Below are 72,089 nucleotides of genomic sequence, written 5' to 3' on the forward strand. Positions count from 1 at the left end.
ATAGAATCAGAATCATTTTGGTTGGAAAAGACCTTTAAGATCATCAAGTCCAACCAATCTCTAACTCTACCAAGTCCAGTTAGGGGTACCCCACTAGTACACGTGAGGGCTTGACCTGATGGAAGGTGGCACTGCAGAGAAGGACTTGGGAGTGCTTCTCAGCCAAGAAAGCCAATGCTGTTGTGGGGTGCACTAAGAAGAGTGTGGCCTGCAGGCTGTAGGAGATTCTCTTCCCTCTCTACTCTGCCATGGTGAGGCCACATCTGAAGTCCTGGGTCCAGTTCTGGGCTTCCCAGGTCAAGAAAGACCGGGAACTACTGGAGAGAAGGTAGGCCTTTAGAGGCCCTAAAGATGCTGAGGGATGTGGAGCATCACTCTTAACAGAGCTTCCCGGCACTCCTCCGCTCCGCTGCTGATGTGATCAGTTATGGTTCATGCACACCATGGTGAGTTTTGAGATCAGCATCCCTGGAGGTACAGCGCTCTTGGTACTTCCACCCAGATGCTGGGGCGGGACCTTCACGTTTCACTCCAGTGCCTCTGTTTGCCCTGAAAGGAGGCACAGTCATATGCTATGCCCAGGCTGGACACAGTAGAACAGCAGATGTTCACAGATGTGCAAATCATTTGCATTAAGCAAATGACCACTGGTCACAACTGATGAAGGGCAACACTATGTTGTTGGTTTTTTTAGGCCAACTGTCTGTCCTATCTGCATTTTTATCATCCCACTTTGTGCCTCACTGAAGTTCTGGCAGCCTGCACATAGGGCTGGAGAGGGAAGGAAGAGACGTCGCAGCAAATCTGGTGTGCTGGCCCTAGCCAGGCACTGCAACTGGGCAAAACCAAAGTGACCGCTCCATGTATTTTGAACAAGCACTTCATCACAGCTTGTGGCAGCTTCTGCTGTACTTTGCATCTATCAGGTAAGTAATCAATTCCAAATTCTGTTCTATTCAGTTCTAAATTCTGTTCCATTTACCTTGCAATATCCTGAGCCAGGCCACGAGGAACTGCACCACTGAAGATGAAGAGATGGCACAGCAGTACTTGACGGGAAACCAGATCCACCATGGCTAAAGCTAAATATTGATAGTAAATGACTGATGTGGCTACTTAACCCTGGAGCTTGCTTTTGTAGTAAGCAAAACAAGGGGAAAGAGCCTATTAAATACTAAAGTAAAAAGGAACTGTGAATCTACAGTCATTTATGGTTGAAAGTCTGTTTAAATTTACTCCAAGTGAGCAGTTTTATTGTGCAGGTAGCAACACAAACCTCTCTATAATTCCCTGTTAACTGCTCTTGAGATTACTCCTTTTGGTTTTTTTATGAAACAAACCAGCCCATCAATGAAGAAAATGAATCTTTATTTTGTTTTTTTTCCTCTAAAAGCAGAGTTCATGTACATGGGGTTTTTCTTGTATGAGTTAGAAAGGTGGTTTTAAGATGTGAGTAGTCACATCACAGAAGTAATACAGAACAACCAGTGAAGGAACGAAGAGCCAGTTTGACAATTGCTTTATCAAGTAGTCCAAACATTCTTTTTCACTAATGTAGTTGTAGGAACAGACTTCAGGACAGTATGAAAATCTCACCTACTCAACACAAGTCCAGAGATAATGAAGGGAAAAAGAACTACAAAACACAGTTATTGCTGCTGTACCTGCATTTCTGTTTCCTTGCAGGATGTTCTGCAATATGCTGGTAAAAAAGTTTCATTAAGAATGTCATTCAGGTAAATAAGAATACCCAACCAGCCACCCTAATGTGTTAATTAGACTTCATCTGAGACCAAAAGAAACAGTAGTTCTAGAAAAAGCAGATAGGTTTTTGTTTTACAAGTGAAGAGTAGATTATTGCACCTCTGAAATACTGAGGATGGATGTACTTAAACATCCAAGTAGCTTTGCTTTGTAGGTGCTCCACAAAATGCAGTCCTGGCCCTCTGACTTGTCAGCACCAGTGAGATCTCATGTCTTTTGGGAGCAGGCTGTTCCCTAGCTGTGCTCCTTGAGGTCCCAGCCTTCCCACGCATATGTGCACCAGTTCTACTTGGGTCTTCTCTAATGGCACTAAAATCAGCCCACGAGAGTACTTGTGCTAAGTGTACATGTCCGGGAGACTGGGCCCTCCAACCTCTATTAGAAGTCCAAGAGAGGGGACAAGAAGTATTGCAATCATTCAGGTTAAAAGGGTAGAAAGAGTAATAAACACTTCAAGCACAAGTTATAGCAACCCTTTAAGACCTGAAAATGGAAGTTGGAGGAATTATTTAAAGCACACTGATAACTACAACCAGAACACTTGATCCGATGGCGCCTTCGTAAAGCTCTACCACGTACTCCACGTGGACCGGTGTCACTGCAAGGAAAACCCAGCACACAGTAGCATGTCTCATACGCAGACATTCCATGTGTGATTAGGCCACCAGATCACCAGTTTCTGATGGAACCTGAAGACATGTATCCCAGAAGATCTAAAGATGAAGTCTGAAAATCTCTCACAATCACCTAACCAAAAGTCATGTGGGAACAATCCTTTAACACCGATGGCTTTCGGATCACGTACACGGTCAGTCTAAACAACGTGCACACGCATCTTTCATTTGAGCAGACTTCTTCAGCTAGGCTTCTCTACAACTTACAAAACATATAAAATGCATGATCTGACATTTATAAAACCTCAGCCCTTTTTATAAAACAAACAAACAAACAAACAAGACAAGGCCATTAAGAGTTTTAAGTTGAAATCTGTTGTGGTTGCTTCGTGTGTGTGTGCGCACGCGCGTGCGTTGTGTGCTTTTCAGCAGTGTTAGTTCCTACAATAAATACAAACCACCAACGGCACTCCAGCACAGCCTTATAATGCAAGGAATAAATTAGCAAGAGTCACACTCTAAATCAAAATAAATAATTGCTAAATTATTAATATTTTTAATTTTTTTTTTTTTTTAAATGGTTTCCTTAATTGCACAGTAAATTTTCAGTAGCAATGAAAAGTCAGCTGGGTGTTTTTCTGACTGCTCCAGAGAGCATGAAAGCAATTGTGCCTCATGTGTTTTAAGCTTTGCACATCGAAGAACACCTTGGTCAAACCATCAGCTGATGAAACTGATAAGTGTTTTGGTAGTCTCTTGCCGCGGCAAGATGCTGCAGTATCTCCCACTCGAGGCATTAAGTCCTCCAGTGCCCACCTTGCTCGGGGCAGACCCCCCCCAGCTTTCTGTTCCAAGTGAGGTACTCTGGTTTACACTGATAGCTTTGATATTTTTGGAAAAGTGTTCACCATTAGCCATGACTTTCAGAGCAGAAGATCATCAATGGTTCAACAACAGTCCACATACTCCAAGGCTGCAGAAGTCCCCTTCAAGGGCTTCGCTAGAATGGCACGCTGTCTTTTTTGGGTCATTGCATGAACACATCAGGCTTTGGCTCTCCCCAGAGCTCTTTTGCAGTGGACCAAGTTAGAATTCAGACACACCAAAGAAAACTGTACACCTGAAAAGATATGATCTTACCTCAGACTTAGCAGCAGTCTTAAAGCCACTTGCCTAGTGTGCGTGCATATATATATATAGATACATACACACAGTCACACATCTTCAGAACAAAGCCAAAGACAACGAAGCAAATAACACTGTCAAGAGCCCGAGCGAACGTAGCTCAAAGCTAGGTATCTGCAGGACATGTTCAAAACCTCTAAATATTGGTAGCACATTGTTGCACACAGCTGTGGGCAGATACCTAATGGAAATGTTCACTCAAAATACTGTGTATCTACATACTACTGCTGATGTAGCGACAATAGCTTGGGATTGTATCTAAAAATATGGAGTTTCAGCTTAGCATCAAAACAGCTCTCAGGTACTAAAGATGAGGGAGAGTGCTGCCCTCCTCGTCATGGTGGGACAGGCCTAACTTGAAGATATTTAAGCATTCTGTGCACTTCATGCACTCAGCTGGGGCAAAACCAGTATCACTGAACTACCTTTACTGTTGGATGTTAGAGTTATTTGCCTCAACACAATCACACTGACAAATGTAGTACATCTGACTGTACATGTACATGTCTACATGACTACACGTGCTGACTACATGTAGTACATGACCAGGGTCATTGTGTTTATGGTTGTTACCGGTGTCCTCTCTAAAGGCTGCTAAATACATAGACTGATCACTTCATCGTGGAGGAGTTCTTACACAACTCCTCATTCATTCTCTCTGTTAGCACAGCAAAAACAGCATCAAGGCAAATATTCTGCCCACATAAAATCTGCTTTACCAAACAGAAGACAGTCTAAGGGAAACTAGCACGTCATTGTACAACATTAAAACTCACCAAATTACTCCTCCTCGGATATGTCTAAAGCATTTTTGGTGCCTGAGTACAAAGCACAGATCCTATTACAAGAATTCTCTAGCAATCAACACATTTTCAGGGAGGTAATACTGCATTAAATGTACACAGAGGCAATGACACTGATAACCCAGGTGTGGATGCTGCAGCACACAGCCCCACACTTCTCCTGTTTTAACAACTTGGCTAAGCCAGCTGATCCAGTACTCTAGACTGCTCCAGACTGCTACATGTATAGGGTAGGAAGCATTCTGATGCTCACATGATAGGGAAAAAGATGAAACACCTCTGTTACACACACGTTTCTGTTCACACTTAAAGGAATTCCACTTATGGCAGAAGTAAATTCCTACATAAAAAATAAATGTAGAAACCCATTAAAAACACAAACATCATAACAGCATTATTGAAACAGCTGCATCTACACTATGGTGTAGTACTTAAGTGTAATTCAATGCAAATAAATCTTAGTGTACAACTAAGACGAGACTCATTTCCCAGTCCAAACCTCCGCCTCAGCGCTGCATTGATCTCTACATTACAACGTGCTCTATGGATGGTGACCAACCCAATCCAAGGAGAAAAAAACTGTTTCCACAGGTGAAGAGGTCCTCTCCCTGAACAGACCATGCGGGACAGATGGTGCAGAGCCCCTCTGGTATCACCGCAGGGACAGGCGACGGCAGATCCTGCAGCGCATCAGCAGCGGCAGCTGCGTGAGCGCTACGTCCTGAATCGTTTTGCTGAACATGGTTCAGATTATTGGCTATGTCTATAAGCACAATGCTCTTTAGGAGCATTTACTGTATACCCAAACCCTACTCACTGCAACACATGGTGTCGCACAAGTAGTGAAAATGTCTTCGTATTCAAAGGTGCTTGGACATAATTTTCAGGCAGCATTTTACCTTTATTTTAGTGAGTTCCCACTACAAAGATTTTTAGATGGAAGAAGTTGCCAATAATGTCTTTTTTTTTTTTTTTCCTTTTTTCTTTATAATATCTGAAACTGAGACAGATACCTAAATAAATATCTACTTTTACTTGGCCTAAGTCTACCCTATGTCTGAAACCTCTAATTTTTAAATAAGGGATAAAATGTTGCCCAAAAGTCTATGGTTATACATTTGTGTTTCTACTAAACCTACAAATTGAAATAGTTCTCAGTTAAAAAGATACAATTTGTATCAACAGTAAAAGGTACTTTCTGGTTCTTCAGGGCCTTACTTCAAATCTCAGCAAGTGTACCAAACTTACCAGCAGGGGTAGTGTAAACTAGCAATTATTCTTTTTTCTTTTAACACTGAATGTTGTTAACAATGGATGGAAACATAACGGCAGTCATGTTAAGCACATCTGACATCAACTGCAAAACCTACTTCTATTTTATATAAATATATATATATATATATAAAAGCTTATCAGGTGCTAGTAAAACCCATGACTTTAAAACCAGAAATATCCCTTACTAATGCTAAAACAGACTTGGTTTGCCTGTTTCTAAATCTACGCTATTTGTGGCAAGAAGCAGGCCCACAGGATGCAACAGGCCATAAAACTACCTTCAGGAACACATACAGCACCTCCTCTCCTTGCAACCCTCCCCTCCCCAACTGAAACAGAAAGAAAAAGAAAGCAAACAAAAAATTCAGTTATTATTTTGAGCTACAATATCGTTACCATAGTGCACTTAATAAACGTTGCATATCCTCAACACACACAACCTTTTCAGGCCAGCCTCGATAAATAGCAAGGAAAAAATAATCAAACAGTACCTTAAATACAAAACTTGCATTGAAATAATTAAATTTCATTTAAAAACAGGTAAAATATTTTATGGAAAGCATATTTTATCCAGTACACTTGTGCAGCAATACAAAGGGGGGAAAAAAACAACCAACCCAACACATAAACCAACGAAATGGGACCCTGCAATTTCAGGCCCCTTCCTACTGACCAGAAATACACAGAGCCGGGCAGCAACACATGGGAACTGGGTGGCCTAGTCTGGGGAGGCTCTGAGCATTTGCAGCTTCTGTTATGTTCAAAGAGGGCTGCAAATTCTCAGCACCATTAGAAAAATCAAGCAATAAGGCTTTTTATCTTATCCATAAATTAATTTTAAAAATTACTGTTTTTCCCTCCTCTGATTGCATCCGATCTAACGAATCGACTGCATCAACAAAACATGGAGCTATCTGAACAAAACAAAGCAAGCAATGGAAAGTGCCATACTATAAATTACCAATATATTGTTACCCATTTGACTGTTATTGGTAACTTAATTATTTGTTTAAAAAGGGGGAAAAAAAAAATGAAGTCAGTGCCATAGTAAATCTTTGTTTCCTATGAATAGGTGATCATAGCGCACACACACACACAAAAAAAGCTCACTGAAAAACACACATACAAACATCCAAACAAACAAACATACATACATACTTAAGGTGTTGTAACAAGTTCAAAACACTTGGCTTGAAAATTGCCTGCCAGAAATAGCAAAATCCTCTTTCTGCAGGTTGCTTTAATACCACAGAGCCCGAGGACAAACATCCGGCAAGTTAAAAAACAAAGGAAACCAAAAATCCCAACGACGTGTAACAAGGATACAAAGTGCTGCATATAAACCCCTGATGCACCAAAGATTTTAACCAGAGACCACAAAAAAAATTTTGTTTTGTTTTCTTTGTTTATATATCTATCTGTCTATATATATATATATATTAATTTACACTGGAACATTCTCCAGCTGTGAAAATAGCCATTTAAAAAATTTCCAGACCAGAACACAAAACCTATCCGGTACTTCCGATGCATGGGGCTATACACACAGACTCCATGATACAGTATTTCACATAAATGGATTACTATATAACCTCCTTGCTGAGAAGGAGATCCCAAATGCTATTGTAGCAAACCTCCCTCAGCCGTAGAGCTGAGCTGAAAAACTACTAGACACCACAAAGATGCATCATCTCTCAATAACCTAGCTGAGATTTTTCCACCAAGATGGCTGCAGCAAGCTGCTGAGCGTCCGTCACGTGAGGGTTCTTCTTCATAACAATCCTCACCAGATCAGGGGGGAATATGTTGCAGAGGTTAATGTAAACCTTCTCCCGGGTGTCTTGGAGCCTTGGAGGGTCTTGAGGGATTCCACAGTAAGGTACTCGCCAGGTCTGGTCCTGCTGTTCAGGTAAGCTTTGGAAGGCAAACTGCTCGTAACATGGCTGTGTTGGGTTACTCGGCAAGGAGTAGGTCTGGCGGTAGCCGTATGCATCCATCCCGTAACCCTGCCTATCCCAGCTTCCAAGCCCATCTTGGCCAGAATAAGGCTTTCTGTGTCTTAGTGGAGAATTATCATATAAATGTGAGTCTGAAATGCTGTCTATTCTTGTAGACACGAGGGCTCTCCCCAGATGCATGGTTTTCGAATGCGGTGAGCTCTGAGATGTAGAGTAGTCATTTGGACAACTAGAACGAGCAGCGACTGCCGGATGCTGTAGGTGCACAGCCATGTATGGAATTGGAGGTTTGTGGTGATGCTTTGGTTCTTCATGACTATAGCTTTGCACTCGTGAGAGAGGCTCATGGTAGCTCTGTAGGAAGGGCTGAGTGTTAAGGCGGCCATGGGGATGCATATGCTGGCACTTCAAGTTCTCCTCTAGCTGTGGGTCAGGCGAACTCATGTAAGAGCGATCGCTGTAACCCACGTAGGAATCACTACTGCCACAGCTAACACTCCCTTCACTGCTGCAGTCAGAAGCTACAGAGCTAATCCTATAATCTGTGTCCAAGGAGAAGCGCCTTTCAGGACTACGTGGACTAGATATACTTAGATTCGAGTATGCACTCAGCATGGAGTAATACCCTACGTCCACAGGAGACTCACATTTTGGATACTGCTCATAAGGCATTGGCGTTCCATGATTTTTGGTTGCCATCATCACTGTGGGATACTGTCCCTGTGGTCTTTGATCCTGAGGTGTGAAGTGAACTCCAGATGGAAGGCCGTTGGTTAAAGGTGCAGTACTTTGGGGTTTTGCCGCAGAGGAGCTCGGTATACTAACTAAAGAAGGTACAGACCTGGTTTCCAATTTGTTTTTGGTGGGAAGCTTTTCCTCCAAGTCTTGATAGACTTGAGTCCTTATACTAGGATCTGATTGCCTCTTTGGAGCAGCACGCTTCAGCTCAGAAGTGACATCATTTTTAGTGCTACAGGGAACACTATTGCTTTTTACCAGTCCTCCTTCACTTGTAGTTTTGGCAGCTGCGCTTCTAGACATGGCACGAAGTTCATCAGCTACAGACCGCTGAGGCTGATTTCCTCTCTCTGGGTGATAGTATTTGCATTTGTGTCCATAGGTACATTTCTTCCCTATTGATACAAACATAATCAAATAAAATCTTCAGCCAAAATCTCTTAATCAACAAACAATGGAAACAGCCCTCATTTAAAGTTTTGCTCGTGATTTGAAAGCCCTTGCAAGAAGTTTTGTGTGACAGTGCTTGCAGTGTGTGCTCGCAGCTAGTGCTCCAGGAATGCAGACCAACACTGCCAGACATGGTTTGAACTTAATGTCACACTGTCACTGCCCCCGCTGTACTGGGCCAAGAAGATATATAATGGCACAAAACTGATTAGGAAAATCCCAAAGAGATGTAGGACCAGCAGCTTTCAGCTCAGTCAAGATGTGCCTGTAGGGATGCTCAGTAACTAAACTTTGGACAGCTGAATCAATTTTCTAGAAGAAAACTTAGGTGTCTAATGACCAAATCACATTAGAAAAGGGCTTTCTGAAGCATGTAGAATTTAGGTGCTGTTTGGACCTATTCCTGGGAATGATTAATAAATTTACTCCTTTAGTTCAAATAGTAGATAAAAATGTTCTTTAACTAGCACATGAAAAAAAATCATCTCACTTTCCACCATCAGATCAACATTTCAGCCATTCTCAGGCTAAGACAACAATGTAAAAACCACTGCTAAAAAGCTTCTATTTTTGTCAGTGTTAAAACAAAGCAGGTGCTTGGCTCCCAGTTCCAGCACTACCGAAAACTGACGAGTTAAATCAAATTACCATATGGACATGGTTGCTTCTTATGTTCTGGCACAATGGGCTTCTTCCTAAGGAAATTGTCCAGACTTGGACCATGGCGACCAAGAGGATCATCAGGAGGCATAAATCTATAAAGCAAGGAAGAAAAACCCAAAAAAAGGAAAATACTACCATTATGCAAAGCAAACCAACCTTTTCATACTCCTCATTCAGTGAACAAAAGCCTCATGACTCTGTCCTACACCATAACCCTCTACACTGATGTTTTTAAGCCTGGGTACTTTGAAAGCTGTTTTGAAAGGCCACCTTTCTGCTGTCCAAGAGATGAGTCCTAGAAATAGATTGTGCATTTGTGGACACCCTAGTCTGCCTTTAGCCTAGCTAAGCTGACCACCCTGCAACAAATCAGGGCTTCACACAACCCATTCCAAAATCAAAGTAAGGGCAGCAGTACAGGCAGTGATTTCTTACACCACCACAACTAACTTTGCAGAACTGTGCTGATTGTCTAGGACTCTTCAGGCTCTTAAATACAAGTGTCTGCTTCACAGAATGACAGAATGTTAGGGGCTGGAAGGGACCTCAAATGATCATCTAGTCCAACCCCCCTGCCAGATCAGGATCGCCTACACCAGATCACACGGGAATGCATCCAGGTGGGTTTTGAATATCTCCAGAGAGGGAGATTCCACAACCCCCCTAGGCAGCCTCTTTCACTGTTCCATCACTCTCACAGTGAAAAAATTTTTCCTCATGTTTCCATGGAACTTCCTATGCCTCAACTTCCACCCATTGCCCCTTGTCCTGTCATTGGGCATCACCAAGAAGAGCACGGCTCCATCCGTGGCAGACCACTGACTTCCTCAGTCTGCCAGGTAGGTCTGTGGTATCTACCATGGATCTACACAGATAGTTGAACTACAGAGCTCCTGAGGTCCATTCCAACATGGGCTTCTCCATGACTCTAGAATTTAGCAGTCCACCCACAGGCACTCAAAAATGCTGGCTCAGCACACCAACACAAGTGAAATATTTTACCATAGCACAGATCTACTGTAACATATACATGGACATTCACCAAAAGAGGCAAAAATAGCCTAGAAGTTATTATCATTAAAAACTTCTAGCAAAACCCAGAGTTTGAGTATCTTTAATCAGAAGACCAAATCTACAATCAGCTTTTCCTCTTGTTTTCCTACATGTACCTAATGATTTGAGGGTAAGATAAAAAAACCCCTACAAGTCTTCAGACCGTTTGGGTGGCGTGTAGAAAGGTGGCAACAGGACTTACTTGTCGTTAACAAATGAATACATCAGCAAGCGTTCATCGATGAACTTCTTCCATTCAGGCTTTTCATTAGCTAGATCCCTGTAGTTGTCATTGGAAACAATGATGCCATCTGACTCAAAGGCCAGCTTAACTATGAAGCGGTCATCGTAGCACACCACCCTTCTGCCCTGCACGCGGCGGGAGGGCGTGAACACCAGGATCTTCTCCTTTTCTAACTTACGCAAGATCTCCTGATCTGCAGGGAGCAAGGACCAAAGAGTTAACAAAGAAAGAGCATAGAAATGTTTGGTGAATATCCAGAGACATCAGATTTAAGGTTGATAGTAGGCTGAACATGAGACAGCAGAGTGCCCAGGTGGCCAAGAAGGCCAATGGCATCCTAGCCTGCATCAGGACTAGTGTGGCCAGCAGGAGCAGGGAAGTCATTGTGCCCCTGTACTCAGCACTGGTTAGGCCACACCTTGAGGACTGTGTCCACTTCTGGGCCCCTCAGTTTAAGAAGGATATTGAGACACTTGAACATGTCCAGGGAAGGGTAGCGAGGATGGTGAGGGGTTTGGAGCACAAGCCCTATGAGGAGAGGCTGAGGGAGCTGGGGTTGCTTAGCCTGGAGAAGAGGAGGCTCAGGGGAGACCTTACTGCTCTCTACAACTACCTGAAGGGAGGTTGTAGACAGGTGGGGGCTGGTCTCTTCTCTCAGGCAACCAGCACCAGAACAGGTGGACACAGTCTCAAAGTGTGACAGGGGAGGGTTAGGCCAGATGTTAGAAAGAAGTTCTTCATGGGAAGAGGGATTGGCCACTGGAATGGGCTGCCCAGGGAGGTGGTGGAGTCACCATCACTGGAGGTGTTTAGGAGGAGACTTGATGGGGTGCTTGGTGCCATGGTTTAGTTGATTAGATAGTTTTGGAAGATAGGTTGGACTCGATGATCTCAAAGGTCTTTTCCAACCTATTCTATTCTATTCTATTCTATTCTATTCTATTCTATTCTATTCTATTCTATTCTAATTCTTTTTTTCTCTATGCAGAATCCAGAGACCCCTAGGCGCTTTGACATTCAGGCTCAGACTACTAAGGAGGTTGTACCTAGCACTGCTGCACACACCCCTCATGCTGACTTTCCTAGCTATCACTGTCCTTAAAGCACATGAGTTATGAAAGAAAAATATATTAAAACCAATGCAACATCTGAAAGAGCAGAAGATGCCTGCACAGTGAATATGAATCATGGCTCTTAATAACATTTGAGATCTCAAATAACTCAACTGTTGTGTAGCACAAGAAACTTGACAGGGAACATGTTCCATCTAGGAAAAAAACAAACAACAAAAGAGACTCCAACAGGAAGAAATAAAGCACTGATATTACACATAAGCAATATAAGTTATATAAGCATTTATCTGCTTAGTTTAGGCTGGATGTTAGGAAGAAGTTCTTCATAGAAAGAGTGACTGGCCATTGGAATGGGCTGCCCAGGGAGGTAGTGGAGTCACCATCACTGGATGTGTTTAGGAAGAAACTGATGGGGTGCTTGGTGCCATGGTTTAGTTGATTAGACAGTATTAGATGATAGGTTGGACTCAATGATCTCAAAGGTCTTTTCCAACCTGGTTTAAAATAAGCTTCTTTGATCTTCCTGCCATTTTCAAGGTCCATTATGACATGGAAAAAATATTTTTCATTGCTATATTTGGGTCAATTCTAAGACTTTCTACTTGAAACTACTTTTAGGGGTTTCTATCCCCATCCACAGCTCTAGCAGATATCATAATTTATTTCAAAACAGCCAAATCTTCACTGCTACACCAACACTCTTCTCGTGCCTCAAGCACCAGTACAGTGAAAAAGAAAGGCTCCAGACTACCTGGGATGAGGGGAGAACAGCAGCTTTTCAAACCTTTTCTTCTTTCAACAGACATGTTCCAGTAGCAATCAAGGAGATGAAATAAAATGTTGTGAAGCTCTTTCCAGATGTTTGAGAATGCACATTGTAATCAAAATGTGATTGCATGTTCTTTTAGGAGCCATAGCTACTGCTCTCAAAAGCTTCCCCTCTCTAAAGGTAGCCATGTCTTTCTAACAAAAAACAACTAACAACTAACTCCCTCAAAATCCCAATCCCTCCTCCCTCCTAAATGCTAGGGCTATTTTTAACCTGAAATTCTCCTTTGTTTAAAACAGAGAGAAGAACTTTCCAGCCTTCACACAGAATCAACCAGCTTGATCAAGAAATAAATACCTCTACTCCATTCTTTTTTTTCTAGATAAAAACATTCAAATTTAAAATTTTCAAAAGCCATCTCACTGGTTAGTAGTAAATTATAGAATCACAGAATCATTTGGTTGGAAAAGACCTTTAAGATCATCAAGTCTAACCATTATCTAACTCTACCAAGTCTGGTGCTATACCACATCCCTCAGCCCCACATCTATTTGTCTTTCAAACACCTCCAGAGATGAGGATTCATTCACCTCCCTGGGAAGCCTATCCCAGTCTTTGTTACATCCAGCCTAAACCACCCCTGATGCAACTTGAGGCCATTTCCTCTAGTCCTATCACTTGTTATTAAGGAGAAGAGACCAATGCCCACCTTGCTGCAACCTTCTTTCAGATAGTTTTAGAGAGTAGTGAGGTCTCCCCTGAGCCTTCTTTCTTCCAGACTAACCAGCCCCAGTTCTTTCAGTTGCTCCTCACAATGCCTGTTCTTCAGACCCTTCACTAGTTTCACTGCCCTTCTCTGGACCTGCTTCAGCACCTTAATGTCTTTCTTGTAGTGAGGGCCCCCAAACGGAGCACATTACAGAATCACAGAAAACACTCAGGTTGGAAAAGACCCTCAGGATCACCAAGTCCAACTGATAACCCTACCCTACAAAGTTCATCCCCCTAAACCATATCCCCAAGCACCACATCCAAATGACCCTTAAACACATCCAGGGCTGGTGACTCAACCACCTCCCTGGGCAGCACATTCCAAAGCCTGACCACTCTTTCTGTGAAAATGTTTTTCCTAATGTCTGTCCAGTCTAAACCTACCCAGTGGTAGCTTGAGGCCATTCCCCCTTGTTCTATCACTGATTACCTGTGAGAAGAGACCAGCACCAGCCTTTCTACAAGGTACTTTCAAGGTGTGGTCTCACTAGTGCTGAGTATAGGGAGATAATTCTCATAACCCAAAGAACAGGCGGTGACTCACTGCAGGTGACAGGCATACAGGCCAGCCTGCTCACCACAATAAAGATCACCCAGTGAATCATTAACTTCAGAACCTCTACACTGCCTATGTTACATGGGCATAGCACATTTTAAATGCAGCAATTACATTCTTTAAGAATTAAGTAGCAGGAGGAGAGGCTGAGGGAGCTGGGATTGTTTAGCCTGGAGAAGAGAAGGCTCAGGGAAGACCTTATTGCTGCCTACAACTACCTGAAGGGTGATTGTAGCCAGGAGGGGGTTGGTCTCTTCTCCCAGGCAATCAACACCAGAATGAGAGGACACAGCCTCAAGCTGTGCCAGGGGAAGTTTAGGCTTGAGGTGAGGAGAAGGTTCTTCACTGAGAGAGTTGTTAGCCATTGGAATGGGCTGCCCAGGGATGTGGTGGAGTTGCTGTCCCTGGAGGTGTTCAAGAGGGGATGGGACATAGCACTTGGTGCCATGGTTTAGTCATGAGGTCTGTGGTGACAGGTTGGACTTGATGATCTTTGAGGTCTTTTCCAACCTTGGTGATTCTATGATTCTATTAATGGAAAAAGTATCAGGTGAACATAAAAGGATGACTTGGAGAAAGCACTGCTTTGTCTTTTTCCTTCTCAAAGATCACAACACTGAAGGTATTTTCTATTACTCTCTCATTCCTGAAGACCTGTTGATTTGAGCAGTAGCATGCATGCTTTGCAAAGCACCAAACTACAGTGAAGATGGAACAGAGCTTACCTGTGATAAGAGCATCAGGCCTCGACTGCTCTTTCCTCCATGCTGGCACAAACACAGTAACATCCTTATGGCCTCTTTCCAAAAACCAGTCTACTGCCAGTTTGATTCCTCGACAGGAAAACACTTCTTTGTTCCCGTGGCTGAAACACAGATTGAAATTAATTCCATGACTTTTCTGTTCTATGACCGCAAACGGAGCACAGCAAAATGTGAATCTCAAAGCTATGCTCTTTGCTTGATCCACAGCTCCTAAAGGCATCTAGGAGCCATCCTGAACCATGCCTAAGCACTGCCATCATTTGTAAAACGGTGTGGGAGAGGGATACTAAATCTGCCAAACATTTTCACCCTTGGGTCTCCAAGCCCAAGGGTGCGGCAGGCACCCTACAGAACAGATCAAGCGAGTTAGAGAGACTGCCCAAAATCAACACCACAAAACTAAGAATTTGTTCAGTACTGCACTTCAGAAGAAGAAATTAATTGTGTATTAAAAAAGCTGTGGAGAGACAGTCACGCAGAACCTGATCAGACACAAGCAAAACAAAAGATGTGCATCTGTTGTGCAACAACTGTCTGAGGTAAGGTGAGAGACGCAATTATGTCATTATCTGAAGGCAGACAAGTCCTCAGCCAATTTCTACATCCTCTTTTGGCAGGACACGTTACAGAAGATACAGAAGAACTGGAGAGAATCAAAAGAAGGTGAAACAAGAACTTGGCTCTGTTTCAGGGCCAATCTTGTTTAATAGCAGTGATCTGGATGAATGGATGGAGTCCTCCCTCAGTAGGTTTGCGAGTAACACCAAATTGGGTGGGAGCATTGATCTGCCTGAAGGTAGGAAAGCTCTGCAGAGGGATCTGGACAGGCTGGATTGATAAGCCAAAGTCACTTGTATGAGGTTTAACAAGGCCAAGTGCTGGGTCACAATAACCCCATTCAACACTACAGGCCTGGGGCAGAGTGGCTGGAGAGTTGCCCAGCAGAAAAGGACCTGGAGGTGTTGACCAACAGGTGGCCAAATGTGAGCCAGCAGTGTGCTCAGGTGGCCAACAGCACCCTGGCTTCCACCAGAAATGTGACAAGCAGTGATTGTGGTCCTGTACCTGCTACTGGTGAGGCTGCACCTCAAATACTGTGTTCAGTCTTTGCAGCCCTCGCTACACGAGGAACACTAAATTGCTGGACTGTGTCCAGAGAAGGGCATCAAAGCTGATGAAGAGTCTAGAGAACAAGTCTTATGAGGAGCAGCCAAGAGAATGGGGATTGCTAGTCTGGAGAACAGTAAGCTGAGGGGAGACCTCATTGCTCTCTGCAATTACCTGAAAGGAGGTTCTAGCAAGGGTGTGTGTCAGTCTCTTCTCATTAGTAACAAGTGACAGGACAAGAGGAAATAGTTTCAGATTGCAGGAGGTTTAGATTGGGTATTGGATATTTACTGAAAGAGTGGTCAGGCTTCAGAATAGGCTGTCCTAGAGATGTTCAAAGCATCTGTAGACATGCCATTTTGGGACATGATTTAGTGGGCATGGTGGTGTTGTGTTGATGGTTGGACTTGATGCTCTTAAGAGGTCTTTTTCAACCTCAATGATTCTATGGGGAAAGGCTAAAGTGTATTTAGTTATGCTGGGAATAAAAAGGCAGCTTCTGGAGGCACAAAACAACCTTCAGTAACTAGTGTCTATGGAAAAAAACTGGTAGCAGAGGGCTGCAGTGTGGCCTCTGTAAGAAGTCAGGGACTGCCCCATGCCAGGCATGGGCAGCTCCAGCCAGATCCATAACAGAGAAGGGAATGAAGGAACACCAAGGATTAAGGAGGAGAAGGTACTTGTGAGCAGCAGGTACACACACAGAGGGACTTGCAGCCTGTGGAGAACAAGAGTACAAGGAGCAGCAGAGAAAAATAGTGACATCCATACTCAAGACCATTACTGCTCACTGCCTCTCTGAATGGACTCGGTGTCACCTGCAGCCATGGCAGAGAGAGTACCATAGGAGAGGTGTCTAGAATGATGCTGTGATGAGGGAACAGGGAGAACACGTTTGGAGTGAAGCAAACCTGGGAAAAAGAGAGATACTTTTGCCCCTTAGTACTTTAATGTTTGTCTTTTTCATTTCCTAATACCTGAGTCAGTAATTAAACACTTATGTTAGCTGGTTATAAATTACACTTCCCAAGCTGAGTCTGTTTGGCATGCAGCAGTACTTGGTAAGTGGTTCCCTTGTCATTATTCAGACACATGAGTTTTCTTGCTCCTGTTCTTCCTGTTCTCCCTTGTTCTGCTGGTGGAATGAATTGCACCCATAGGACCACAGTCCCACTCATTAAGGACAGAAAAGTCCTTACTTAGTATAAGGAATAGTTAAGCAATATGCTAGAGAAAGCTTTCTAACTGACCAAGGGGACTGTCTGGCCATAGGTTTTGGGATCTCCTCCTGGATACTTGGCAGAACAAATCAGACAGCTCCTCTAGGACCAGTCTGGGTTCTCCATGCACAGGAGGAGAGGAGCAGCTTTTGTAAATCACAGAGGCTGGAAAAGACCTCTGAGATCATCAAGTCCAGCCTGTGTCCTAACAACACCACATCAGCTAAACCATGCCACCAAGTGCCACATCAATTAAAGACCTCCAGGGATGGCAATTCCACCACCTCCCAGTGTCTGATTCCCCTTTCCCTGAGGAAGTGCTTCCTAACATCCAACCTAAACCTCCCCTGGCACAGCTTCAGGCCATGCCCTCTTGTCCTGTCACTGCTTGCCTGGGAGAATAGCCTGATCCCTACCTCACTACAGTTTCCTCAACACCACAGCTCTACGAAGCAGAAGAAACAGCGGAGCATGGCAGCAAGCCATTAACCTTTCTCTTGGCTGGCTTGTCATATACAGCAGGTGTGCCACAATCTGCTTTCCAGAAAGGCAAAACACAGCTCTTTCACCATGGAGCAATTTGTGAACGTGACAATATGTTGGGTAGGATAGCCAAAGGGATCCTACAAGTTCCTCCTACTTGCATGTTCAGAGGTAAGCAAAAACACCAGAAAGCTGCTTGGGGTATTTTGTTTGCTTGTTTGTGGTTTTGTTTTGCTTTGTTTTTTGGGGGTTGTTTGTTTTGTCTTATTGTTTGGGGTTTTTTTCTTTTTACATGGGACCATTTTAAAGTACCTATTATTTCCAGCTTTCTGAAACATAGAACTGCTCCTTCCTACTTTGCAGGAGCTTGAGCAGTTGCACAACGGATGAAGTGCCACAGGAAAAGTGAGAAAAACTTTGAAACAATGTTCAGATTCCAGAAGCCTGCAAAGCAGATGATGTGCACATTCATGTCTAGGCATTGAGAGAGAATGAGTCATGGCTAACACCTCTCACAAAGCATTCTCAGCAGAGGCGATGTGGAAAGTTACCCCCAGTCAAAAGGCAGCAGGGGGGCGGGTGGGGAAGGGGTAGGGGAACGAGCCCAATACTGCTCTCTGGAACTGTACTAGTTCCTTTTCTAATGACACTGGAGACAGGACTTGGAGACATGATTACATACTAAGACAGTGCAATTGTTACTGGGTTCAGGGTTAGACTGGATGATCTTTGAGGTCTCTTCCAACCAGATACATAACCTGTGAGTCTGTGAAACAATCGAAGCTTGGAGATTGTAGCTGGCACAGGGTAGTCCAAAGATAGGTTAAATACATGTGCTGTGCCGATAGGGCTACACTATGAACGCTGCCAGGAGCAAGACATGTATGTATCTCAGTATTCTGTTTAGCTGTGGTTACAGGCCTCTGCAATAACACAGTCCTTGTCTTGTACAATAACAACATGTAGAGTAGAGTAGAGCAGAGCAGAGCAGGTTGGAAGAGACCTTTGAGATCATCAAGTCCAACCCATCATCCAACACCATCTAATCAACTAAACCATGGCACCAAGCACCCCATCCAGTCTCTTCCTAAACACCTCCAGTGATGGTGACTCCACCACCTCCCTGGGCAGCACATTCCAATGACCAATCACTCTCTCTATGAAGAATTTCTTCCTAACATCCAGCCTAAACCTCCCCTGGTACAGCTTGAGACTGTGTCCTCTTGTTCTGGTGCTGGTTGCCTGGGAGAATAGACCAACCCCCACCTGTCTACAACCTCCCTTCAGGTAGTTGTAGAGAGCAAGAAGGTCTCCCCTGAGCCTCCTCTTCTTCAGGCTAAGCAACCTCAGCTCCCTCAGCCTCTCCTCACAGGGCTTATGCTCCAAAGCCCTCCCCAGCTTTGTTGCCCTTCTCTCGACACATTCCAGCAAGTCAACATCTTTCCTAAACTGAGGGGCCCAGAACTGGACACAGTAATAAACCACATAGTAACATTTTTTCCAGGCAGTGTTTGGCCATGCTTGTTTGGCTGAAAGAGGACTATCTTTTTTTGTATTTAATAACTTTCCAAACCACACACAGATGTGTCATGTTTAAAATGCATGTGCAAGTATGCATAGAAAAAATGGCCAACGAATATTTCTCATCATGGCAAGTCTAATTTCATCTCCCTGCAACGACACAAAATCAGGACATTTGGTGCATGTTCAGTATCCAGTGGGCTGCCATAAAGCCTCCTTTGCAAAGCCTGATGCAAGAGGTGACTGTGGATGCTATTGGCAAGTCACGTGCCACCATAAACACACTGCAATCCATTTTAGAATGGTCAAGAAGGGCTTGTTCCAGCTACTAAACTCCAGGGAAATCACTGCATTGTTATCACTCTAAACAAGTTCTGTGGCTTCAAATAGATAAAACCACTTTTCACTTCTGACAGCACACAAGCATTCTGTCAGACTACATTTTGGTAACAGTGTGCTTCTCCCCATAAGTCTGAGAAATCATTTCTGGAATAAAATCCTGGCCTCTCCACATGAAATGGATGTTCTTGCCTACTTCTTTCCACCAGGCTGGAATTCAAATCACAGTATCACAGAATCACCAAGGTTGGAAGAGACCTCAAAGATCATCAAGTCCAACCCGTCACTACAGACCTCATGGTGGTGCCACATCCAGCAGGCAGCCAGTCACTAGTGGTGTCCCCCAGGGATCAGTTCTGGGGCCCATCCTCTTTAGTATCTTCATTGATGACCTGGATGAGGGGATTGAGTCAGTCATCAGCAAATTTGCAGATGACACCAAGGTGGGAGCAGATGTTGATCTGTTAGAGGGCAGAAGGGCTCTGCAGAGGGACCTCGACCAGCTGGACAGAGGGGCAGCGTACAACAAGATGACATTTAACAAATCCAAGTCATACTTTTGAATTCAGAGGGAGGACTATGCAGTTCAGCTCCTTAGTGTTCTCTTGCCTAACACAAACTATTAAAATTCTTTCATCCAGAACATGAATGTTAAATATACTTAAGCTCTGTGCAGTAGAAATGAGAAATGCATTCCAAAGCATACTAGCTCTTCTGCACTGCTGAGGAAATTCATTTAGAGCTCGTATCAATCTCCACATTCTTTCTGCTCCTTTTCAGACACATGCCTAAGCTGCTATCTGAGCAGATACAAATTTCAAGAAATTTAAATGACTCTTGAGAAAGTGTGTGGAAAAGAATCTGTAATTACAGTTTTTTCTCTGCTTCTGTTTTGCTGTCATGCAGATTTGCTGCTCTCCTTTTAGTGATCTTTGTGCTTCATCAGCTCCACGATACATCGTATGGGAACAGACTGAAATCATGCTGCTTCTCCTGCTTTTTTTTCCCCCTTCTGATTAGTTGTAAAAGAGAGGAGAAATGTTTGTCAAAAAACTTTCTTTTACAAATCTCTTTCCAATTATTAGAAGTCTGTGAAAGCTCAGAGCAGTCAGGATGACAGCTGTGGCCCTGAGTGAGACAGTGGCGTATACTGCTTGGTTCTGCTTGCTGACTATGTTTAATCTATCACTCTTAGATGAAGGAAGGTAAAGTTTATTCCTTATGAAGTATCAATTTCATATCAGGCATGGATAATATTTTTGATCACAACTTTCATATTCAGCCTGTTGATAGCTGTAGTTTTATTTTTAAAGGAAACCCCCCCAACAAAACCCCCCAAAAAATCTCATTTTCTGTTACATTCTTAGCCCCCAAATTAGATTTTCAAGTGACTGTCTTGAAAAGAGTTGTGATACACACTCCTACAACACTGATGACTAACAACAACTGCAAGTCTTCTGGTGTGCTCTAATGCAATATTCAAACCAACACAGAGCTCTCAGATTGTGAAAGCTACAGGAAATAAACACATTGATGTCAAGAGACATTAGAGCTCTGATCCTAGAATAGAATCATAGAATGAATTGGGTTGGAAGGGACCTCTAGAGGTTTATCTAGTCCAACTCCCTGCAGTAAGCAGGGAATGCTCAGAGCCCCATCAAGCCTGACCTTGAATGTCTCCAAGGGCGGCCCCTGGGCAACCTGTTTCATTATTCCACCATCCTCAAAGAACTTCTTCCTAATGTCCAAACTAAATTTGCTCTTCTCTAGCTTAAAACCACTGCCCCTTGTCCTAGTGCTACATGTCTAAATAGTCCCAGCTTTCCTGTAGGCCCCCTTCTGGTCCTGGAGGGCTGTTATCTCACCAGAGCCTTCTCTTCTCCAGGCTGAACAACCCCAACTCTCAGTCTGCCTTTGCAGGAGAGGTGCCCTGATCATTATTGTGGCTCTCTTCTGGACCCACTCCATCAGGACTAAGCCTTTCCTGGACATGAAGACTCCAGAGCTGGACACAGTACTCCAGGTGAGGTCTCACGAGAGCAGAGTGGCAGAATCACCTCTCTGGATCTGCTGGCCATGTTTATTTTGATGCAGCTGAGGATGTGATTTACCTTCCAGGCTGCAAGTGTGCATTGTGGATTCAGGTCCAGCTTTTCGTCCACCAATATCCCCAAGTCCTTCCCTACCACATCCTCCCTCAGCCTGTATTAACAATGGATTGTCCCAGCCCTGCTGCAGGACCTTGCACTTGGCCTTGTTGAATCTCATGAGGTTCACCTCAGCCTGCTTCTCTAGCTTGTCCAGATCCCTCTGGCTGTACAATGTGTGTTGCATTACACACAGAGGTTTTTATATAACTGAAATCCTGACCCAAGGCTGAGAGAGTTGGGGTTGCTTAGCCTGCAGAGGAGGAGGCTCAGAGGAGACCTTAGTGCCGTCTCCAGCTACCTGAAAGGAGATTGTAGCCAGGTGGGGGTTGGTCTCTTCTCCCAGGCAACCAGCACTAGAACAAGAGGACACAGTCTCAAGCTGCACCAGGGGAGGTTTAGGCTGGATGTTAGGAAGAAGTTCTTCACAGAAAGAGTGATTGGCCATTGGAATGGGCTGCCCAGGGAGGTGGTGGAGTCATCACTATTGGAGGTGTTTAGGAGGAGACTGGATGGGACACTTGGTGCCATGGTTTAGTTGATTAGATAGTGTTGGAGGATAGGTTGGACTCGATCTCAAAGGTCTTTTCCACCCTGGTTAATTCTATTCTATTCAAGATACTTTCCATGCAAAAGCATCATGATTAAACCCAAGAAGAACAGAACTAAAATACAGATCTGCCTGGTAAATTTAGAGAGCTACCAAACTCTGGCCTTCTATTATGTCACAGGAAGAAAACAGTCTTCAGGCCACAGCACAGGGAGACTAGAATTTCCATCCTGTATCATATTAGTGACTCATCAGCCTGGCAGCCTGGTTTTGTCACTAGCCTAATATTTATTTTTTTTTAAGCTCTACTAATTTCCTAATCACAGAAACATTTTGTCCCAAAGCATTTCTCAGTAACCTGAGCCTGCTCTCACTCCTGAATTTGTTCCTCATACTTCGATGCCAACAAGAAATGGGTGAAATAGATCACAGATGCTGGTTTTTGGTTGGCTTTTTTTTTTTTTTCCCATTAGCCAATGACAAATTATTCCAACACTTTGAGGTTTTTGCAGGAAAAAAAGCCTTGGGAGCTGTAACACTTCTCAAAACATCTTTCATCTGTAGGGCTTCCAATGCAGGGGGCATTCCACAGAGTATGGCAAGTGCGGTCACCAGTCAGACATGCACGCAGGTGTCTGAGCAAGAGTCACACACTCAGCAGTCAGAGGTCAAAACAAGCACAGACAAGTTATACTCAAAGCTGCCAATGCCAAGCTCCTATCCACATGATTGCTACTTGTTGGGAAAATATTTTCATCTGTTCCCAAAGCGCCTTCTCAAAATAACCAAAGAAACTAAAGAGCCACTGCCTCTGAAGAACGAGCATCTGAATCAAGGCCCCAAGATATAACTGTGCCTACCAAGCTCAGCAACACAAACCCTGAAAAAAGGCTAAGGCAGCTAAATTGTTAAAAACATATATGCAATTAGATTTCCATGTGAAAACTACATATGGCATAGACAAGACAATCAAACCATCCTTGGGCTGACACAATTTGCAGTCGTGGGAAAACTGTGTAGACAAGGCATCAGCAAACCTTTTACTACAGACAGGTTATTTGCCTCATGGTTCATGCACAGGGACAAGACTCAGTTGCTGAAATGGAGATGCCAAACACTGGTTAGGCACCTTTGGGTATTTCTCACTCTCTCCAGCTGAGTGCCACTCCTGAATAGCCCTGGGGTCTGTCACATCTGTCAGGCCTGAGTGTACTTTTCTGGCGCCACCAAACACCTGGAACAACCACAGCTGGCAGGATGGGTGGGTATGAAGGCTGTAAGAAAACTCTAATGTATCTGTCTTAAGTAAGAGTGTATTTAACTAAAAAGCATCTTCCTCTCACTAAAAGAAGTACATATGCAATGGTTATTTCACATCAAAACATATACAAATATACAGGACAAAGTTTTCTAGAAGACAAAACTGAAGTGCATCATCTCCATGGCCTGGGAATCCTAAGGGTGAAGTTTTCAGAAGAATCTAACAGCTCAAGACAAGATCAATTGATTTCACCTGCAACCCCAAATGTCACATGATCAAAATACTTCAGCTCTTTTGCCTATACCATTCTGAAAGTGGTCTTCTAAAAATTGTAATGCAGCAAGTAAAATATAACATTATTGGCTCATTGGTGTTCCATTCTTGTTGTGTGCTCTGTAAGCACAGTCTACATACTTTCAATAGAAAGTTTTATCTTCATTTATGCCAAATTTGAAACTCTTATTTTTCACTGTTAGCAAAGAAAGTCTGAAGGCACTCAGGTTAGCCAGGGAACACTAACCAACATGAAACAAAAGCAAAGGAATAAAATAGTTAAGATCTTCCCACTATCTTTGTAACTAACAACTTTGTTCCTTGTTTTGTACTTGGTGGCAAAAGCCCCACAGTGGTTCCAGCAAAGTGAAGTATCACAGCAATAACCAGCCTGAGGTATCCTAACTCTACCTTTGTAAAGGATAAGCAAAAGGAAACTGCTGTATGTGTCTCTCTTCTGGAAGAACTCATCTCTTAATCTCAGTAGTAAAGGGAAATCTTAAAATGAAGGGGCAAAAGAGAACCTCAAAACCTTGCCTCTGCTGCCTCATGGAGACACTGAACCTTCTCCCTTCCATTCCAGAAGGTTGAGACTCAGCTGAGGAAGCCTGTGATGCATGAAGAGTAAGTCCAAGAACACACTGGAGAACAGATAGGTGTAGAAGTGACAATGTGATGTTGCTAGATGGACAGAGATCTACCTACCTCAGTCACGTAAAGGGGAAATTTAGAGTAGCTTAAGTCTTATCACTCAGGGATACAGAACTACTACTGACTGTGTTACCTGTGTAGTACCTGTGACGTACAGCTTACACTAAATAAGGTCCTGTGTGCTTTTTGATGTCAGAGCACAAATGTCTTTCTTATTCACATGGACTAAGGTTCTAAATGAATACTGTATCCATGGGACAGCAATGTGCCCCTGTGGCCAAGAAGGCCAATGGTATCCTGGGGCACATTAAGAAGAGTGTGTCCAGCAGATCAAGGGAGGTTCTCTGCCCTCATGAGGTCCCACCTAGAATATTGCATCCAGTTCTGGGCTCCCCAGTTCATAAGGGACAGGAATCTATTTGAGAGTCCTGTGAAGGACTACAAGGAGGATTAAGGTACTGGAGCACGTGCCTTATGAGGAAAGATTGAGAGACCTGAGGCTTTTTAGTCTGGAGAGGAGAAGAGTGAGAGAGGATCTAATAAATGTATATAAATATCTGAGGTCTGGGTGTCAAGAGGGAGGGGACAGGCTCTTCTCACTTGCACCCTGTGATGGGACAAGGGGCAATGGATATGAACTACAGCACAGGAGGCTCCACCTCAACATGAGGAAGAACTTTACTCTAAGAGTCACAGAGCACTGGAACAGGTTCCCCAGAGAGTTTGTGGAGTCTCCTCCTCTGGAGACTTTCAAGACCCATCTGGGTGTGTTCCTGTGTGACCTGTGCTAGATTCTATGGTCCTGCTCTGGCAGGGAGGTTGCACTTTAAGATCTCCAGAGGTCCCTTCCAAAAGCTAACATCCTGTGATCCTGTAAGATCATCCTCTATGTGAAAACCAAACAAACAAACAATATCCCCACAAAACAAAACAATCCACCATACGAAGCAAGATTAGAGTGGGACAGCTCTCTGGAACACAAACCTAGATGGCTGCTCATGTACGGCACAACTAAATCCTGGGTCCTATCCCCCAGTCCAGCCTCACTCTCAGCTGTGGGAAGTGTCTATCAAGAACTCCACAGCTTCTCTAGGGGACTATTTAATTTGCTCTTCAGCTCTGATTTTAAGTTTACACATGCACAGCAAAAAAAACCAGTCTTATCTGTAAGAGCATTCCAACAAAAGACTGTGTGTGTGTTAGGCTTAAATGTGTAGTCACCTTTCCTCTTCTGGAGAAGCATTAAGTCAACACCAGGAAAGCCAGAATAATGAAAGAACAAACCCAGCTTTGAAGTATCCCATAGAAACAAAATGGCCAAAGCCACCTTTCTGCTATTCAGTTCTAAGGAGTTTGCTTTGTTTTTAAAACTTTAACCACGTCATATTGTTTAGCCAATACTGGGAGCTTTAAACTCGAAATACACAAGATACATCTGATCAGCTGTTTCCAGTTTAAGGCACAAATGACAAGCAATGCCATCTCAAAGTGTAAGAAAAGCTTTCCAAGCATTACCAGAAGGCAAAAAAACAGAGAGCTGGGTGGGTTTTGGTTTGTTTGTCTGCAGGTGGTTTTGTTGTTGCTTACTTGCTTTATTTTTTGGTGTGTTTGTTTGTTTCTTGGTGTTTGTTGTTGTTTTGCTTGATTGCTTTGTTTTGTTTTGGGTGTGGGGAGAGTTCTGTTGTTGGGTATTTTGTTCTGGGTGCTGGGTTGGGTTTTTTTTTAGCTTTTAACTAGTTTGCTAAAGCTGTTTGCCTGGAACAGGAGTAATCACCAGACCAGACTAGCATACATGCTGGGTTTGGCTGGCCAGACTAAATCATTCTGGTCCAAGCTTTTTTCTGCGCTGTCCTTAAGGAACTCAAAAATTCACCTGTCATCAGTTGATTACATGCAACCAGTCACACAAATATGAACACCAGTGACATAATCAGACATATCCTTCCTCCTTTGTATCAGACCTAAATATTCTCTCAACCACGAAAGAAAGAATCAGGTTCCATTTGCAGGTCTAACAGAAAAATAATCCTTGCTGATTTGTCTTTTTCTCTGAATTAGGAAGCTGAATCAATTAATTTTGCAGCCAAAAATCTGATAATATGCAGGTAGGAAAGCATTCCTTGGACTGAGATAAAGGGAGGGATGAAAGTAAGTCTGTGTCACTCCTTAGATTCTTTATGAAACTGCATCCTTAATTAGTCATGCAGTGTTGAGAGACAAGGCAGTGTACAGTGCTTGATCCTTCCAGAAGAGCACAGCTGCATTATCCTGCTAGTATTATTGGACATCACTCACTTCAAACTTACCCACAAACCTTTACCCTCTTCCATCAAATACATCCTTTAAAGGAAAATTAGCAGTTCTTATCTAGAATAATTCTAATAGTAACTGGTATCAAGCAACATGGGAGTAAGAATATAGATTACAATCTACCCTTTTCTGTGATAACCTATGAGAGAGCTCCCAAGAACATCTCTTGAAAGATTATCTACAGTCTTGCTTAGGGCACAGGCTCATATCCCTTTAGCAACTCCAAACTGAACTCATTTGCCATAGCCTGGAAGAGCAAACAGTTAACAAAAGATCAGATGATGCCAGTTTATAGGTTACCCATAACAGGAGCCCGGACACTTGGATACTGAAACGTCAACAAGATTGCCTGAACTGCGGGTGAGTTCCCTCTACCTTACCCACTGGTTTTAACATTGCCCTTTTACATGTGACAAACAAAGCAAAAAAGCAGAGCAAAAATATCTTTTCCCACAGGCTGGCCAGCACAGCAAGGCATTGATAACTTCTCAACAAGGGTTGATCAAAGCACCAGTGAGGGAACGGGCTGCACCTCCTACTTAGAAACAAGGAAGAACTGGTCAGAGATGTGAAGGTCAAAAGGCAGCCTTGGGTGCAGTGACTGAGTGGTGGAACAGAATCACTACCCCAGACTTCCAGAAAGCAGACTTTAGCTGGCTGGAAAAATCACATGTGATACAGTCCTAGAAAGAAGAGAGGCACAAGCTGGTTGATTTTCAAGGATCACCTCTGGAAAGCTCAGGATTGGTGTACCCTGATGTGCAGGAAGCGAGGCAAAGGTGACAGGACAAGACCTTCCCTCAGCAGAGGAAACACTGGAACAGGGCATTGCCAAGCTGCTGAACCTTGATGGGATGTCCTCAAGGATGTTGTGGGAGCTTGCTAATGACATTGCAAGGTCAAACTTAGTAATCATTGAAAAGTTGTTGTGACTGGGGATGTTCCTAAGGACTAGAAGGGAGCACATATCCCTTCTATCTTAAAGGAAAGCAAGAAGGATAATTCAGGGAACTACAGACCGGTCAGTCTCAACTTGATCCCTGCTAAGTTAATGGTTAAATCCTCCTGGAAGCCCCTTCCTAACAAATTCTGTAGACTGGGTAAAGGTGACTGGGAACATGTTTGGCCAACCTCATAGCCTTCTATAGCGAGATGACTGGCTCAGACAATTAGGAAAGCAGTGGATGTTGTTTGCTGTGCCTTTAAGAAAGCTTTTGATGCATTCTCTTATACTCACTGACAAACTAATGAAGTATGGGCAAGATAAGGGGACAGAGAGGCAGACTGCAATCTCTCTGAACTGTTGCATGTAAAGGGTTATGATTACTGGCATAAAGTCCAGCTGGAGGCCACTCAGTACTGGTGTACCCCAGGAATTGCTACCAGGGCAAGTGCTGGTTAACATCTTTGTCAATGACCTAGATAACCTGACACAGTTTCCCTCAGCAAGTTTGCAGAGGTCACAATTTGGAGGAGTACATCGGAGAAGTGCACTGATATTCAGAGGAACCCCAAGATGGCAAATGGTCCTACAGGTACCTCAGTGAGCTCAACAGAGCCAATCTTCTGCCTGGGGAGCACTAAAACCAGGAATTGGTACTGGCTGGGGGCCAAACAACTGGAAAGCAGTTATTTTTGGAAGAAGGGTTTTTAGAAGGGGTTTTGGAGAACACCAAGATGACCACAAGCCAGCAATGTGCATTTACTGCACAGAAAGCCAGCATCCTCCTGAGCTGCATTAGAAAACGTGCTGACAGCAGGTCCCCCTCAGCGCACCCTTGGTGAGACAATTATGGAGCAGCTGGTGAATTTCTGGGCTCCCCAGTATAAGACAGACATTGACAAGTGAGACCTCACCTGGAATACTGCATCCAGTTTTGGGCTCCCCAGTTCAAGAGGGACAAGGATCTGCTGGAGAGAGTCCAATGGAGAGCTATAGGATGATTAAGGGACTGGAGCATGTGCCCTATGAAGAGAGGCTGAGAGCCCTGGGGCTTTTTAGTCTGGAGAAGAGAAGACTGAGAGGGGACTTAATAAATATTTATAAATATCTGAGGGCTGGGTGTCAAGAGGGAAGGGACAGGCTCTTCTCTGCTGCACCCTGTGATAGGACAAGGGGTAGTGGATATAAGCTGCAGCACAGCAGGTTCCACCTCCACATGAGGAGGAACTTCTTCACTGTGAGGGTCACAGAGCCCTGGAACAGGCTGCCCAGAGAGGTTGTGGAGTCTCCTTCTCTGCAGACTCATTTAGATGTGTTCCTGTGTGACCTGTGCTAGATTCTATTGTCCTGCTCTGGCAGGGAAGTTGGACTTGATCTTCAAAAGTCCCTTTCAACCCCCTGACATGCTGTGATCCTACAACATACGAAAAGAGCTGGGATTGGAGAAAAGAAGGCTCAAGGGGAATCTTATCCATGTATATAAATTACTGATGGGAAGGAATAAAGAGGACAGAAACTGACTTATCCCTGGTCTCCAGTGACAGGACAAGTAGAATACAAGAAATGTTGTTTAAACATCAAAAAAAAAAAAAAAAAAAGAAAAAAAAAAAAAGAAAAAAAAAAAAAGAAGATTTTCCTACAGTGAGGCCATTCAGACACTGGCACACAGAATATGTCATCTCCATCCTTGGAGACATTAAGACCCCAGCTTGACACGGCCTTGAACTGACACTGCTCTGTGCAAGGGTTTGGACTAGAAGATCTCCAAAAGTCCTTTCCAAACAGAATGATTCTGTGATTATATTGGTACAGTAAAGACCTGTGAATTCAGCTCTCAGATGCAGAAAGACTGCTATAGATAGTCTGTTTTAAGACCCTGTAGCATGCACAGGATGCACTCATATTTGACTCAGTTTATGTAGGTGGTCAAGAAAGTAAATTGAGCATAGGAAGGCAAATCCTAAATATTTAGACTAATAGCTGAATAAACATGAAGTGAAGTGACTGATCTGGAGCTACTTCTGGAATGTGTTCAGTGCAGTTTGTGGGAGAAATAGAACCTAGGTCCACCCACAAAGTCTGAGCTTGTGCTAACTAGCTAACACTTGCACAACTGTTTCAGATCCATGTGAAATACAATCCAAACACATTTAGAAGTCTCTAGATGATTTCTTGGTTGAGTACCAGAATAGTGTTTCTTCTACTGGACATAATTTACAGCAGAAGTTGAACAAAAAGATTAGGAATTACTCATCAGATAGAAAGAACTCACAGGAATCTTACACTAACAAAGAAGCAATAGCCTTTCTTTACCCTTGCTAACATATCTACTTAAATAAACAAAACTGATCATATTGACATAAATGATAGTCACAGTTAAAACCAAATTTTAATAGCCTCATTTAAAGGTAATTGACTTGATTAGGAGCTAAAAAGATCTGGGCCTTCAGCCCAGAAATGACTTGCACAAACTTTTATTACTAAGCCAATGAAAACCACATTGAGTCATCAGAAGACTAAAACTGACCTTTCTAAACCAGGGTGTTAGTAATCAGATAATCCTTATGAGCTACCCAATTAGTTACTAATCAATTTGTCATTTAATCATTTATATAGTCATAATAACCCCATCTCTCAGCATGTCTTTCTGTCATTTCATTCTATAATCACTAATGAAGCATGAACCTCCAGCCTTCCTACAGACAAGTTTCTTGCTATGCACCTAGGTGACGGTGGTCAGGATGGGTAAATGCTGAAGGTAAATGTGTCCTCTGTGCATAAGTGAAAGCCTAATGCACAGCAATCTTAGGAATTAATGGCAATAAAACCAAATTCCAAATCTGATAACCAAGACCAATTTTACTGACAGATCAGTCATTACAGACTAGCCTGCCATGGAGAAGTATCCCTTAAGCCTCTTAGTTCCAAATAACTTTTTCAATCTTAAGGAATCTTCTACTTGCTTTAACCTCCTGCATGTAACTGGACACAGCAGTTGCCTAAAGCAATGGCACCTACCAAAAACTGATTAAGTACTAGACTGGCAGTGTGAAGGAGAGATTTGATACCTGCCTACAAAAGGAGACCAGCATTACCCTATGATTGCTCTAACAGAGGTACGAACCACTGAACTCTTACAGACCTCCAGCCTGATTGCAAGACTGGCAGATTCTGTGGTCAATGAAGACACTTGTGACAGAACCTGTATATGGCTTTAAGCAATTATACCAAACACCAGGGTTTGAATGAGACAAGGCTGTTCTGTTTCCATTTCAATAAAAAAGCAAAAGCTTCATGGTCACATACCTCATTGCAACATTGCTGCCATCAATAACTATTGGTCTCAGGTTGTCACCATCCTCTGTCACATCCTCCTGCAGTGGAGACTCTGACCTCTGAGACTCTATGGAAGATGCTTCACGTATTACACTAGTGTTAGCATTAGTTACAGTCTGATCAGTCTCAGTTTTATTCCCAAGTTTGACAAGTTCTCCCAAAATATCATTTATTAAAGCATCAGTACCAAGTTTATTTAGTACAAGTTGAACCTGCTCTTCAGAATAACCCAATTTAAGTGCAAACTCCAGTTTGGTTTGATATTCTTTCACCACATCAGGGGGTTTTACTTCCTTAGGTACTATCTGAGCCTCTTCTATCCTAAAGTCTTGCAAGATTTCATTTCTTTTTAGTATATGAGGCTCTAAGCAAGGAGATCGGCACAGCTGTCGGTGAGTCTTAGGCAATAAATGTGATTCTGAAGCAGAATTATTCAGTCTCTCTGAATCATTATCAGAATTTGTGCTTTCTTCAGAGTCACAGCTGGAGCTTCCAGAATTCTCTTCAGATGCCTCCTTGTCTACATCTTCTTTCCTAGAATTAACCTTATCCATCGTCGGCTTCTCCGCCATTGACCAAGGTGCAATTGCATTTATTTGCGTGCCAGTGCTCCCCACATAAAGGTGGCCTAAGTCATGCCCCAGGTGATCCTTCAAGCCCATGAAGCTGCTGCATGTACTTGACTCCACTTTGCTGCTTTTCTTGTATTCCTGAATATAAAGTGTTCCGTATTCCTAAAGAGAGAACAAAAACGTTGCAACCGGTTACACAAATGACTTGGGTTTTTTGCTGCCTCCTCAGAACTGCCTTTACTCTCTCCCAATAGCGAAATAGGACTTCTTTCTTCTAACAAAACAAAAGGAAAACTTGTTCCCTAAGTGACATCCATAGCTAAGCAGATAAACAACTGATCATCTGTTGCCCGAGTGTATCATGCTTTCACTCAAACATGTCTAGAAATGGGTTTAGGAAGGAGTAGGAAACCAAACACTGCAAGTTTACCAACTATAACACAGAGAGAGAAGTCTTGTCATGAATTAAAGAAACCAAGGTATTTCTTCTGGCTTAAGACATTATTGTAACAACAACAAAAACAACCAACCCAACACCTCCCCTCCCACAATGCAGCTCTAAAATACAAGGACTAGAAAAGCTTTTAAAATTAGATAAACTTTCTGTTGAATAGAAGGAAATTAGAATAGTACCAGATTATCTGTCTCATTAAACAAATATAAACTATCATAAAATGAACTTGTAGCAGAAAATTATAGGCCCTAAAAGACTATTAGTTCAACTGAATATACTCTAAGTGTCTCTGAATTCTCTTATGTAGTGATCATTAAGTCAACACAGACTAACTGCTCTCAGTGGAGTGCTGTATTGCTAACACGTACAGCATTTAGACCTAAGGGCCAATAATGCCAATGGAAGTCTTTGCACTGACTGCAAAGGACAATTCATTAAGCCAACAAGCCAACACAATTGAAAGCTGACTTCAGCTCCTGGTCTAGACTTGTGCAAGCCTTTTACTGAATCAAAACTATAGATGTATAGTGGACCCTCTCCTGAAGGGTCAAACCCCAAAACATGCTCTAGTCCAGATAATGGGCTAAGCACCAGTGAATGTGCTAACCTGGTCAGTTCCTGGGATCCAGATGGTCCAGGCAAAATGTATAGCATGTGCAATTAACTTTGTAACACACCTATGAACTGTGTCTGTCCCTGGACGTGTTTGGATATGCCCCATCCTACAGGTCCAGTTATCAGGTTTCTGTGTTACCAAAGGGCATTGTCTTAGGACAGTATTTAAAGCAGCCAAGAAGTTAGGCAACTTGCCTTGTTCTCAGCCAGCAAGCAACAAGAGCCAAATGCTGCTGGAGTAGCAGCTGAAGGGCCTGCACTAACAGGCAAAAACTACACCCAGGCCTTGCATCTGGACCAAGGCAGAAAGGGGAAAAGCTCCAAGAGAATTGAATCCCAGAAGAGGCTACAGCCAGGCAACAGAGCACACAAGAGAGGCCCCCTAGCTCTCTCCGAGCCAAGGACTGCTCGGATTATAGCCACAGCATCTGGGAAGATACCAGACAGAGAAGCAAGCTGTGAGTAGCTGGCTGATTTGCCACAGGATCCCATTTGTGGGAAAACCACAGATCACAGCACCTGAATTTCCAATTGGAAATGTTAGATCTGCGCTAGACCTGTGCATTTAACTGCCTTTATATGTAGAATATAATACCCACAACCGAATAATTGAACCTGTAAATACACTGTGTAAATAAGTTACAGCGGTGTTTGAAGGTACCACCACCAGGAAATATTAATTGTAATACATATAAAAATATACATTTTATTGCAGACATGTACAAAGAATGGAAGAAGAAAAGCTCCAATTCTCTGGATGTCATACACTCGCCACACGAGTCTTTCTGGAGACTTTCACATAACCATAGCTACATAGAAGTTAGTTACTTAATTTCATCACAAGGATTACTTCCACAATCTACATTTAAAGGCAAATTGTTATTTCTTTTCCCTATTCTGTTCTTTTGAACAGGAATTTTTGCCAAGTGCCTCAGTAAAGACAGTAAATGAAATTATTTCTTGTAGATAAAAACAGACCACTTGGACCAATGGTACTGCAAGCTCACCATGAAAAAGAAGAATTTATGTTAAGGGAAGGCTATGAAACAAAGAGGTCTTTCACACTTCTTTTCTTGCAAGGCAGGACGTAAAAGCAACAGAGAGAGGCAAAGGACTTCACTTGAACTTGACAGATACATTACAGACAAAGATTTCATCAAGGAGGATATACTGAGACATAATGCTATGTCAATCAGAATCTAATAAAAAATTACAAGTATGTCTCACAAACAGCCAAAAATCTCCATTAGCAAACGCATCGACTTCCCATTCCCTTAGAGATTAGTATTTAGAAATGACTTGGCATTTTTAAAAGATGGTGTTCTTTCCTCTTCTTGGGATCAAGATCTGAGAGAGCACACAGGAAATTCACATAAACTTAAGACTAGCAAGGATCAAGCAAAAAAATCCAATCCACGACTCACTGAAAGCAAACTCTAGAGGTACTGAGTATCAAGACATCAGCACTGTGGTGGAGCTTTTTAGTCATGGGGCAGAAAAACCACTTAAATAAATGAGCAAACAAACAGGTGAATCTATCACCAGCACTTTCATCTCCAACACCTTAAACCAACCAAAACTGAGAGGAAAATGCTCCAAAGTTTTATTTAAACCTGACCTTGTTAGAAGGCAGCAGGGCTGTAATTCTCAGGCAGTAACTGATCAATTAACATTACTGTCTCTTAACTCAAAGCTTTAGGATTTCAAGCAACATCACAGATTAAACACATGAGAATATAGGAAATAAACCTTTCCACACAACGGTTTATTAACTAATGTAATGTGCTCAAGAGCACAGTGCTAGCAACAAACCACAAGAATATCCCAATGAAAGGATACAGTTAAAAAAACCAACACTGTGGTGGGTGTGGAGGTGGTGGAGTCACCATCACTGGAGGTGTTTAGGAAGAGACTGGATGGGGCGCTTGGTGCCACGGTTTAGTTGATTAGATAGCATTGGATGATAGGTTGGACTTGATGATCTCAAAGGTCTTTTCCAACCTGGTTAATTCTATTCTATTCTATTTGCACTTTCATCTCCAACACCTTAAACCAACCAAAACTGAGAGGAAAATGCTCCAAAGTTTTATTTAAACCTGACCTTGTTAGAAGGCAGCAGGGCTGTAATTCTCAGGCAGTAACTGATCAATTAACATTACAGTCTCTTAACTCAAAGCTTTAGGATTTCAAGCAACATCACAGATTAAACACATGAAAATATAGGAAATAAACCTTTCCACACAACGGTTTATTAACTAATGTAATGTGCTCAAGAGCACAGTGCTAGCAACAAACCACAAGAATATCCCAATGAAAGGATACAGTTAAAAACCCAACACTGTGGCCTTCACAGAACCAACACATACACAAAATAATAATCATCAAAAAAATCTCAAACAAGAAACCCCTATTGGAAGCACGGCTGCTTAGCAACCAGCCTGTAGTTGCTAGGATGCACTCCTTTAACATACCATCATGAATACTAGCACAGCGAAAGAATAATTTGGTATGAACAAAAGCCCATGAAAGAGAGCGGGACTTAAGTGCGTCTGGTTTCCCCTCAGAGAACAATGCAGCTGCCAAACCGATCTGGAAGCCCCGACATCATTGTTCCACCAACCCCACAATCTGCTCTGACTTGAGGAAGTCTAGTTAATGGGCAACACTTTTAAGCTGGACTGAAAAGTTGAGCTGACTCATGTACCGCCACTGCAGAATACGGGGAGATAATGGGTCACTGCCTAAATCCGTGTACTGTGAAATGTCATTTTAGTATTGAACTCAAAGTAGAAGGAGGCTTCTTTTTTTTTTTTTTTTGGAAGGGGAGGGGGAAGAGGAGGTTGCATATTAAGAGCATGGAATAAACAAAGCCTGAAGTGCATAGATCAGAAAGAGGATTAATTTTTTTTTTTTTAGTGTTAGTTAAAATAATACTTAAGTCACTATCCAATCGCTTCTTCCTTGAAGTTTAAGTGCTTTACAGCAACTACACTCCTAACACCCTCCACTGGGATTCAAAGCAGTCACTAGCATATGCATGTGTCTGAAGATCAGGCATTATATGAAGCATACTTTAGACAATTTGCACATCAACTGCATATGAAAAAATGACTATAAATCAAGCTTTGTCCATTGTTGGGAATGTATACATAATCAGGCTTGCATCTATCTGCTTTAAGTCACCTGTCAGTCTTCATCATGATCCAATAGTTTTGCCCAGAACTCTACTCTTTTTCAGAAACTACTTAAAGAGCAGACTCATAACAGCAGCAGCTTTAAAATCTGATACTGACATATAGTCACCACATTATTGCTTTAAAAGACTAGTTTGAATTCTGTTTACACTGTAAGTCCAAAGCTAAAGATTTCCAGGAGTTTTGCATAAGTAGTAGTCTGTTCCTGGCATACAAATGGTACTTATTGCCAGTAAAGTTTTTTACAGTGTCTGTGAACTCTGCACACTGTATTTGCGGCCAGCAGCATCTCTCAGAAACCCTACACCGTGGAGTGCCCAACATGATGTCCTTTATGAGATTCATTGATTAGAACCATGAAAATCAGATGTCACTGCTGAATGCTGCTGGAATTGATTATTTTATCTTGATTTGTTTAGTGAAGAGCAATGTGCCAGCCAGCCTACTGGAGCGAATTTGTATTCCCAATAATCACTAGTGTACCTATATATAGGACAACGCTCACAAGACCAGAAAAGGTCACACCAGATGAGAACAACTCCTTGCACTCTTTATTTACAAGGAGCTCTCATTACACACACATGGATTTACAGCAATACAATGTACTATAGCTAAGAAAAATATCGTCTACAAAAGCCTGACTCCACTGAGAGGCAAAAAACTCTTCTCAAGGAAGTCTTCAACTTTTGAGTATGCTCAGCATGGCTGAGTAACAGAATTTGTATTTGTGAAAAAGTTACTAAAATGAGTAACTCCCAACCAAGAAAGGTTTATTAGAGTAAGTTTTTACCTGCAGCCTGTTTAAAACTACAGTATTTCACACTAGGTTCATTGTTAAAGGCCTAAAATACTGTATTACTGAGTTAAAGACATTCATCAAGGATAAATGTAATACTTCAGTTGAGCACTGTGCTACTACATTGTAGAAGTGTAAACTTCTCTCCTTTCTTAGAAGTCATTGCTATTTTCCACTAACCACTAACAAAAACAAGCTCATTAATCCACCTTCACAGAAACCAAGTATTTCTCAAGGGCATATGGGCAAGTAGCTCATCTAATCTTTTAATGTGTAGTCAGAATATTTTCCACTTACAATTGAGCACAAGAGAAGCAATTTAATGCAAATTTAGTGTGGAGAGGAAAATAACAAGGAGTAAAAGTGTCATGTGGCACAGTAGAACAGAAATGATTCTCAAAAGATCATCTAAAGTTTCTGAAGGTGCATTCTACAGTGCAAGCGCTGAGCATGCTTTCATGCAAGCAGACTTTTTCCTAAGTCTTCTAAACACAAAATGGAAAATGCTGACATCACAGTTTGTTGAAACATTATTATTACTTGTCACAAAGAGGAGCGCAGAGCTGACGAGAAAAGAAAAAACAGGAATGAATGTATCAGTTACCCAAATGATAAAGATGCTGCAACAATGCAAATAAAATAATGAATATGTAATAAATACCTACTGCTGTAGTTTCTATGTATTTAATTACCATTGTATTTCAGCGAATGCTGTTGTCTGCATCATTCTATCCAACAAAGGAAGGATGTCCCATTGAACAGATTGGTTAATGCTCTGGGGCAACAGATGTCTACTGGAACTGCAGGAGACCAGCAACTGGTGGCCTGCCCATCTTCTGAAAACTTTCAATAGACTCATGCATATGTTCACACAATAGGGCATGTGGTAGAAATGCAAACCTCTTTTTAACCCTTTTATATGCTCTCTTTCCCTCTCAACTGATATATGAAGGTCTTTGTTTTGTTTTGTGTTTTTTTTTCTTTCCGGGATCCTTGGAACACAGGCTCACAGAGCATACAGTGTTTGTTCTTCAGCCTAACATCTGAACTCAAAACACAAAGTAAAAAGGGATTAGAAACTTTATCAAAATAGCCAGGCTGGAAACTTTGATAGGAAGATGCTCCCATTGGAGAACATCCTAATGTTCTATCTTGCACTACAGTATCTTCAGAGAGCCCCCAGTGGAGGTCTTTCCCTTTTCAGAAACAGAGGAAATTTCACCCATTGTATGGTGGCAGATTTTTTCTAAAGCTTTTTACACCAGTCACAAATTGAAGTAAAAAATAGTTTTTTTTGGGGGGAAAAAAGAAAGAAAAAAAAAAGGGGGGGGGAAGGTAAATAACTATAACTTCAAGTTGAAACCTCCCATTCTTCCTGGGGGGCTAGAGAATTAGTCCTGTTGATAGCTACCGCCTACCATGTTCAAAGTCTGTGAAACACACCATTACTGACGCTTTCGAAAGTTCCTTACTAGAAAGCACTGGGTGAGATCATTGCTCTTCTATATACTTATTCTTCAGACATACCTGGTTTTCTTTCCCTCTCTTTCCAAGAGACACCCCAAGTGTACAAACCTCAGCCGACACACATGCTAGCTCGGTTGTCCAAACGCAAACTGATAACGCCGCAACACCAGAAGGGTGAAACTTCCCGGTTCTGCAGAGAGAAGCCCCAATACTTACGTTCGCTGGAAAACACACAGACATTGGCTTCTTGTAGCTGTTCCAGAAGCAACTCCTTAACACGATTTCAGCTGCAGACTTCAGGCAAGCAAGCAGAACAATGAATGGACGAACAGATGGACCCGTGATGTCTTTGCTTAACCTATTACTGAGCGGACACGGAGCCAATCACGACCCGCGGAGCTCACAATTAGTTGGCTGGGCAGATGCAAGGCAACCTCCCCACCCTGCATCAGGTTTGGAGGTTTCTAAGATAAGCAAGTTGATGTCATTCTCAGGGTCTGCCCCGGGCAGCATGTGTATTAACGAGGGGTGTGCAGCAACAATAGGCCATACAAAAGAGACTAGCAGGCAGCTGCTGTATGAGAGCCAGAGTCATTAGGGAGCAGGCTGCCAACAAGAAACACCTGGCTTGGGCAGACTTCAGCTTCTCTTCATTGTTTCTAATTCATGAAACAAAGAAAGGAATTATTTTTAAGTAGTAAAAGTTGTGAGTTCCTATTAAAATGTATCAGTCTTAAGGGATATAATCCCTTCTATTATAGAAACAAAAAGTTCTTTGTAAGGAAAAATATTAAGAAATAAATCTATCAGTAGCTATTGTAGTCCCCTTTTCTTGTTAGCAAAATGAGTCATATTGGTATAAAGTGCGAAGAGGTATGAAAAGAGTCCACCCTAAACACTGAAATCTAGTCAGAAACTTGCTTTCTGAATTTCCTGACACTTGTACATCAGTCAACAAATATAATGAACTTGCATTTACATACAACTCTAACAGAGTACTTGTGGGTAATTTCAATGGAAGGTGAAACTAGTGAAACTAAACCAGCATAATATTAATATGTGAAATGATGGATGTTTTAAGTAGTGGCATTGAAACATTAGGGCACTTCATAGAAAGGAACAATGAACCACTCTTTTGTTCTGGAGTCACGTTTGTTTGTGACACAACTACTTTCCCTTTTATTCCAAAGATCTGTTCTAGATGTCCAGACCTTCCTGCCTCTTTACAGTGATGAAATATTTGAGCAGAAGTCAGGAGCTGGGCCATAGCCAGCTTTTTATGGGAAGTTTGTTATTTTTTATTGAAGTAAGCAACATAGAAACATGAACTCCGGTCCATGCCTCTCCTCACTGCCCAACATTTCAAACACCCCCACGCCCTGCGATACACACATGTAGCAGTACAATACGAGCAAGGTTTGATGCCTGATAAAAATAAATAAATAATGGAGCAATGTAGGCTAATAAAATAAAAAAGTTGCTGCTGCTGCTTCTGGTGACTTCAGTGTAGACAACTCGTGACAGAGAAGGAGGATATACTACTTTTGCAAACAAATGACTATTAGAAAAGCATATTTACTGAACTTCAGCATTATTACATGATTAAAACCACAGAGGCAGCTGCCCTCCTCTGCTTGGGAGGGCAGGTGATCTGCTGGGAAACATCTACTGTGATTTAAAAGAAGAAAATGAAAATAAGTTTGTTAGACCTGTTTTAAGTAATATCCCAGGATATTAAGTCATTTCAAGACATGGCTTAATGGTGATGGTGGTGTTAGGTCAATGGCTGGACTCAATGACCTCAGAGGTCTTTTCCAACAGAAATAATTCTATGATTCACCATAGTAAATGGAATCCCACACCATCATGTACCCAGATATTAAGCTGTAAAGCAGAAACCCCCAACTATAGTTTCTCTGCACTGTCCATTGAACACTCCTAAGAACAACTACTAACACTATTTTGGGGCTTTTAAGTCAGAGGCAGGAGACTCCTTACTAATTTCTGCCACTGCGAACACAAAGAGTAAGAGAAAGCTACCCAAGAGCACAGTGGGATGCCTGATCTCCAGCACTGGATTAAGCCTCTTTGCAAACAGCAAATAAAAGCAGTGATCTGAAAAAGCTAATCAGTCCCTGCTGTGGTATTTAGACTACCTCAGTTGCTGGTATTGGATAATGTTAAGCATATTAAAACTTCTGTAAGCAAAATAAGAAGCCCATCCAGTTCACCTATCTCCAAGAACTGCCCTTAAAAGCAAGCAGGATCACTTGGCTAGTCTTCAGCTGAGTATCTCCCCAACTAGAACCAGGCACTTCTTTTGCAATAGCAGAAATAATTGTTTTGCTGAGTATGATACCCTCTATGTACATCCATAAGAAACTGAGACCTCCATAGCACTGAAGCACTGCATTTATGCCTCTACAAGAACAGCTAGGGCAAGCAATCTGCCTCAAAAAGGAGGCTGTAAAAAATTTACTTGTAAAGACCAGCTCCTTCAATGTCTTTTATAATAACAGTAAGAATACTCCCAACTCCAGCCCAAATAACTCTCGATACTCCAAGTGAACCAGGTCTAAACTTTAGTTGCAGATTAATGTCCATGCTGCAGCACTGGCTATGACCAAAGTGAGAACAGACACATTCTGAAGACTTATGTTATAGTGTTTAATTTACAGAAAATATTCTAGCAAGCTGCAGCTGCATGAATTAAGACACTTTGTGATTCTACCTTAAACTAGCTACCTGTTCTGTAATTATCCTATTCAGTATCTTTATTGATGATCTAGATGAGGGGATTGAGTCTACCATTAGAAAGTTTGCAGAGGACACCAAGTTGGGAGCAGATGTTGATCTGCTGGAGGTTAGAAGGGCTCTCCAGAGGGTCCTTGACATGCTGGACAGATGGGCAGAGTCCAACATGATGGCATTTAACAAGTCCAAGTGCTGGGAGCTCACTTTGGCCACAACAACCCTATGCGGTGCTACAGGCTGGGGAAAGAGTGGCTGGAGAGCTGCCAGGCAGAAAGGGACCTAGGGGTACTGGTTGATAATAGGCTGAGCATGAGCCTGCAGTGTGCCCAGGTAGCCAAGAAGGCCAATGGCATCCTGGCCTGTATCAGAAACAGTGTGGCCAGCAGGAGCAGGGAGGTCATTGTGCCCCCGTACTCAGCACTGGTTACGCCACAACTTGAGTACTGTGTCCAGTTCTGGGCCCCTCAGTTTAAGAAGGACATTGAGACACTTGAACGTGTCCAGAGAAGGGCAATGAGGCTGGTGACAGGCCTTGAGCACAAGCCCTATGAGGAGAGGCTGAGCAAGCTGGGGTTGTTTAGCCTGGAGAAGAGGAGGCTCAGGGGAGACCTTCTTGCTCTCTACAACTACCTGAAGGGAGGTTGTAGCCACGTGGGCACTGGTCTCTTCTCCCAGGCAACCATCACCAGAACAAGAGGACACAGTCTCAAGCTGTACCAGGGGAGGTTTAGGCTCAAGGTGAGGAGAAAGGTCTTCACAGAGAGAACTATTTGCCATTGGAATGTGCTGCCCAGGGAGGTGGTGGAGTCACCGTCCCTGGAGGAGTTCAAAAAAGGACTGGACATGGCACTTGGTGCCATGGTTCATTTGTCATGAGGTGTTGGGTGATATGTCGGACTTGATGATCTCTGAGGTCTTTTCCAACCTTATTGATTCTATGAGTCTATCTTCTTAGCTCTTCTCTAAAAGAAGGTGGGCTGTCCACAATTTACAAGGTGTTGGATCATTCACTTAATCATGCTTGTGATGACAGAGAAGCATTCACATTAAGGTTTAACCAGTATACAAGGCTTCCTTCTGGGAATGGTGAGCTCAACAAATAAACCTTAGCAAGAAACATCTGTGGTATGCTGTAACAGCATCACTTTAAGGTACACAGTGCAAATGGATAAAGCAAGTACTACTTCTTGTGCCAAACCCTCCAAATTTAGCAACCTGACTTAGTTCCGCAATCTCTATACCTTACCATATCTAAACCAGAAGGAGTCATTAAGTTAAAATCACTCATTAATACACAACAAACATAACACCTCTTCAGAGTTCTGGTCTTGGGACACAAAAGCCTATGCAAGCTATAAAAAACCCTATTTTCGTGGCTCCTAGAGATGGGACATCATGCACAGTGCTCCTCAAGTCCCTAATACCACTTGATTAAACAGCAGAGCAGAACAAGATCCTGAATTGGCTGGAGGTAATAGGCTCAGGAACTTCATGGAAGGAGATTTTGGAATGGTACACAACAAGGTGATGGGATGCTGCAGAGAGACACAGACCAGAGTGTCCCCCCACCCCAACTGCCCAGTTTGGTATGAAACACACGCATGGGAGGATCAGAAAGACCAAAGTAGAGAGAGCTAGAGCAGCTGGGAAATTCAGACAGCATAGGCTGAACATTAGGGAAGCACTACTACAAGGGAAAATAAAACCCAACCAACACTAAAAACCCCCACAATAACATAAAAGCTGCTAGTTCCAGCCAACTCTTGTTTGAAACACACTGAAAACAAAGACTTATTTAAAAAGAAATTATTTTATGCCAGCATACAAAACAGTCATTCTGCAACTCAAGTGGCATTATTGCAGCAATTAGAAAGACAACTTGTCCCATTAAAGTATTTCATTATCTTTTATTGTAGGACTTTATGCTAAGCCTCCAGTAATGTGCTGTGCATCTGCAAGAATACGATGAACAATTTAAATCAATCATACACAATTGTATTTGTGAAACAGAAATGAAGGTGGCATGCTACAGACAAAACTCACTGCTGTGCCATTGCAAAACATCCTACCTTTGCTGTTGGACTTGGGAGCTCTACAGGAGGTGCTTGTCTTTAAAATTATGAGGTGGTAATGCAACAGAAATTCTTCTTTTCTAGTCAGTATGTGAAGAGATGCAAATTATCTTCTTTGAAAGAATAGTAAATGGTGCTCCAGACTGTGTCTACACACAGCCATAAAAAAAACACCCCAAAGCAACCACCACTATGCAGCCATATAGAGGAGAGTGGAATAAATGACCAGTGAAAAGTGCCTAGGACTCAGAAAGACAACTGATATGATAAAGATCAGTAATGCTTTGCCTAGAAAACAGTTAGGTTGCTGGGTTTTTAACAAAGCCTATTTAAAAAGAATCAACTGTATTTTCAAGTGCAGCATTGATCTCTAGGGAAAAAAAACCAATGTGCATTTTCAAATGCATTAAAGCAAAGCAGCAAGGAGTTCTTTCACTCTTTAAAGGAAGACTCAGCTGCCTGTAGTTACCCCTAAAGTTTAAAAAGGCAGAGATGTATTTTCCAGCAGGCTGTCACCTTTGAAGTAAGTTAGAAGGTTTCTAGCATTATCCCATTAGATGACCAGTACTGACTGCATGCAAGACTTGAGCAAACCATTCAAACCATTGTTTTGAAGATAAAAGGAAACCCCTAAGTTTTACCATAGGTAGTGACTACTTTTGGGCTAACCATGGGTATAAACACATCTGTGGGTAGACAATGGCTATGACCGTGACCTGTTTGTTATGACAAGGTGCCCGCCTGCAGCTGCACCTAACTGCACAACCCACCTCTGTTAGTAGTCCAAACAGGCTTGAGGCACCCCAGCCAACCACACAGAATAAAGCAGCATTCTCAAACAGCTAGCATCATCCATCAGTACCACACTGAGAAGTAGCTCCTGAAATGACATGTTATTTTCTGAAGCAAAGATCTTAATTTTGGAAGTGGATTATTTTGATTATGTGACTAAATTAAAAGCTGCTATGTTTACCTAAGAGGGCAATGAAAAAGTAGCCATCTCAGCACTGTAACTTCAAACCTCCATTTCAAGCATGGATTCCTAAGCAATGCTCCTTCCAGAGTTATCACAGAATCACTGAGATTGGAAGAGACCTTTAGCAGTCGTCTGGTCAAGCAGGGCCACCTAGAGCCAGTTGCCCAGAATCCTGAATAGCTCCAAGGACGGAGATTTCACAACCTCCTAGGGAATTTGTGCCAGTGCTTGGTCACCCTCCCAGTAAGAAAGGGTTTCCTGAAAAGCAGACTGTTTCATTTCTTTACTAATTTTATGATTTATGAATTGAAGCAGAGACACTGAGAAAACATGCTAGGCAAAAAAATAGTTTCCAGGAATGCACATTAGATTTGGTATCTTCCCACTTTCAGAATGAGTCACACTGCTGTTTGGATGCTTTCTGAGTGTGACAATTTGAACAGTGTAATTAACTTTCCCTGTGACAATATTGGGTGGATGGACAATGCCTACAACTGTACAAAGTGGATGCCACCATGCTTAGCAAAGTACTTTTATTCAAATTTGTCCTGTCACGAGAAAGTCCTCTAACAAAACTAACATGGTTATGTGGAAAAGCAGTATTCTATTCATTTAAATACAAATTTAAGAGACTTAGCTAGTCAACCTAGCATCTTTTCTCTGTGCAACAGACTATTATTAAGAGTCTGAAAAGCTCATCAGAGGAAAATAGGCCTCTCAAACTGTCTAGCGACATGGCCAGGTTGCGTTTCAGGTCATGCTGCTGGCAACACAGCTCCATAATCTCCAAGGTTCCTGGATGGAGTTCAAGGTGTTGGTTGGACTGAGTGTCACCTAAATGGCTTCACAGGGTTATGCTTATTTGAGAGACAATTCCAGTGCCTGTAACACATGGCTGCAGTTGTCATTTTGAACTGGAGGCTTCTAGGAGAGCTGCCAGCAGTGTTTTTTTCTGCGAGACTTTCAGCCTTGCCATTTACTCTCTACTGGGATGAAAGAGCCAGAGAATGCATTAAGGTCCAATTTTCTACCTGTATTTAGTAAGCTAAGAATCAGAGAAGACAAAGATGGTCATGCAGTTTGTTGAGGCACATTTAGTGTATAACAATTTCTTACTTTCTGGAGAAACCTTTAATAGACCTGAAAAGTAGTAACAATAACCAGATCTTACAGGACACAGGTTACTGTAGCTGCAAATCCAGGCTCAAAAATAAATAGAAAGAAAATAACTACACAGAACTCTGTCTTACTACTTGTCATTTAGGTAAGGCTTTTCTTCAGACTTACTTCATCCCTGAACTCCGGAGAGACCACCAGGAATTCTCCACACTGAACCATGCACACCAGACTTCGAATCCTTACATTTGATACATTAATAAAATAGGTTATTAAGCAGAAGTGAGCAAGCTAATATCAGAAAAAACCCCAAACTGTTAGTGATTTCACATAATTTTTGTAGGCCTTCAGAGCAATTTCATTCTGAGCTCAGAAGTTTACAACTTTTAAATTAGAAATTAGTATGGGATGCCAAATTTCCTTATATTTAGTCTCCACTTTATGATTATGATTTTTTTAAGTTGGAAAGCCAAATATGTTTTTGTTCTGTGAATATCTGCACAGATTCCTTCAGTAAGGTTAACATTTCAAGTCCTTGTCGGCCTCCAGAGCTTGTATTTGACTTTTCAGAGTCCCATCTTGCCATGAAATTGATCTAACAATGACAGATACAAATGGGAAGACTTGATTAAGAACTGATGATACTATTAACATTCACGCTAAAGTAGTTTAGTTTGGAAGGGATCTCAGAAGGTCAGCTAGTCCAACAAACTCCCATACAACACAAGCTCAGCTACAATAGGTTGCTCAGTGCCTTTTCCAAGTCAACTTCTGCACATCTCCAAGGCCGATGATTCCACAACCTCTTCAGGCATCTGTCCCAGTGTTTAGTATCCTCATGGTGACATTTTTCTTCATCTCCAACCAGAAATTCTCATAACTTGTGACTGCAGTCCATTGTCCTTTTGCTGCATGCCTCCAAGTAGAGTACTTTCTCTTCTCTATACCCTCACATTTTGCAGCTGAAGACAGCAGCAAGATCTCCCTTAGTCTTCTCTCAGTAAGGCTGAAGAAATTCAGTTCTTACTCTCTCCTTGTGTGCGAAGTACTTCAACCTCCTCATCACCCTGGTAGCCATCCACTGGACTTGCTCCAGTAAGTTGGTGTCTTCTCCTGTCTGTCAGAGACCAAAAATGGACACTACTCCAAACGCTACGCCGTCAGTGCCAACAGGAGGCAAAGAATCATGCCATTTGATCTGCTGGCTCTTGCTAATACAGACTATGTGGCCTTATTACCTATTTCTGCAACATCATCCTGCACTTATCAAGGGATGAGACTTCACTTTCCACAAAAGCATTCCAAGTCAGCAGATGAACTAAACCTTATTTGCAACGCCCGCTGGGGGTATCTGTTTTCAGCCCATCCGCCACAAACATTCTCTTTCTCTTTCCAGAGCTCCTGCAGGCATATGGATGAGCACATCGAAGCTGGAGATAAGCAGTTCACACTGCTCACCGAAGTATGTTGAGCACAGCCAGAAAGATTTGCCTTAAAATGATGGTGCTTGTTTTCACACCAATGAGTTTATCTGAGGTGTCTCTTGCTACAGCTGCATGCATCAAAAAGTAATCGATCTGCAACATACTAAGGTGTGAAATTTAGCAGCATCCTGTGTGAAGTACAGACTGGTACCACAGTCTCATACAACTCTGGAGCTGCCAGTTTTATGAAACAAATCACACAAGACCATCACCCAATACTGGGCAAAACCTTAAGGAGACACCATGTATGGTACCAACAGTTAAACTTACCAAAGTCCTGAGTAATTATTTTGAGTCTTGAAAAAGACTGCCTGTACAATTCCACAATTCCTCTGTGAAGGTCTGTGGTGTAATTTCACCTATCTATCAAGCAATGGTGGTTTAACAAGTTGCACTTATAACACAAGTGGTGGTCAGTTCAAGACAGAGAACTCACAAGAAGAAGTTGCAACTTTGACTGAGATTTGGTTTTAAGGTCAAACTCCAACTACTGAGCAACACCTGAACATTCTCACGAGCCACACAATCTTTTGCTGGAACCAGATGAAAGTTGCATCAACGTAGCATAGCATAGCATAGCAAGTCAACATCCTTCCTAAACTGAGGGGCCCAGAACTGGACACAGTACTCAAGGTGTGGCCTAACCAGCGCAGTGTACAGGGGTAGAATGACCTCCCTGCTCCTGCTGGCCACCGGATGTTATTTCTTTCCACACAACAGCTACAATAAAAGCTCTTAACAGACAAGTGAACAAACGCCTGGTGAAACAACAGCTGAAAACAGAAAACTCTGATTTTAATCTTCCAGTGGTAATTATGGACTGTAGCTCAGCAACATTTCAAGAGACCCTGACGGTAATCTCAACACAGACAGTTCCAGAAAAATGTAATGAGTCCAATTCACAGCTCAGCAAGAGCGGCAAAAGCCCAGTTGGCAGCCCAGCAAGAATGGCAGCAGCAATCCCAGAAGCAGCTGCCACACCGACTTGCGAACCCAGGTGCACAGCCCTGGGCACTTGCACATCATTGCCCTTCCCTAGTCAGAACAAACCATTTCCAGAGGTGTATCTGGCATTACAAATAGTGTGTATTGGAATTACTGCTGAAGGAGAAATCACTTGAGGTTATCAAAGAAGCTGAGTGTTTTAAGGTGAAAAGGCCTTAGGGGATATGCTGCTGCAAACTATAAGGCCCCCCAGACCCTCCACTTACAATGCAGAGAACTCATAGAAAGTACCATCAATGCTTTCATGAAGTGAAATGTCTCTCATCGAGGATGAGGCCATGCATTCATGCTGGAAAGATTAGACAATTCAGTCATTCAAACATGAGCTTTACAGATGACAAAGGATTGAAGAGACCTGTCAAAGCATCAATGTGGTGGGTTGAAAATTCCCCCCAACATAAAATTGCCAGACCAGCTCAGCAGGAAGCAAATGAAGCTGCATTTACAAGCAAAACTACAATCTAGAAATGAAATGCAACAAATATCTACAAAATACACAATATTTACAGTATTTAGAGGCATTTACAATTTCTAAACAGCACAAAAACCCCTCTGGACAAAACCAGGGGGCTAATAATAGCTTCCCCACTCCCTGCCCCCTTCCATCCATCCCCCTGTACACAAGGGACAAGAGAAAGAGCAGAGAGTTGTTTGTTAGTACTTAACCACAACAAAGAACATAGCCAAGGTCAGCATAGCCAGAAGAAGCAGCAGCCAGAGTGGAGGAAGCGAAAAGAGAGCCAGTTAGTTTACCTATCTAAGTTTTATGGCCGATATCTGTCCAACGGGATTATTTAGAACTCATCGTTATTTTCCTCTTTACACCCAATGGTGATTTATTTACGTTCTACTACTTTCTGTTCAAGTAGTTGTGGAAAATTTTCCAGGCACAGCCTGAAACTACCACAATCAACTAAAACGGTGCCTAGGAAAGCACATAAATGAGAATTTATAGATACCAGTTTCTTACATCGACAGTTTGCAAAACAAAAGACGACTAGGAAAGTAGTTTCTGTTAAAGGAAATCCAATGTGCCTCTTTTCCATCCACTCTCTGCCAAACCACCAAATTTCATTAGTCCTAAGATAAAAGGTCTAAGTCATAGCACAACAGAAATTTTCAGCTCATCGCAAAACTTCAAAGTTTTATGGGACTGATTCACTGATTTCGCAACTTAACACGTTTCATTTTACAGCTCATAGGGGAGGATGGCTCACAAAAACCTTCATTTAGGAATTATCATGACAGTTTTTTCAATTAGTAAAGTATTCAGGGATTTAAGACTCTTCCCAGCCTCTGCGCATTACCTGCTAGCAGCAAGCAAATGGCTTTTCAGGTATTTACAATAACCTGTGTCACATTTACTGCTGAACACCTCTAGCTTCATTGACTTCCCCAATCTCTGGCACTCCTCTGCAACTTTTAACCACCTCCCAAGACATTCCTTTCATACCAAAAGAAATTACTGTATTTCTTCCTTTGGGAGGATTATTAACGTCCATTAAACTCTCCTTCACTCCCAACCACTGAATGTCTTGCTTTGTCTCTTCCTCCTCTCCCTCCATTCTTTTCTCAAAACACAAGCTTCCTATTAAGCAGAATCCATCCTCCCAAATATATCCTTACTTTCCTCACTATCAACCCTCCAAAAAACTATGATTTTAAACACAGAATACATTTTAAACACTGTGATGGGTTGAAGTTTCCCCCCCAGCATTAACTTTACACTTGGTGTAAAAATTCTACAAGATTAAACAAACGTCATACTTACCCTGAACAATTTCACAACCGCTTCAGCCTAAACAGAAGCGCTGGGAGCACATAGGAGCTTCCTATGTTTAATAGGCAGCGGATCCTGGGATGGTCTAACATTCTGTTTCGTACCTATGTACCCATACACACACATATATATACACATGTACCTATATGTATACATAAAAAGACAACTCTCTTCCCAGGGAGGAAGATGACTTAGGTTACATTTTTAAGTGTTACAGCGGTATCGTAAATCCAGCAAATACAACCTTAAAATGCCCAGGCGGCCAGAAGAGGTAGTCCAGCGTGTGCTGTGAGGTGAGCCTGGAAGAATGATCTTTCAGCTGCAGAGGGTGAGCTTTGTTACTCCCCAGGGCACAATTTAAAAGGTCGTCTCGACCTTTCCAGTCGGGACAGCAGAGGTACTTAAAATTAAAGTACTATTTCAAAACATTCTCATTTTGCAGCCACGACTCAAGAATGAACAGCACTTGAGTTTACAAAAAAGCATTAAAATTATTCTTTGAGTGAGGAATACAATACCCTTGCAGAAACCAGAAAGTCAGTGTCAAGCGTCAAGCCCCCACACTTCATGCTAAGCAAAATACAATTTGGATTTTTGGCAGTGCAAGCTCAGCCTTTTACACAAGAAATGTGATCTAACCTGAAGTAATCAATCCTGATAGGTAAAAAAATAAATGCCTAGTTCATCTAAGCCAAAAGCCCCAACGTCATGAAAATCTCCCTCAATTTTTACTCATCACTACCACATGGTAAGGAAGATGCTTTTTGACAGAGCCTCAAGCTGTTACACGAAAACATCTGAAGATGCAGAGCTTTACAGTGAAAAATATCCACAGAGTATTCTTCTCCTCTAATTCTGGAGAGCTGCCTAATCCACAAGACATGCAGAGAGAAAAATAAGGAGGAAAAGAAAAAAACCACAAAACAAAACCAAAACCTAAACAAACATGAAGGAAAGAGGGGAAGGGGTGAGGGGTGGAGAATGAGAAGAGCTAGAGAGAGAAATACCTCATAGCTCTACCAGGAGGGCAATGACGAGCAGATCACAATAGCTTTTCTATCTAAATGCTAACTGGAAATTACTACAGTTTGAGATCAAGAGGTAAGAAAAATGACTGTTTGTTATACCATCTCACCTTTGCTTTTGTCACACTATCTTTAACATATAATTTAGTAACTAAAATGAAGTGTCCATAAAATACAGGCTTGTTCAATTAAGTGGGTATCTTGCTTCAAACATATGGCAGAAGTACTACATTTATGGTAAATATTTAGCAAGCTTGAAGACAAAGAGGCATTTTAAACACAATTATATATGAGAGAGATAAAGCATCACTACATAATAACTTCAGTCACTAACATTTCAGTCTCTTCACAGAAACAACTTACTGCAGTCTTTGTAACACAATCTGTTTCTCACAGTACCTGATAATTGTAGTACTACAAGACAAGAAATGAAGTGTAACCACCTTAATCACTAATAAGGCCACCGGCTAGCTGCCATGGCAACAAACACTACCAAAATGAGTGAATGATGAAATCTCTCTTGAATAGCTTAAAAAACAAAACAAAACAAAAACAAACCCACCCACCCCCCCTCCCCCCCCAAAAAAAACTCCAACAACCTCTTATCCATAACTGCCTAGCTACATGTGGGACACTGTTTCACAGAACAGCAAAAGCAGCAGACAAATATTTACAGACCCGGAAAAAAGAGGAGTTTTACACCATGAACTTACACAACACACATTTTCTAACTTTCCTCATAGTCACTATAACCTCTTCCCTCCATTTCTTACTGTTGTCACTCTCTTTCCAGCACTTCCACTCTTAAGAATTATTTCAAGTATGAACTTCTGAGAGATCTACAACTGGAAGGTGAGGCTTGCAAAATTCATATTAACATCTGGTTTATTTCAAAAAAATAATGTGCAACCAGTGGAAAAAAAAACCTACCCTGACTTGAAGTAGTCAAGGGCAGTTGTGATTGTTTTTTAACTACTGGTTTAAGGCAAGAGTTACGGAGCTGAGAAAATACCAAACAAGATTTTATGACTTCTGTAATGAAAGAAGTCAAAGTAAATCACAAAACACAGAGTTGCTCAGCCATAGCCATTTCTGAGCACAACAAAAACTGACCCGAGACAAGCAAGCTCATTTCACTTCATGCTTTGAACTGTCTTTTTCTAGATCACTTAAAGAGTATTTTCATCTGCGTGTAGGCTATGTAAGATCTCACAAAAGAATATATCACAAGGTTTTCAACTTACCTATGTAAAATTGAACAGTAAATAGGTTTCACCAAATATCAAACTGAATCACCGAGTTTTCAAGTCTCATCAACTGCAAATCCAGGTTGGTTGGTTGAATAAACCCCCAACTAAACAGCTCTGGAACACCAACAATATTTTTAAAGGTTGGTACAATCCAGAGAAGCAGGCAGTGAAATCATTCCACTGGACTGCTGCTCAGCTCAGCAGTCAGCCTGAAATGCACAATCTACACAGATGAGTCAAGTCTGGATAATCCCTTCATGCTCTGTCAGGTTGAGAGTATGGGCTTTGTCTCTAAATTGTGTACCTTCAATAAACTCCACTTCTCTTTGCATTTACATTAAAACATGAATTTTTCAAAGTTTTGATTTGCAGAGGTCTAAAAATCGTGTTTGTACACCTCAGTCTATAAGGATCTCATAAATAGCAGCTGCCTTTGGAGAAGGATCACAAATGGTAATGGTAATTATAAGATCACTGAGTGACTGCTGCTCTGTGGAAGTCCAGTGTAATAATACAGGTATAATAACCATATTGGGCTAAAACAATAGATACTGCAAGGTTTGTGGAGAGACAAAAGATCTTCAACTACCTCCATTAGCAAATAAAGATTTTGAATGCTCAGGACTAATTGGTCTAATTATTAAAAAAGGAAGGGAAAGGAGGGAGACAAAAAAACTAAAACCTTTCCCTATTTCCCTAAAAAAGTTGCAAATGTGTTTCATGCTGGCATAACAAATTCTCTTTAAAATGACAGCATGCTCAAAATTCGATCCATTTGTTACAGTACACTCTGGAGCATCACCAGACAGAAAATGTAGTTCATTAAGATTTATCTAATACAGTACTGGAAGAAGTGTTGCTGTGAACTCATTGGCTTTCTATACAGGCAGATGCTAAGTGGCAAGGACACAGTAGAAGAGGAAGTACCCTGCCACTTTGAAAACCCAGACATACTTGAATTGTTTATTTTTCTTTCCAGATCAAAAGACTATGCTACTGCTATCTTAAGTATTGTGTAACCCTAAGAGCCGCAATTATGAATTATGTCTCTGCTTTGCAAACACAGACCAAGAGAACAAGACACAGTAAACAAGACATTTCAATTCATCTACTGTTAAAGAAGCGTGGTCTCCTGCTCAGTGGAAAGGGTTTACTTCACCCAGCTTTCAGCATCACCACTGCGTAAGGGCTATTTGGCCCTACCAACCCTGCCAATCCAGAGCTAGGCACGGGAGTGCCAGACAGGACCAGGACAGGCTGCAGAAGGTGCTGTACAAACACAGCCTAGCCGAGTTTCCTCCCGCGGGGCATTATAACATAACGTCACCACTCCACAAATACAACCGTACATGCCCGGTGTTACTCAGACATGCCTACAGAATGAGGTCCAAACCACGCAGGTGCATGAAAATTAATTTTTAAGAGAGATTAAAACTTAAAAGGCACAGCCAGATCTGGGAAAGGTGCAGACAACGCTTTTAGAGCTTTCTGCCTACTATGGTTTGGTCGAACAGAATATGCCAACTTATACAGCCGGTTCTCTCACCGCCAGTGCAGAGAATAGATCTCCACTGCTCTCAAACAATTATTAAAGGGAAAAAAAAAAAAAAAAGCCCCCAAAAGTTAGAGGCAGCGAACGACAGTAGAGGCAATGTACCTGAAATAACTTTTGGACTCCTTCTCGAACTCCCGTTACTCGCGCCTATGTGTCCCACTGGACCGCTGCAGCTCCGAAGCCGCCGCGGGACCAGCCCCCGGGAGCACGCCGCAGGCGGGTCAGCCCAGCCCGGCCGCTCCCGCCGGCTCGGCCCGCGGCTCCCGCCGGGGTCAGCACAGAGCAGGTCGCGGAAAACTTTCTCCAGGGCCGGGGCCCACCGAGGGGACGGCCACAGGGCCTGCCGAGGAACGGAGCGGCCGGCGGGGCCCGCCGGACCCCCGAGGTGGTGGGGCAGAAGGACGGGGCTGTATCCTACCTCCCCGGGAAGCAGCAAGCGGCGGCGGCTCCTTCCCCACCGCGCCGCGGCCTCCGCTGCCCGGGCGACCTCCGCCGGGCGACCTCGGGGAGGCGCCGGGGACAGGGCCGGCGCCGCGGCCCCGTGTTGACACACGCGCCAGCTCGGCCCCAGCAGTGGGCGGCGCTGGGGCGGGAGCGTGGAGTGGGACAGCCGTCACCGGCCACAGCGGGCCACAGCCCCGCACTGTACTGCACAGCACTGCCCTCGCCGCCATAGCCCGGGGCAGCTATGCACCACGCCCCGCTCGGGGCCGGGCCCCCCGCGCCCCCGCAGTCACCCACCTGCAGCCTGCTAGCAGCCGCATACCGCGAGGAGGGCGGCCCACGCCGCCGTTGCGGGCGAGAAGAGCGTCGGCAAAGGTCGCTTTCACCTCGCCCGCAGCCGCGCTATATCCCGCCGCCCGCCTCATGCCCGCGGCGCTGTGAAAGGCTCTCCGCGGGGCCCTATAAACAGCCCGCCCGGTCTCCTTCGTCGCTGGGCTGCCGCGCCGCTGGGAGGGCACGCCGGGGCGGGCACAGCCAGGCTTTGCGGGCGGCACCTGCTGCCGGGGCGCGACGAAACCTAGCAGGGTAACTGCCCCCTCCCCGCCCCGCGCTCGGCGCCGCGTGGTGAGGCCCGGCCTGGCCTTCGCAGCGGCCTTCGGTGATGGGTGGCTGAGGGACTCGGGTCACCCGCCGTATCGTGGGTTCCCGCCACAGGGTCCGAGGGCCGCCGTACTAGCACTGTCCCGAAATACCAAAACATTACCGGCTGCGCTGGGACTAGAGGGGAGGCGCCGCACTGAAGCGGTCAGGCCGGCGGGGGCAGCGTGGTCTGGACAGTAGGTCCTCCCGGCCTGGCAAAGGTCCTGCTGCTATCTGAGAAAATCTCCATGTGCCCATGGACCTTGAGTCTCCCCAAGCCTTACTGCCCCTGTCATTGCAGGTGGAGAAAGGAAGGTCGGAGAGCTTTATGCCAAGGAGAACAAACTCAATCAGCGGCAGAGTTGGTGGGAACCGTGATTTCCGTCCCGTGTTCTAATTATGAGATATTTCCTCCCACTCCGCTGTTACTTTTATGCAGATGAAGTAATCTACCTCGCACCATCCCACCCTGCCTGCTGTGCTCCTGCCGAGGCGGCTGAGCGCCAGGAAGCTGGTTAGAAGACATGAATGAAGCTCTGGTGGTGTGACTACAGCTTGCGAGCTGACTGAGCGTATCGTGTACAACAGATGACATACAGCTATTGCTGCTCACAGACTGGAAGTCTGTATATATAGTTGTTATTCGCTCCTGTTCTCCTGGTACCCAGCAGAAAGTGGGCTTTTTTTTTTTTTCTTTTTTTAATTGGCATCCAATCTATGCAAATTCTACACAGAAATATGAGCCCAAAGGGCCACTCTGCAGGGTTTATTCTCCCAAGAAAATTATGTAGATCTGCCTGGACAAAAGGTTATAGAGGGACGGGGCAATGTTGCTTTCCTATATGCATTTCAATGAACCCTCCTTAAGGCTGAGACAGTCTGTAGGAGTGATGGTGTGATTTTGTCTTTTCTACTCATTCAGTACAAGGTCTGTTGAATTTCTCAGTGTATCTCATCCCCATGTTAAGCAAGGATTTGTAGGGTTCATCTCATGGTGCAAGAGGCAGTAATTCTCCTGTGGTTAGTTACTTACCTGTGCAGGAGTGTGAGACCTCTACTAAAGAAATGCTTGTTCCCTTGGTCCCAGGCATGATGGTGCTGCTTCAGAGGCAGAGTGGTGTCCAAATGTGACTATGAATATTAATTTAATAGAGGAAATCAGTGAAAGCCAGACTTAGAAATTAGGCACTTAGAGTGCTACTTTGCTGCTTACTATGGAAGCTGTTGCCAATGACTGAGGAGCACATGAGTCAATAAAAGAACTGCACTGCTATAGAAAATGATTCTCAATTATCAGAATAAGAGAACAGAATAATATGGAGTGGAATTGACTTTTAAACTACTTAAGTCAAAAGAGAATTTCACATTAACTTTATTTTCTTTAGTATGCTAGAGTTTCTGCTGGGTTTGACTAAAGGATTTTTTTTTTGACCTCATCTTCTATTCAGAAGATTGCATTCTGTAAACCTGCAGTGGCTTTGTAATTGATTAAAACTTGCTAGCTACAAGTGCAAGTTAAATCTGTCAATGTAAAATTTACTTGAAGTGAGCTGCTTGATGTCATTGCATTGCAGGTTGGTAAAACCTCATTTCCTCTTTATGGCCTTAGCAAGCAAATAGCTTCCTAATTAAAACAGATGTTTGAGAGTGAGAATCCAAGATTTTTCTGTCCCGTGATCACAAACCCCACTTAACAGCAGTATGACCTTGGAAGAGGGTCTTGTAAGTGTTAGAAGGCTTTTTTTGGGTAAGATAGCCAGGGCTGGGGATTCATATGCCCTCAGAGCATCCCACACCTCTCTCCTCCTCAGTTTTGTGCCCTGTTCTATGTCTGCGGTCTTTCCCACATGACCATTCTTCAAGTTTTGCTGAAACTCAGGATTTCCATAGCTTCTCTGGGACTTCCACATGTTGCACAACACTGTCCTGCTCAGCAAATGGAGGAAAAGGTTGGTAGTAAGTGAGAAGACACTTGTGGGATTAATCAGTCCTTAAAAACAAGAAGAGAGAAAACAAGACCAGCTGCCACATTTTGAAACCAGAACCTCCTCGTTTCCAGGGTCTGTGTTTGCGCAACTACAACGGAACAATACAGGATAGCAAAAGTTTATAAACAATACTCTTTATACAAAAGTGGCATGTTAACTTTGATTTCCTTTCTGTCCTCTTTATGAATCTCTGTCAAGTCAGACTTGCATCAATTACCTCCTTTTGTAATTAAAAACAAAATGCACATTCATATTTTCAGTTATGTTGTGCACTTAATCTGCCATTTCTGTTTTCCCCTTATGAGCTACGGCTGTTTGCCATGACTTGAATATTTTCTGCCTGTGAAACAGAGAATGCCTTTTATTCTTGCATTTACCCAACAAACTGGCCAGGCCCTGTAGTTGAACCTACTCCTTGTCTTCTCACAGGTTGCATTGGGTTGGGAGGGACCCTCTAAGGTCATCTTGTCCAAGCTCTCTGCAGTCAGCAGGGACACCTCTAACTAGGTTGGGCTGCTCAGGGCCACCTAAAGTCTGATCTTCAGGGACAGGGCCTCAACCACATACTTGGGCAACCTGCTCCAGTATTTTACCACTCATTGTAAAGAAATTCCTCCCTATGTCTAACCTAAATCTACCCTGCTCCGGTTTAAAACTATTGCTCCTCAGCCTATTGCTACAAGCCCTTCTAGTAGTCCTTCCCCAGCCTTCCTGTAGGTCTCCTTCAGATATGAAATGTAGTTACAAGGTCTCCCTAGAGCCTTCTATTTTCCAGGCTGAACATCCCCAATTGTTTCATCCTGTCTTCACAGGAGAGGCTCTCCAGCCCTTAGATGATCTTGGTGATCCTCCTCTGGACCCACTCCAGCAGGTCCATGTCTGTCTTGTATTGGGGGCCTCAGAGCTGGATACAGTACTCCAGGCGAGGTCTTGGAAGACTACATTTCATGCCTCCATCCACAACATCCCACTCCTTGGGTAGCCCCTGCTCAAAACTCTCTTGATCCAGCTTGTTGAGGCTATCAGATATGACCAAGCAGATAACTGATTTCAGCAGAATGTCATCACTACTAGTGCCTGTTGCTTTTTTTCTTCTTAAATAATTGTTGTGTGGTTTGACAGTTCTAAACATTATGTCTACTTCTTGCTGGCTTTGGAGTACCTTTGTCAGGTAGACCCTCATCCTTTCCTTCCACTTAACTACAGTTACGGTCCCTGTTTCCAAACTGATCACCTCAAAATGTCTAGATGATTTGTCAGCTCTGTGTTTAACCTCCACCTGGCATTATTTTACCTTTTCAGCCACCACATTTTGTCCAGTTACATTTTCATCTCAGAATCTTGTGCTGCTTCTGCTGTTATTTGCATAGTATTACCTACATACTTTATATGACAAGGCTTCTACAACAATGGACATTTTGTTAATTTATGTTGCCACAGCAACTGAGTCATGCATAGTGTTTCATTGTTTGGTGTTGTACCTTAGTATTCTGCCAAATAATAATAATAATAAAAAAAGCTTGGGAAATGTAGTAGAGTGAAGCTACTATAGAGCTGGGGTTTATCTATCAGCAAATAGGTAGGGAACCATGCCTGCAGAGGCATGGTCAAGGGCTGGCGTCAGAGTGGGTTCACCAGGCAGGAATCTAAGTTCAACTCTGTTCAGTTCTGGAAGGAATTTCAGGCATGTTGAACAAGGGGATTAGGATCTTGGCAAATACAAAACTAGTCTAGAAAACATATGGCACAGGTTGGGGTAGGGGGAGGGCGAGCAGGCAGGTGAACAATTGCACAACTTCAGGAAAAGGAACAATTGGTGAAAAGAAAGGAATCTGGAGTCTACTATAAGTCACAAGCAGAATGTGAGTCAACAATGTGTTTTCATGACAAATCCAGTAAGCATTTTTGGACAATGTATGTGTGGGAAGAGACCTGTGGCTTGTATGCAGTATTGGTTTAGTTGATTAGATGGTGTTGGATGATGGGTTGGACACAATGATCTTGAAGGTCTCTTCCAGCCTGGTTCGGTTTGGTTCTGTTCTGTTCTGTTCTATTCTATTCTATTCTATTCTATTCTATTCTATTCTATTCTATTCTATTCTATTCTATTCTATTCTCAGTGGAGTGGCTAGTTTTTTGCACCTTAGCTGAGGAAGTATTTGGACCGACAGGGAATGGGGCAGGTGGTGACATGAGTGAATAACGGACTGAGAAGACTAAAGGAGCTGGAGTTCTTTGGGCAAAATAAAAGAATGCAGAAAAAAGACATGCTAAGAATCTTAATGCACTTAAAAGGGGTGTTGAGTTCCACCCATCCTCGATGGGGCTGGGTTTTCAGATGGACAAAAGAAACTTGATCCAGGTAGACAGAGAGAGACTTGGGTTTCCCCCTGCCAGGAGGAGGGGTCCCCTCGATCAAAGGTGATCTATTCTACCCCCTGCTTCCTGTCCAGCAAGCCTATAAAAAGGGTGAACATCCTTTACTTCTCTTTCCCTGCTTTGCCTGCTCGAGAGAGAGATCATCTGCTGCTGCTTCCTGCACTGAACATGTGGTTGGGCCCTACTCTCCAAGCTGCATCCATGCTTTTTGAAGAACTGAATCCACTTGCATCCAGGGCATACAAGGCCATCCAGGCTTGGTTTTGTCTATTTTCCTATTTATCCTTATCCCTTACCTTTGTAAACCCTCCCTGTTATTGCTATATATATATATATATATATATATATATTGTTAAAAATTTACCTCTTTTACTTCCAAACTGATTCCAGACTATTTATTTCGTGAAATTGCCTCTTCTTTTTTGTCATTTTCCCTTACCAGGAAAAAGGTTGGGGGGTGAGGAATAGAATAGAATTAACCAGGTTGGAAAAGACCTTCGAAATCATCAAATCCAACCTATCACCCAACACTATCTAAACAACTAAACCATGGCACCAAGTGCTCCATCCAGTCTCTTCCTAAACACCTCCAGTGATGGTGACTCCACTACCTCCCTGGGCAGCACATTCCAATGGCCAATCACTCTTTCTATGAAGAATTTCTTCCTAACATGCAGGCTAAACCTCCCCTAGCGCAGCTTGAGATTGTGTCCTCTCATTCTGGTGCTGGCTGCCTGGGAGAAGAGACCAACCCCGACCTGTCTACAACCTCCCACCAGGTAGTTGTAGACAGCAATAAAAGTCTGCCCTGAGCCTCCTGTTCTCCAGGCTAAGCAACCCCAGCTCCCTCAGCCTCTCCTCATAGGGCTTGTGCTCCAAACCCGTCCTCATCTTTGTTGCCCTTCTCTGGACACGTTCCATCAACAAAACATCTTTCCTAACCTGAGGGGCCCAGAAGTGCACATGGTACTCAAGGTGTGCCCTAACCTGTGCTGAGTACAGGGGCAGAATGACTTCCCTGCTCACCACACTATTCCTGATGCAGGCCAGGATGCCATTGGCCGCCTTGGCCACCTGGGCACACTCAATCTGTTACCATTTTAGCTTTTAAATTCCAGCTAAGGCAAAAACCGCACAAAAGGCCATTGCAAAGAGAAAGAGAATAATCTGTTCCTGGTAGGTAGGGTAAGATGTAATGAACTTAAATTGCATCAAGGAGGAAAGGTATTTTTAATGGTAACATTAGTGAGGCACAGCTTTATATTATTGAGGGTGTAACAGTAACTGAATTACTGGATGCCTTCAAACACTTACTGAACAAATAGTAAGTACTATTGATCTGGCATTGGAATTAGAGGATGGTCTAGGTGACTAATCAAGGTCCATTCATGACCTATTTTTCTGTCATTAAGTATAACCTGAAACTTCTCATTAATCATCATTCCTTTATCCAATCTCATTGTGCATTGTCTTTTCTTTGCAAGTAAGATCCCTAATCATTCCTGTGTTCTTTGAAGGACAAAAAAAAGTGGGTTTAGCTGAATGTAGTCAAAGACCAAAGCCTTTTTTGTTTTCCTGGCAGCCCACAGCAGACTGACTGGTGAGTTGTACTTCAGTGAGCTGCTGAGATAACTATCATAATTTCATGTGAGTCAAACATGCAGTAAAGGTTATTTTGATGATTATTGTTTGTCTATTTGAACACTTTCTACATACATCTCAGATTCTTTAGGGATATACTAGATAAATCTGCATAATTCATAAAATGGTACTGTATTCCATACCTACCAAATGCACACAATCCCAGATTTCCCAGTCTTTACTTCCAGGAACCCACAGAAGATTTTAAATGTGAGCTGTACTATGTTTACTTTTTTTTTTTTCTAGACATGATTTGGTTTTATGAAGTCTTGCATATTTAAAAAAAGTGTAATTTAACATTCACTTCTACATTTCAAATTAAAATAAATAGCTTATACCAAGAACAATTTGCCTTTGTTTACTTGGCACACTCGAGCAACAGACAGCATCCCTGATAGGTTTTCTATCTTTCCAACCATGTTATCTGTTCTAATTAGGTTTTAGCTCCTTCTACAAACTTCTGTTGTTACAGCCTCAAATCAGCATCTGTGAGAGCAGACCCATGCATATTTTGAACACACTAGAATACAAATGCTATTGCAATAATTGCCAGTGCTGAATACATTATTTGCTGAGCCTTTAAAGACAATGTCCATCAGGAGTTTCAGCCTAGCCTTTTTTCCCCCTGAAGAACAACTTTGGTAAATTGTGTAGTCATTTTATCCTTTCAGTGAATGAGGATTTTCTTTATATACTTATTTCTTGTTAAAGATTAGTGATGTGCTTTCCTACACAAAGCATATATTGCCATTGTACCTTTGCTGATCTACATATTCATAGACGATTTGGAAGAAGAGGTGGGGAATAAAGTGGCAAAACTTCATGATAATATTGAATTTCTCAGGGTTATAAAAGCTAAAGTCCAAGAGTGAAGAACCATTGACTTCATGTGACACAAAGAGCATTGGAGTTGTAATGAAGATGTCAGTGTTCAGCTGTGGCTGAAAGAAATAGATATGAAGAAAAGAACAGGAAACAGAAAGTATCATTATGGTGCTCCATTTTTTTGAATGCTACAAGCAGCTGTTGCTTTCATATCTCAAAAGAGATATAGTAGAACTAGCAAAGAAGATATGACATCTTCATGAGCTGTGGCTAAATACACAGACTTCTGAGCCTGAAGAAGACACAGCCAAGAGAGAGGATATGATAGGGATCTGTAAAACATGGATGGCACAACATCCATGAAGAGAATATGTGTCTTTCTTAATATAGGAGTTAGGAATGACAGATAAAACTGTCAGGTGTCAGGTTTTAGAGGGACAAAAGGGACAAAATCCCTGAAACTACCAATATTTCAGAAAGCAAGTGGATATGCTCATGGAATAAAAACCCACCTAGAGGTGTTAATAACTAAAGTGCAGAGATCTATGTTTCAGCAGGTCCCTAAGAGAGTCCTGAGTCTTAGTCCTGCTGGAGACTTTATACATTTGTTTAGTTCTTGTGTTTGGCAGAGGACATCTTCAGCTGGCTGCTGTCAGAGAGAGGTCCTGAGTTCGACTGTGATGTGTATCCCAGTGTGAGCACTCCGTTGTTTATTAGCCTGCTCACTGAGAATGCGCTGAAACCCTTTGACTTGTCCAGGGCTGTGCTTCTGCAGCCTTACAGCACTGTGGGGGACAGAGCCTGGGAAATGTTCAAAAGAATAAGCAGGAGGCAGAAATCTGCCTTTGATAAGTCAGAGCTGCTGTTTTGATTTGGTTTAAAAAAAAAAGAAAGAAAAAAAAATTTCCTCCCAGATCCATGGACACAGACAAGCATGGACAGATGCCTGACTCCATTATCACCTTCTCCTTCATTGTGATACAGCCAAGCAAAATCCCAAGGCACTTTAAGGCCACAAAATGGGTCAGTAATGCTGGGGGTAGGGCAAGCAGTGAAGACATTCCCTCGCTGTGCCTGCCAGAGAGTGAATCAAGCTGATGCAAACCTACTTTCTACAGCTGGCAGACAGCACTTGGGGGATCCCTGAAGTAGGTCAGGGCAGAGGTCATGCTCACTGTCCTCAAAATTTCCGGAGTGTCAGCAAGAAGGAGAATTATCCACTGTCAATGTATCCAGAGGTGTGATTGAATACTAGCATGGGAACCTCCTTCCCAGCAGAACACAGGAAAGCAAGTATTTGATGTTTGAAGAAGCCTGACTGACAGGAATATTAAATAGGCTTCCACTTAGGAGGATGCATACATGTTGGCTTCTGGAGACCAGGAGGGATAAAAGTCACCTCAGGCAGCAGCTTTTCAGAGAACTGTGAGACACTCTATAGCCAGGGGAAAAGATCAGTGCTGAGGAATTCTTCATAGCTATGATCCCCTTCATGCTCAGGAGAGCTCTGGGAGAAAGTAATGGAAAACCCAATGCCAGCATAAGAAAAAGAATTTTGCCCCTGTTTTAGAAAAGTCTATTACCTCATATATCAACCTGTTGCTGCTGCTATGCTGTACCTTAATGAGTAAGAGAGAGAAGGATATGAGGGTGTAAAATGCCTTCATCCCATTTATTTACCATTGAGTGTCTGTGTTTTGAAGCAATGAAAAATTCAAACAAAAGTACATAATTTCAAATTTTGAGTCAAAAACCTTAAAACTGATCACTTTTGAGTGCATAAATTTTACGCAAATGAAATAATTAGTCTCCATCCTTAGTCGGATTTTTTGATTCCCTGACTAGGAAGAAGTTTTCACTGAGGAATTTATCAGAGAATTTTTGAAATGCCAGAAATTAAACTGAAAGAGCACTTGGGTGATAATTTTCAGATAATCAAATGTTGACCCTAGCTCTTTTATTTTCTTCACAGCTGTCACAAATTGGCAGAGCACTACAGAGGAACAAGCTCTTTTCTGTCCTTCTGCAGATAATATGTCTCTTAGTTGTATTCTGCTGATTCACCTGACAGCATTGTTTTAGTGTGAGTTTTCCAGCTCAGTGATGTGAGTAGTTGGTACTTTTGTAAGGTGAAGTGATACCATTTTGTTTCCACCCTATTGCTGAGGTCTGATCTTACTGATGCAAAGAAAATAATAATAAAAAGAACCACCAATACTTGTGTTTTTCTTTCCTGGGAGGGCTGTGTGTGGGGTGAATTATTTAATATACAGCTGTGCTTCACAATGTCTCAGAAGTGAACACAACATGTTACTGCAAATGAACAAAATGGGTTTTAACTGCAGTGAGAATGAGGTTTTTTTCATTAACTTTCCACTTTGGCCAGAAGCTAATTACGTGCTACCATTTTCTTAGTGGGTTTGCATATCATTAATGAGATAGCAGTAATATCTTCTCACCTAAAGGTTACTGTTCTATATAGCTCATCTCCTGCAAGATGAGAATCTCCACTTTCTAGATTCTTTCCAGTTATATAATTTTTCTGTCCCCTTTTAGTGAACGAAGCTGTGAAAGCAAACAATCATTAAACGGTTTCAACATTTATTTATTCATTGTGTTTGAGAGAGCAATACTGCAATAAGTGGGACTGAGCATCCATGTTTTCAGGTTTTGGTTCACTTTGATTTGTTTTCCATTTTTTTAAACCAATTGAACAGTTTCCAGTGTCTATATTTTACTCAGGAGGCAATAATGACTTTATATATTCATCTTTTTATCTGCTCCAGCCTTTGAGTCTTTAGGCCATTCTTCCCCCCATTCCTGGCCTTGTAAGCAGAATCACAGACATTATAGAAAATAGAATGAGAAGAGGCATCATTTGGTGCATCATTATACTCCACAGTGAGATCATCACCTCCTAAATTAGTCCTGAAGCTGTTTATCCCACTTCCTTCTGAGAGCGCCTGTAGGCAATATGCTGCAGCACTGAATAATTTACCTGAGAAATGTCTTTCTGATGGTCATTGTGGGATTAATTCTCTAAATGTAGATGACTACAGGTATATCTTTACTAACATTATATGTTTCTAAGTTTCTGTTAGGAGAGGAGATCTGAATCTTGACTCAGTTGCCTACAGATAAGTGTTTAGAGCTGTCTGAGATGGAAAGAGTATGCCTAATGTCTCACATTATATTGAAAGACATTTTAGTCTCTCTCATCCATAAGAGAGGTACGGGATACAACTTGTTCTTTCCTCTTTGTTGTCCCTTTTACCCTTATTTATCATGTTGACTCTCACCTTCTATAGGTCAAACAAGGACACTGCTTCTTTAAATACTACTTCTCAAATCATTGGTTTGGTTCCTCTTTGGACTCCTTCCAGATGGCTCATCTAGTTCTCATAATAAGGAACTTGAAACTAAACACATGGTAGAAGAGAGACTACATGACATCAAATGCACACTGCGTGAACCCCAGCTTATCTTCTAGGAGAGCAAGTGGGGAACTTCAGCAGAGGAAAAGCTCTTCCATTTCGTCACCATTGAAGCAAAAGCAGCACATGCAACTGTGTAGTGCTTCAGGCTATACTTCCTGTGAAACTGAGCACTGGATACCTGTGAGCCATCAGGGCCTGGTAGGAGAGTATCAAAATCAGCAAGCATCACATCAGCAAAAGTGTGCTGGATATTTCTCAATGATTTGTGTCTAAATGCTTTAAAAAAGATGCTCACAAAAATAAGATGCCAGAAGCACTCTTAAGAAACTTTATTATCTCATTTGCTAGTTTAAGAAGGTATTGACTTCATTCTTGGGAGTTGTGGAGTAAATTTTCAAGTTCATGTGTGGAGGAGGAATACTGAGAGGATTTTTGGCATATATCTGAAAAGAAAGTTGATCTAAAAATATGTTCCATTGTAGCTCAGTGTTCAGATATATTAATCTTTTCAGCTCTTTTTTTATTAACAGCTTAAATGTTCTATAATAGTTCCTTTAAAAAAAAATTCTCTATTACTATAGTACATCTTATGATGGAGGATAATTGTTTCTGAATCTTCTATTTTTTCATGCGTCAATCAATCTATAAGAAACTCAGAACAGTTTCGTGAGAATTATGGAACAAACTTCAAGTGGAGAGAGTCATCTGAGATCAAAGGAAATACAAAGAAAATGCAAATGACCAGGCTGTGGGACAATGAAAGAGTACCTGTAAAGACTGTTCGTGGTATATCCATCCCACTTTGAACCCACCTTGATTTTAATGATACTAATAATAACCACAATGCACATGTAACCTGAGATTTTGATTTTCAGATGAATATCATTGCTTTAGAGAAATCATCACAGTTTGAAAGATAGAGACCAAAACAGAGAATAGAATAGAATAGAATAGAATAGAATAGAATAGAATAGACCAGACCAGGTTGGAAGAGACCTTCAAGATCATCATGTCCAACTTACTTCATATGCTGTTGTCACTGTTCATTGAGAAATAGCACATGCTGCTTCAATTGTTCTAGGTTCAAAGAGCAAGACAGGGCATTCTCTTCTCTGTAGAAACATTGCTGAATTAGAATTTTAAGTCTGAACAATCCTAGTACCTTCAGATACTCAGGGCAGATACCACTGGAGGCTTGGAGTGGCCTTTTTGATCAGTTGTTTTCACAGAATCACCAAGGTTGGAAGAGACCTCAAAGATCATCAAGTCCAACCTGTCACCCAAGACCTCATGACTAAACCATGGCACCAGGTGGCACATCCAATCCCCTCTTGAACCCCTCCAGGGATGGTGACTCCACCACCTCCCCAGGGAGCCTATTCCAATGGCTAATGACTCTCTCCGTGAAGAACTTTCTCCTCACCTCGAGCCTAAACTTCCCCTGGCACAGTCTGAGGCTGTGGTGATGCAGTCAAGATCCTAGTTGAGTTCCAGCTATGGCATGAGATATGATACATAATCTGAAGGCTTTTATGTTAAAAACCTTGCAAGACCTGACAGAGTTAGTGATTCTGAAATCAAAGACCAATCAACATCTTGATTGGATACTCTTTGCTTTATAATATTGCTCAATAATATGTAGGATTTTCCACTCACAGCATATATTGCAAAGTACTTTGGATTAACAGTTATTAATTGGTAAATTTCTCCTGCAGTACTCTACTATTGATACTGCTCCTTGATATATCTTTAAAATTAAATTCTTTGCTAATCAGGATCAGTTCATTGTGATGTATTAGCAGCTTCTAAGTTTCTCCATGGCTTTTTGAGTATGAACTTTGGCTTTATAAAGCTTCACATCGTTCAAGACTTGCTGACTAGAAGTCAACCTGCTTTTTTCCAGTTATTTAATCATTATTTGTATTGTTGTTACACTTAAAGGCCTATTAGTAGCAGATCAGGGAGATGTATGCCACAGTCAGAGGCACATGATTGGAACAACCCTCTGGTTTTAGAGATATGAAATTAGATATTTCAAGATTTCTGTGTTAACTGTAGACAATTCCTTTTTTCTTACATGAAAGTGACTTTTCCACTGAAACTGTATGATGAAAAAACCAAAACTGAACTGAAAAATCTTGTAAACCCCAAGTTGTTTGTGTGTTTGGTTTTGGTGGGGTTTTTGGTTTTGACACAAATGCTTTCTATCTTGCTTTGAGGTAGAGAATTCTTTCAGTTCTTGAAAATTTGCCACAGGTGGGAAAATCATTTCCCATCTGCCTCTTCCCCGAACGACAATGGGATGAGGGAAGGCTCTTTGGGTCTTGTGGTACAGCCTGCACTAACACAAGGATGTGTACAGTAAACCGTACAGCTCACTTTTAATCCACATCAAGAATTTTTATAGTCTATCTCCCCAATTTTGGCTTCTGCAAGTAATACTTAATAGTTATCACTAAGCACACCACTAGTTCTTTTCAAAATTTAGAGTTCACCATGTTGTAGGTGACCTGTGGTAAAGGCCAAGTTCTCTCTAGAAGGACCGTGAGGAGCAACGTTGTAAACAACCTGAAACCACATCTCACTGCTTAGCATTTGAGAGGTAAGATGTGGAAAAGGCCCTGACACTGGTTCTCTTTTGTCAAATGTCAGGTTAATTTTAGTTACCACTATTGCTTTTACTTGCTGTTTGTTCTGTCTGTAGTTGGTCTGAATTTGCTTGAGCGCCGCAGCCTATTGAACCTGTGACAGAGTGACACTAAGTGGGGTTGATTCTCTGCTAGCAGAAGTTTTGTTATTGTTTTGACATGCTGTTGTAAGGTGAAATCTCACCATGTATTTAAAAGTGACAGTGTGAAAAGATTAACACGTTAGAGAGGCATAATAACTTCTGATTTGATGTTCTAAAATGTCCTACTGCTGGCTTGATTGCTCTGTGTGCAATTTGCCCAAATTACTTATGCAAAACACGTTCTGAAAGGGTGGTATCTTTGGCAGAGGTGAAAAGAACAGCTTGGAAATCCTTTCCTAATCTAAATATACTAAGCCCATGCTAGACCTGCCCTAAAAAGAGTTGATTATTCTATTAAATTTCTTGAAGTCCCCTAGAGTATTCCTGCCTTTCTCTGCCTATACAACACACTGACTGTGTTAGAATAGAATAGAGTAGAATAGAATAGAATAGAATAGAGTAGAATAGAATAGAATAGAATAGAATAGAATAGAATAGAATAGAATAGAATAGAATAGAATAGAATAGAATCAAATAAACCAGGTTGGAAGAGACCTTCAAGATCATCGTGTCCAACCTATCATCCAACACCACCCAACCAACTAAACCATGCAACCAAGCACCCTATCAAGTCTCCTCCTGAACACCTCCAGTGATGGTGACTCCACCACCTCCTTGGGCAGCCCATTCCAATGGGCAATCACTCTCTCTGTGTAAAACTTCCTCCTAACCTCCAGCCTAAACCTCCCCTGGCACAGCCTGAGACTGTGTCCTCTTGTTCTGGTTCAATATATTTCAGTATGTTCAATATATGTTCAAATATACTGTGATCACTACCCTAGTTCAAGTAGAAATAATACTGCAATTATTAATTAATTTAATGCAGGTCTAGAGGAATATGCATAACGCTGGATGGAAAGCTGCTTCTCTGTCAGCACCTTTGGGTTTTCAGTGATCAAGGACATTAGGTTATGTTTCATTTTTCACAGATGAAAGGTAAGAAAGCTTGTATTTATACATAAGCAAGTACAACATTGGGGAGGCTCATCTGCCTCACTGCTTGCAACTGCTGAAATGAAAATGAACATTTGTTGAGAGTACTGTTCTGAGAAGTGCTAAGAGTCCAGGCTGCTCACTGTGCCAACCACCCCAAGAGCAATACACCTTAGATGTCTGCCACAACACGGTCTGGCTAAGAAGCAGGATTGTGGAGTTCAGGGAATTGTTTATTGATCATACATAAAGAGTTCAGCAGCTAGTGGTGGAGGTTCTACCCTATGACAGAAACATCCAAACTGTGTCCTAGGGAGAGATACAGGTGGGTAATGAGGCAACGTTATACAGTTACTAAACCAGCAGGAGGTAGGGAACTGGGAAGAATCTGGGCTATATATCTGCCTTGGTACCAAAGCACTTGTGTTTCTGGTTTTAATTATATCCTGGCTGGTTTGGGACAGGCCACTAGTGCAAAATCTTCAATGGATTTTTCATACTGGAAGCAAATCTGTCTTGGTGTCTACTGAGGGAATGAGTGCAGGGCCACTTTCTTCCTGGGATGGGATGTCAGAAATAGTGAGCTCCCTCCCTCATCATGTTTGAGATAGCAGGAATTGCTTGATAGCAGTATTAAACAGCTTTGATTTTTTTTCTCATGTCCCCTTGTGTGTTTTGCCTCTGCTAACAGTCCTGCATAGTAGATGTGTCCAGGTACCTCGGTGTTCTGTGTGTAGTTTGTGTTCATTTTATATCCTTCAACATTTTCTCTCCACTGGGATTTTGGTTGGCAAAGACCCAGACTGTGCCAGTTTGTTGAGCAGAGGTCTCTACAATAGTAGAAACAAATCCCCAGGCTGCTTCTTAGAGCCATAACCTGTTAGAGACATTCTAGCATCACATTACAGAGAACCAAAAGAATACTGGAAAGAAATCACACTCAAAAGAGAATCACTTGTTCTCATATTTGCTGCTTTTTAGTGGATAGCAGTGAGACTTTAAAATAAGAGACAGTCCAACCTATCATCCAACACTACCTAATCCACTAAACCATGGCAGAAAGCACCCCATCCAGTCTCTTCCTAAACACTTCCAGTGATGGTGACTCCACCACCTCCCCAAGCAGCCCATTCCAATGGCAAATCACTCTTTCTGTGAAGAACTTCTTCCTAACATCCAGTCTGAACCTCCCCTGGTGTAGCTTGAGACTGTGTCCTCTTGTTCTGGTGCTGGTTGCCTGGGAGAAGAGACCAACCCCCACCTGTCTACAGTCTCCCTTCAGGTAGTAGTAGAAAGCAATAAATACTTTCTGCTTATTAATCTATGAACTCCTTGTTTCATTCATTGAGTTACAATCAAATGAGGTATGTTTTTAAGTGCAATTTTTATTCACTGGACCCTGACATCTATGTAGTGACATCAGGGGGGGTGGCATTAATTACCTATACCATGTGATGTTCTACACCTATTGCTTGAGCTGATTATTTTGATTCTCAAGAAGTGCAGTACATAAAAGATATCTTTTAAAATTGTTTTATCTTGCAGATTTTCCCCCCTGTTTGATGAATGTGGTTTCACCAGGAAAGATTTTGATTGTTACTTGTCTCTTCTGCTTAGTGATTCTGTGCCAGGGTTTATGAAATGCCCTTTTTTCCCCCCGCTCCTGTCCAGAGAAAGCATTCAGCAGTGGTGTCAACATTTATGGGAAAGATGACTGATCACAGAGCTTACTCACCTAGTGGTTATGGGAAGAGCTCTGTTCATTTCAAATGCAACTGCTAATGGGTTTTGCATTAAGGTAAAACAAAATTATGGCAGGCTTATTGCAGCAAGTTGCAAACCAGCCATGGTCATGCTCCTGTTAGTGCTGCACCTGCACTCATTGCAGAAAACTGCTGCCATAACCTGTCAGACAGCGCTGATGACAGGAGCATGTGTTGCTTTTGGATAAGGTATTCTCAACTGCTATCACTTTTGATGGTATTGCTGTGCTGTGCTATGTCCCTTGGTCAGATAAGAGGTCTCAAACTTCTATTTACTTATACAGATGTGGATTATGGATAGTCAAATGAGCCTCACTGTCTATATTTTAAATGTTGTATGGGCTTAGGAAGTATTATAGAGGTGCTATGAGAAGGAATACATTGAGAAAAGACTGTGAGATACCATGTGTTTCCATCCCAAAAGCAGCTTTTTCTCCATCCAGAGAGTCCTTTTGTTCATTCCTGCAGTACCTTTAACACTTAGCCTAACTGGGTGAGTACCATGTGCTACTCCATCCCTGCTGACCCAAAGCCTGCCCTCCTTCATGTAGATCCAGACCATATGTGATGTGTCATACAGTGGAGCTGTACATACAGCTTCGGTATTATAACTCTTTAGGTCTCAATCAGCTTAAAACCAACCACATTTGATTGTGTCAAGTGGCAATATGTTTGCTTCATGACTGCTCTGCTGTGTGTTGTCTTCCCTCCCTGTGCAGTGCCTGGTCTATAGATGATATCCCTTCAAAACCCTTTGGGACTTTGGCATGAGTTTCCTGGGCCCCTGCTCCTCCTGGTATGGTGCTTGGTAGATGTCTTCTGCTGGAGAACAGTCTGGACTGTTGCTGTAGCCAGGTGCACTCTAGCTCCTCTAAGGTCAAAGGCAGTACTGTGATCTGAGAGAGGAATATTTGAAGCCCTGAATGTACTAGAGCTTGTTTGGTGTCAGAGGAGCTCACACACTAGCAGCTAAAGAAATACCAAGCTAACTACAGACTCACAAACATGGAAAGCTCTTTCAAGCAGAGCTTTCATTTAAGAATCACTGTTCCCAAAATATTCATCAAGCTTGTCTCATGAGTCACCCCAGATATCTACTCTCTTTCAAGAGAAAATATATGGCAGGTGTCAGCATCCTGAACAATGCAGAAGGCCAGGCTGAATGTTTCCCTTCCAAATGGTCAAATGCACCAGCAGACAATCACAAGAGCCAGAGCAAGATGCTGCGAATCAGATATCTGAAGCATCTTGGCTAAGGATGAAGCATAGTCCAGAGACCATGCTTCAGAGAGACCCAAGAGCAGGGTTTCTGTTCCTCTGCTCTCTTCTACCCTGGAGGATGACATAGCCCTGAGCTCAAGCACTCTGCATTCCATGTGGAGTCTGCCTCTTGACTTCTTTGGTCTCTGCACAGCAGATTGCCTGTCCCTCATACTCAGCAGGGACTAGCTACTAGCAGCACTTTTTAAGAGACCGTTTTGAAGAGCAGCAGCTCAGTGACAGTGGGGTGAGGATAACGATGGGAAAGATAACACAAAATTACCAGCTTCAGTTGTTGAAATGTTGTGACTTGGATTTCTCAGCCAGGTCCATGCTTTAAAGCACTGATTTATTTTCATTTTTGGCCCTCCTTCCTTGCTCCCTTTCCATATCGTCATACTTTGTTCCCCTATGCCAAGAGTTACAAAGGAGATTAATTTCCACTAATGGTCATCTGACTGCTGGCCTAAGGCTTTGAGCTGGGAGTGGGAAGGAGCTGGGGTATCATCATGACAGCTAACACCAGGGACTTCAACCACAACTGAGGGTGGAGAGCTGACTCCCAGAGTTTTAAGGGCAGAGAGAAAAGGCAAAACCAGGCAGCAAAGTCTTATTTTAGGAGGCTCAGAGGAGCAGGACTGTAGATGAAAGACTTTGGAGCAGTTTTGTAGCTCTGTGAAAACTCAAGGAGGCATTAAGGAGTACCAAGAAGTTTGTGGTGTTTCCTCCTTTTTGTCTCACTTGTGGGATTGCTTGTGACATGCACACACGCCAAAAATTAGTACTGCAACTACCCTGCAGGAGTAAAAACACTCACTTTAGTTTTAAAATGGGTTCAGGATTGGGATTTTTTTGTCCTGAGAGCAATGAAGATGCCTAGAAAAATATGAGTTTGTTTTATCTTCTCTGATGACTGCTGTCAACCTGTTGCAGACATTTTGCTTTGTGTATGTCAGGATTAGATCTGTTGTTAGTTGGTGCCTTGCATGGGCTTGCTCTGAGTCAACTTTATGCTGCATCCTAGCTAAGCTTAAAGGAACATTGAAACAAACT

General features: G+C 42.5%; 1 protein-coding gene across 1 annotated transcript; it reads right to left on the reverse strand.

Annotated features, from left to right (window-relative positions):
- Window positions 1–7,065: 7,065 nt before the first annotated feature.
- On the reverse strand, window positions 7,066–45,059 carry ZC3H12C (zinc finger CCCH-type containing 12C). The gene is made up of 6 exons (XM_054164517.1): window positions 45,009–45,059; window positions 30,792–31,555; window positions 14,642–14,781; window positions 10,706–10,940; window positions 9,436–9,542; window positions 7,066–8,732 (listed from the first exon to the last, which is right to left on the reverse strand). The coding sequence occupies exons 1-6, from the start codon at window positions 45,057–45,059 to the stop codon at window positions 7,336–7,338; spliced, it is 2,694 nt and encodes an 897-aa protein (XP_054020492.1). The 3' UTR covers window positions 7,066–7,335.
- Window positions 45,060–72,089: the final 27,030 nt, after the last annotated feature.

Source organism: Dryobates pubescens, chromosome 10 (assembly GCF_014839835.1).
Source record: "Dryobates pubescens isolate bDryPub1 chromosome 10, bDryPub1.pri, whole genome shotgun sequence".
In the NCBI taxonomy this organism is placed as follows: domain Eukaryota; kingdom Metazoa; phylum Chordata; class Aves; order Piciformes; family Picidae; genus Dryobates; species Dryobates pubescens.

Coding starts and splice junctions, on each gene's coding strand:
- ZC3H12C (XM_054164517.1), bottom strand. CDS start 45,059: ATGGTTCAGTGTGGAGAATTCCTGGTGGTCTCTCCGGAGTTCAGGGAT. Junction 10,941..14,641: donor GCCTGATGCTCTTATCACAG/GTAAGCTCTGTT, acceptor TGCTCCCTGCAG/ATCAGGAGATCTTGCGTAAG. Junction 9,543..10,705: donor TATTCATTTGTTAACGACAA/GTAAGTCCTGTT, acceptor CTTGCTTTATAG/ATTTATGCCTCCTGATGATC.